The sequence below is a fragment of the Micromys minutus genome (assembly GCF_963924665.1).
Source record: "Micromys minutus genome assembly, chromosome: 2".
NCBI lineage: Eukaryota > Metazoa > Chordata > Mammalia > Rodentia > Muridae > Micromys > Micromys minutus.
Genome location: NC_137971.1, coordinates 89193902 through 89265990, shown reverse-complemented (window position 1 = coordinate 89265990; position 72089 = coordinate 89193902). Strand labels below are relative to the sequence as shown.

At 37.6% G+C, this 72089-nt stretch overlaps 3 protein-coding genes across 3 annotated transcripts; 2 read left to right on the top strand and 1 right to left on the bottom strand.

Moving 5' to 3' along the window:
• Nucleotides 1–20344: 20344 nt before the first annotated feature.
• Nucleotides 20345–21298, top strand: LOC308416268 (olfactory receptor 10A2-like; the record flags this gene model as incomplete). Its single annotated transcript, XM_080911203.1, has 1 exon — nt 20345–21298. The coding sequence occupies one exon, from the start codon at nt 20345–20347 to the stop codon at nt 21296–21298; it is 954 nt and encodes a 317-aa protein (XP_080767329.1).
• Nucleotides 21299–29442: 8144 nt separating this feature from the next.
• Nucleotides 29443–30390, top strand: OR10A4 (olfactory receptor family 10 subfamily A member 4; the record flags this gene model as incomplete). Its single annotated transcript, XM_080911208.1, has 1 exon — nt 29443–30390. One exon carries the CDS (start codon nt 29443–29445, stop codon nt 30388–30390), a length of 948 nt encoding a protein of 315 aa, XP_080767334.1.
• A 13179-nt stretch (nt 30391–43569) lies between these two features.
• LOC308416272 (olfactory receptor 2D2-like) lies at nt 43570–44517 on the bottom strand (the record flags this gene model as incomplete). Its single annotated transcript, XM_080911207.1, has 1 exon — nt 43570–44517. The coding sequence occupies one exon, from the start codon at nt 44515–44517 to the stop codon at nt 43570–43572; it is 948 nt and encodes a 315-aa protein (XP_080767333.1).
• Nucleotides 44518–72089: the final 27572 nt, after the last annotated feature.

Below are 72089 nucleotides of genomic sequence, written 5' to 3'. Positions count from 1 at the left end.
CACAGTGAAACTAGCAGAGGTAATAAACTGATTGGATTTAATAGACAACTACAGAACATATCATCCTAAAACAAAAAAATACACCTTCTTCTCAGCACCTCATGGTACCTTCTCCAAAATTGACCATATAATCAGTCACAAAACAGTCATCAATAGATATAAGAAGATTGAAATACTCCCATGAATCCTATCATATCACCATGGTCTAATATAATAACAAAGACAACAAAAAGCCTATATACACATGGAAACTAAACAATGCTCTATTAAATGATAGCATGGTCAAATAAGAAATAAAGAAAGAAATTAAGGATTTTTCTAAAATGTAATGAAAAAAAATTCAACATACCCAAACCTTTAGAATGCATTGAAAGCAGTACTGAGAGTTAAACTCATAGCTCTGAGCGCTTCCAAAAAGAAATTGGAGAGAGCATACACCAGTCACTTGACAGCACAGTTGAAAGCTCTAGAACAAAAAGAAGCAGATACACTCAAGAGGAGTACACAGCAAGAAATAATTAAATTCAGAGCAGAAATTTACCAAAAAGAAACAAAAAGAACCATTCAGAGCAATGTGCAACTTCATCTGGAATAAAAAAAGATCTAGAATAGTGAAATCCATCCGCAAAAACAAGAAAACATCTGCAGGAATCACTATGCCTGACTTCAAGCTATATTACAAGGCAATTGTGCTAAAAACTTCATGGTACTGGTACAGAGATAGGCATGTGTATCAATGGAATAGAATAGAAGTTTGAGAAATGAGCCCTCACATATATGGTCACATGATTTTTGAAAAAGGAGCTGAAAAAATTCAATGGAAAAAGGACAGCCTCTTCAAGAAATGATTTTGGTTCAACTGTCATTCAACATTTCATTCAAGAATGAAGATAGACTCTATCTTATCTCCTTGTACAAAGATCAAGTCCAAGTGGATCAAAGGTCTCCACATTAAACCAGGTACACTGAAACTATTAGAAGATTAGAAGAGAAAGTAGGGAAAACCTTAGAACACCTAGGCACAGGAGAAAATTTCCTGAACAGAACACCAATGGCTTATGCTCTAAGGTCAAAGTTTGATAAATGGGACTTAGTGAGATTGCAAAGTTTCTGTAAGGTTAAAGACACTGTCAAGAAAACAAAACAACAGCCAAGAGAGTGTGTAGAGAGCCGTTTGTGCCGCACCCAAACATGGCGCCGGCTTCCCGCTGAGAACTCAGCAAACAGAGCTGTTGCCCAGCCAAGAGACTTAGAACGCATGCGCCACATAGGTCACAGCCTGCTCTCGGGGCGTGCTAATGAGTTACTGGAGGGTGCACCAATCAGGTAGCAACACAAGTCTCCTGGGCATATAAAAGCAGTGCATTTCTCTCCCACGGGAGATCCCCTGCTCAGAGTATTGTACAATAAAGGTTGTTCACAGAAGAATCCTGTTGTTGCACGCCTTTTCCTGCCGGCGGAACGTGGGGCGCGCGACAAGTGGTGCCGAAACCTGGGAGCGCCGAGGGGACCCTTCAGTTCGCTTAAGTAGATTCAGAACTGCAAAAAGGTAAATGGTAAGCTCCAAGAGACATGTCTCTTTTTGGATTTTATGGGGTGCCAAAAGAGCGTGCCAAAAACTTAGGCATGTCTCTTCTTAAATTTTCTCCGGAAGTAGGAGGGTTATTGCTTGCATTTGTGGTAACTGTTGTAACATTACTGTTGTGGAAGTTATCTAGACAGAAAGTTATCATGCAGCACCAAGAGGGCAGGTCAGAAACGGAGCATAATAAAAAAGGGAGCGCACAAGAAAAAAGTAAAAGAGGTAGGCTCAAAGAGGCATGTTCAAAACAAGTCAGAAATGGAGCGAATTCAAAGGTGGAAAGACCGCCGGGAGAAGAGAGGATTGTGCCCCGGGAAACGAAGTACAAGTTTCCCGGAGAAGATACTTTGTATCCGCTAAAAGAGCAAAAAGCTTTAGAGCTGGCAAAAGAAAAAATAGAGGATGAATTATTTGAATCTGTGGAGGAAGATTTAGAGGAGGAGGCAGCAAAATGTGAGGTGGAGCGGTTTCAGCCCAGACAGAGGACTCCTGTAACACAACCGGAAACTCTTAAAGCAGCCACCGTCTCTGCTCTTCCGCTTTACCCAGAGAGGAAGTGCGAGTTCTTTTGTACTCCGGAGACATGCCATACCATCAGGCAAATGTTTCCCTTGTGCGAGGATGATCACTGCCTCGAGCATAAGCAAGTTAAAGAGTTGGCAGAGTCAATCCAAACTTATAGAGTCACTGCTAATTATACAAAAAACCTGGATAGGCTAATGCCACCTAGATTGCCGGTCGCTGGTCTACTTTCCAGCCAAAGGGTAATTTGTTTATTCCAGCCCAACCTAAGTGGTAACCTTTCTGTACAGGAAGAAGAGATTCAGCCCTGTATCCTTAGATTGGCTGTCAATCTTGGGGTGTACGTTCGGCAGTTAAGGGCCCTCAAATATATGGGGCAACCAGCTCCCCAGTAGTCTGGGAGCAGGAGAACTCCTGCAGAGAGCCACTCCAGGTTTTGCGGGATTGGACCTCCATGCCACCACCAGAATTGTCCTGACCCCACAAATGGGAGTTTAGCCTATCCCTTGTGACTTTCATGGGCCATTACCGGCTAATACAATAGGGCTGCTTTTGGGATGGTCATCTGCCACCCTTAAAGGTTTGGTAGTACATCCTGGGGTGATTGATCAAAATTATAAAGATCAACTAAAGATCATGTGCTCCTCCCTAAGAGGTTTGTTTCCCATCTCTGCCAGAGATCAGATTGCTCAATTGCTCATCCTCCCCAATTGTCGTCCCCAATTTGCATCAAACTGGGCAAGAAGGGAGAACAAAGGGAGAAGAGAAAACAAAGGCTTCAGTTCTTCAGGAACTGACTTAGCATATCTATTAGTAGATTTAAATACTCCACCAACCTAAATTTGGAGATTAAAAGAAAACTTTTTAAAGGACGTTTGGACTCTGGGGCAGAAAAAAACATCATATCTACTAGGTGGTGGCCTGCTAAGTGGCCAGTTAATCAATCTTCCCATTCTTTGCAAGGCCTTGGCTATGAAGCCAGTCCTGCTATTAGCTCTAAATCATTAAAATGGAAAGCTCCTGAGGGACAAAAAGGAACTTTTACACCGTATGTCCTTTCACTACCGGTTAATCTATGGGGAAGAGACATTTTGACAAAACTAGGTCTTAAACTTATGAATAATTATTCCCTGCCTGCACAAGAGATAATGACTAATATAGGGGTAAACCCACGAGGCATTCAGCCTCTCCAAGTTTGGCAAATGGATGTCACCCATGTTTCCTCCTTCAGAAAATTAAAATATGTACATGTGTCCATTGATACTTGCTCAGGAGTTATCTTTGCTTCTCATTTATCAGGAGAAAAGGCTTCTCATGTTATTACTCATTGTCTTGAAGCGTGGAGTGCATGGGGCATTCTTAAAGTGTTAAAAATGGATAATGGTCCTGCCTATACTTCAGCAAAATTCAAGCAATTTTGCCATCACATGGGAGTTTCACTCCTGACAGGATTGCCTTATAATCCTCAGGGTCAAGGCATCATTGAACATGCTCATCGCACCCTAAAGGTTTATTTAAACAAACAAAAAGGGGGAATTGAAGAGGTGCCCCCAACACCCAAAATGGCCATTTCCACTATGCTTCTTACCTTAAATTTTTTAAATTTGGATGCTCATGGCCATTCAGCTGCCGAGCGCCATGGACAATGGCCTGTGCCACCTAAAGAGTTAGTAAAATGGAAAGATGTCCTCACTGATAATTGGAAAGGCCCGGATCCTATCTTAATATGATCCAGGGGAGCTATTTGTGTTTTTCCACAGGAAGAAAAAAGCCTGATTTGGATCCCAGAACGTCTAACATGTCAACTGCTACCTGGTGTTTCAAAAACCAATTCCAGTGGAACATGATGCTACAGTCTTCCCTAAGTTTTTCACCACCGATATCAACTTGGGTGGGGGTGGGACTCTTTGGAGCAATCCTTTGCTGCGGACTTGCGTTGCTTCTCTGGCTGGTTTGTAAGCTCAAGGCCCAAACAAAAGAGAGACAAGGTGGTTATTGCCCAAGCGCTTGTTGCTCTAGAACATAGAGCATCAGCCGATATCTGGTTGTCTATACTTAAGCAGTAGGTCACTGGCCAGACAGCTCTTGCACTCTTAGAACTTCGGTTCATTGCACAGGATTAGAGTGTCTGGTTTGAGCAGCCCATGAGGGATGTTGAGCAAAGCATTGCACTGAGAGCCCCTTGTCGCAGGCTATCTCAAAGATATGTCATTTTGCATGAGGGTTGCCTGCCCCAGTGTCCCTCCCTCAGAAAAATGGCAGAGTGACAGGCCAAGAGTACTACAGGCTACAAAAAGCCTAGTGGTTACTCCTGTACATGGTCTTTATACACCTTAATGAAGATTTGACTTCTATCTCTGCCCTCCTAATATGGGTGTCCTACTTTGCTCAAAGAATAAAAGATAGGGGGAGATGTGGGGCGCTGCCTGCACATTCTCCATTACAAGATGGTGCTGACATCCGGCTGGAGTTAGCAGTGAACAAGTCATGTGCCCACGTGCTGGGTAACTTTCCACTCCTTGAGCTCTGCCTCTCCCATGGCGTCATAGGGCCTGATGAGATTCAACCAATCTGGGGGCTCCACATCCAAGGCGAGGACAGATTCCTATATAAGGGGATGGGCTAGATAGTTCGGGTTGATGACAGCCCTGCTCCTGATGCTTTGGAACCAGAGAGTCAGAGGAGAGGCGAGATGGGCGATTCTGTCAGTGTTTCAAAAACCGATGCCCTTTTGCCTTAATGCAAAACTATTTTCTTGTTTGTTTGACACCATTAAAACCTTTGATGTACCATACTTGCCCTTAAACATGGAGATAGCAGGGTTTGGGGATTATAGAACTCTTGCCTTATCAAGTAATTTTTGGCATGCTTTTGTGCAGAGAGACTGTGTTTCTGCTCTGGATGGTATGCAAAATCCATACTCAACAATAACGTGACAAAGTGGTCATAGCACAAGCTCTTGCTGCACTCGAAATGGGCACCTCTCCCTCTGTTTGGCTTAGTATGCTTTAGGAAAAATGTTGGGTCTGTGTATGGATAGCCCCTGCACCCTGAGCTTTCGAGGCATTGCACCAGGATTGGGTGTCCTACACATAGGCAGCCTTTGCAGCCTGCGGGGCTTGTTCCCATTGCACGCAGGAAGGTGCCTTACCCAAAATTATTGCTGATCATGGTCTTAAACCCTAAAGGTCCAACAAGAGCCTGATGGTTGATCGGCCATATTTTTATTTAAGAAAGAAGGGGGAAATGTAGAGAGCCATTTGTGCCGCACCCAAACATGGCGCCGGCTTCCTGCCGAGAACTCAGCAAACAGAGCTGTTGCCCAGCCAAGAGACTTAGAATGCATGCGCCACATACGTCACAGCCCGCTCTAAGGGAATGCTAATGAGTTACTGGAGGGCACACCAATCAGGTAGTGACACGAGTATCCTGGGCATATAAAAGCAGTGCATTTCTCTCCCACAGGAGATCCCCTGCTCAGAGTATTGTACAATAAAGGTTGTTCGCAGAAAAATCCTGTTGTTGCATGCCTTTTCCTGCCAGTGGGACATGGGGTGTGCACCAAGAGTGGAAAAATATCTTTACCAACCCCACAAGATAGAGGCCTAATATTCAAGGTTTACAAAGAACTCAAAAAGCTAGACACCAGAGAATCAAACGACCCTTTTAAAAAATGGGGTACAGAGCTATACAGAACATTGGAAATTGAGGAATATCAAATGGCTGAGAAACATCTAAGGAAGTGCTCTACATCATTACCCATCAGGGAAATGCAAATCTAAAGAACCCTATGATTCCACCTCAAATTAACCAGAATGGCTAAAATCAAAAATACAGATGACAGCAGGTGCTGGCAAGGATGCCTAGAAAGAGGAACACTTCTCCACTGTTGGTAGGGTTGTGAACTCATACAACCATTGTAGAAATTAGTCTGGCGATTCTTCAGAAAATTGGACATAGCACTACCTGAAGACCCAGTTATTCCACTTCTGGGCATATACCCCAGAGAATCTCCAACATAGATCAAAGACACATACACCACAATGTTCATAGCACCTCTTTTCATAATAGCTAGAAGCTGGAAAGAACCCAGATGTCCTTCAGTAGATGAATGGATACAAAAATTGTGGTACATTTACACAATGGAGTACTACTCAGCTATCGGAAACAATGACTCTATGAAATTATTACGAAAACGGATGCATCTAGAGAATATCATCCTGAGTGAGGTAACCCAGACACAAAAGAACAGACATAATATGCAGTCACTGATAATTGGATAATAACCCCAGAAAACTCTGAACACCCCAGAAACAACTCACAGACTATATGAAGTTCAAGAAAAAAAAAAAGAAAGAAAATAAAAAACCATTATGCTTAATCTTTTTTTTGAACAACTTTATTTTTTAAAAAAAGATAAATGTACAAATTTTAAGGATTTTTGCATAAGAGTATATGAATATATTTTGTTTAATGTTTGGCTTTTTTTTCAAAGGTTTGATAGTGTGCATTACTAATTACAATGAGCATAAAGTACATGTAAAACAGGATGTAACCCGGAATTAGTCAACGTTTTCTTGGTGTGTAAGAATTGAGCATAATGATTTTTTTCTTTTCTTTCATTCCTTTCTTTTTTTTTCTTGAGCTTCACACAGTCTGTGAGTTGTTTCTGGAGTGTTCAGTGCTTGCTGGGGTTAGTATCCCATTATCAGTGACTGCATATTATGTCTGTTCTTTTGTGACTGGGTTATCTCACTCAGGATGATATTCTCTAGATGCATCCATTTTCTTAAGAATTTCGTTAAGTCATTGTTTCTCATAGCTGAGTAGTACTCCATTGTGTAAATGTACCACAATTTTTGTATCCATTCACCTTCCGAAGGACATCTGGGCTCTTTCCAACTTCTGCCTATTATAAATAGAGCTGCTATGAACATTGTGGTCCATATATCTTTATTGTGTACGAAAGTATCTCTGGGGTATATGCCCAAAAGTCGAATAGCTGGGTCTTCAGGTAGTACATCTGAAAATGTCCAATTTTCTGAGGTATCACCAGACTGATTTCCAGAGTGGTTGTACCAGTTTGCAACCCCACCAACAGTGGGGAACTGTTTCTCTTTCTCCGACACCTTGGGAGCATCTGTTGTCATTTGAGTTTTGGATCTTGGCCAATCTGACTGGTGTGAGGTGGAATATTAGGGTTGTTTTGATTTGCATTTCCCTGATGGCTAAGGATGTGGAGCACTTCCTCAGATGTTTCTCAGCCATTCGATATTCCTCAGCTGAGAACGTTTTATTTAGCTCTGTACCTCATTTTTAATAGGGTTATTTGATTCTCTGGTGTCTAGCTTTTTGAGTTCTTTGTATACCTTGGATATTAGGCCTCTATCTGATGTGGAGTTGGTAAAGATCTTTTCCCATTCGGTTGGCTGCTGTTTTGTTTTCTTGACAATGTCCTTAGCCTTACAGAAACTTTGCAATCTCATTAAGTCCCATTTGTTAATCTTTGACCTTAGAGCTTGAGCCAGTGGTGTTTAGTTCAGAAAATTTTCTCCTGTGCCTATGTGTTCTAAAGTTTCCCCTACTTTCTCATCTAATAGTTTCAGTGTATCTGGTTTAATGTGGAGATATTTAATCCACTTACACTTGAGCTTTGTACAAGGAGATAAGAAAGGGTCTTTAGTGCCTGCCTGACTGGGTGGCAGATGGGCTGGGCTCTGTTCTGCACCCTGAAGTCATCGCCAGGTGGAAACAGAAGTTCCAAAGTTGTGTTTCTGGTCCTTGGATCATGCAGGGCATGGGTGCGCTTTCTGTGCGCACTCCGCAGAGATCTCTCTGCTCCCTGGCTGCCTCAATCTCCTACTCACCATTTTTTAAACCTTTAGTGCCTGCCGGACCAGGTGGCAGAATGTTTAATCTTTATATACCAATAAAACTTTGACTAATTCCAAGTTACATCTTGTTTTACATGTACTTTATGCTCATTGTAACTAGTAAGATCTTAATGCACACTATCAAACCTTTAAAATAACCAAGTACTGACAAAGAATATATTCATATACTTTTACACAAAAATGCTTAAAATCTATACATTTATCTTTGTTCTTTAAAATAGAGTTGTTCAATTAAAAAAAAAGAAACTGAGGAAATTCAAGAAACCATTTTTTACTACAAAAGCCTATACTAAATAAATGGAAAATATAGACATAATGGACAAATTTTTAGACAAATACCAGGTACCAAAGTTCAATCAGGATCAGATAAACCATCTAAACTGTCCCATATCACCTAAAGAATTAGAAGCATTTATCAAAAGCATCTCAAGCAAAAGAAAAGAAAAAAAAAAAAAAAAAAAAGGACAAGACCAGATGGGGTCAGTGCAAAATTCTATCAGACTTTTATAGAAGACCTAATATCAATACTCTCAAAACTATTCAACAAAATAGAAACAGAAGGAACACTACCAACTTGTTCTACAAAGCCACAATTATGATCATACCTAAACCACACAAAGACCCTACAAGGAAAGAGAAATTCAGGACAATTTCCCTCATGAACAGCAGTTCAAAAATACTCAATAAAATTCTTGCAAACTGAATTCAAGAAAGCATCAAACAATCATTAGCCATGATCTAGTAGGCTTCATCCAAGGAATGCAGAAAAGTTTCAACATACAGAAATGCATCAACATAATCCACCATATAAACAAACTCAAAGGAAAAAAATCACATGAGCTCACTAGAAAGCTTTGGACAAAATTCAACACCTTTTCAGATTAAAAGTCTTGAAAAGATCATGAATTCAAGGTCCATACCTAAACATAGTAAAAGCAATATACAGCAAACCAGTTGCTAACATAAAACTAAATGGTGAGAAACTTGAAACTATCCCAAGAAAATCAGGGACTAGACAAAGGCTGCCAATTTTTCTCCTACCTAGTCAATATAGTACTGTAAGTCCTGGCCAGAGCAATTAGAAAACAAAAAGAAGTCAAAGGGATACAAGTTAGAAAGAAAGAAGTCAAATATCACTATTTTCTGATAATATGATAGTATCCTAAACTGACCCAAAAATTTCACCAGAGAACTCCTACAGCTGATAAACAACTTCAGAAAAATGGCTGGTTGTAAAATTAACTCAAACAAATCAGCAGGCTTCCTCTAATCAAAAGATAAACAGGCTGAGAAAGAAATTAGTAAAAAGATACCCTTCACAATAGTCACAAACATTGTGAAACACCTTGGTGTGACCCTAACTGAGCAAGTGAAGATCTGTATGACAAGAACTACAAATCTCTGAAGATGGAAATTGAAGAAGATCTCAGAAGATGTAAAGATCTCTCATGTTCGTGGAATGGCAGAATTAAGATAGTAAAAATGGCCATCTTGTCAAAATCAGTCTATGATTCAATCTAATTCCCATCAGAATTTCAACTCAATTCTTCATAGAGTTAGAAAAAGCAGTTTGGAAATTGATTTGGAATAACAAAAAAACCGAAGACAGAGATAACAGTCCTCAACAATAAAAGAACTTCTGGGGGAATCACCATCCCTGACTTCAAGCTATATTACAGTTCAATCATAATAAAAAAAAATACATAGTATTGGTACAGAGAAGGTAGACAGATCAATGGAATAAAATTTAATATCCAGAAATGAACCCACACACCTATGGTCACTTGGTCTTTGACAAAGTAACTAAAAACATTCAATGTAAAAAAGAGAGCATCTTCAACAAATGGAGTTGGTTCAACTGGCACTCAGCATGCAAAAGAATGCAAATCAAATGATTCTTATCTCCTTGTAGATAGCTCAGTTCCAGGTGGATGAAAGACCTCCACATAAAACCTGTACACAGAAACTATTAGAAGAGAAATTGGGGAAGAGCATAGAACACAGAGGCCCTGGGGAGATTTTTTTCTGAAAAGAATACCAATGTCTTATCCTCTAAGTTCAAGAATCAATAAATGGGACTTAATGAAATTGCAAAGTTTCTGAAAGGTTAAGGACACTGTTAAAAAGCCAAAACAATGGCCAACAGATTGCAAAATCATGGTTACCAATCCCACATCTGATAGTGGGCTAATGTGCAATATATACAAAAAAACTCAAGAAATTAGAATCCAGAGAATCAAATATCCTGTTTAAAAATGGGGTGCTGAGCTAAACCAAAAAATTTTTTAACAACTTTATTTTACAAAACAAGTATAAATATACAGATTTTAAGCATTTTTGCATAAAATTATACAATACATTTTTGTCAGTACTTTTTTTTCAGATTTTAAAATAATTTTACATAAAACTATATGAATATATTTTTAGTCAGTACTTGATTTTTTAAAGGTTTGATAGTATGCATTGAAAACTTAATAGTTAGAATGACCATAAAGTACATGTAAAACAAAATGTAACATGGAAATAGTCAAAGTTTTCTTGTTGTGTAAAGATTTTTTTGTTTTGTTTTGTTTTCTTTATTTCTTGGACTTCCTACAGTCTGTGAGTTGTTCCTGGGGCAGTGCGAGCCTCTGGGGTTAGCATCCAACAATCAGTGACTGCATATTATGTCTGTTCTTTTGTGACTGGTTATCTTGCTCAGAATGATATTCTCTAGATGCAGCCATTTTCTTAAGAATTTGGTCAAGTCATTGTTTCTGGTGGTTGAGTAGTATTCCATTGTGAAAATGTACCACAATTTTTGTCTCTATTCATCTTCTGAAGGACATCTGGGTTCTTTCCAGCTTCTGGCTATTATGAATAGAGCTGCTATGAACATTGTGGTGCATATATCTTTGTTGTGTACTAAGGTGTCTCTGGGGTATATGCCCAGAAGTGGAATAGCTGGGTCTTCAGGTAGTATTATGTCCAATTTTCTGAAGTATCACCAGACTGATTTCCAGAGTGGTTGTATTAGTTTGCAACCCCACCAACAGTGGAGAAGTGTTCCTCTTTCTCCACAACCTAGCCAGCATCTGTTGTCATCTGAGTTTTGGATCTTGGCCAATGTTCCTGGTGTGAGGTGGAATCTCAGGGTTGTTTTGATTTGCATTTCCCTGATGGCTAAGGATGTCAAGCACTTCCTCAGATATTTCTCAGCCATTCGATATTCCTCAACGGAGAACGTTTTGTTTAGCTCTGTACCCCATTTTTAATAGGGTTATTTGATTCTCTGGTGTCTAGCTTTTGAGTTGTTTGTATACCTTAGATATTAGGCCTCTATCTGATGTGGAGTTGGTAGAGATCTTTTCCCATTCTGTTGGCTGCCGTTTTGTTTTCTTGACAATGTCCTAAGCCTTACAGAAACTTTGCAATCTCATTAAGTCCCATTTGTTAATCTTTGACCTTAGAGCTTGAGCCAGTGGTGTTTTGTTCAGAAAAATTTCTCCTGTGCCTATATGTTCTAAAGTTTTCCCTACTTTCTAATCTAATAGTTTCAGTGAATCTGGTTTAATGTGGAGATCTTTGATCCACTTACACTTGAGCTTTGTACAAGGAGATAAGAAAGGGTCTATTTTTATTCTTTTGCATGCTGACTGCCAGTTCGACCAGCACCATTTGTTGAATTGGCTGTCCTTTTTCCATTGAATGTTTATGGCTCCTTTATCAAAAATCAGGTGACCATATACATGAGGGCTCATTTCTGGATCTTCTATTCTTTTCCATTGATCCACATGCCTATTTCTGTACCAGTACCATGCAGTTTTCAGCACAATTGCCTTGTAATATAGCTTGAGGTCAGGGATACTGATTCCCGCAGATGTTTTCTTGTTGTTGAGGATGGATTTCTAGGTCTTTTGTTGTTCCATATGAAATTGCACATTGCTCTTTCCAACTAAATGAAGTACTGTGTTGGAATTTTGATGGGGATTGCATTGAATCTGTAGATTGCTTTTGGCAGGATGGCCATTTTTAAAATGTTGATCTTTCCAATCCATGAGCATTTGAGATCTTTCCATTTTCTGAGATCCTCCTTAATTTCCTTCTTTAAAGGTTTGAAGTCCTTATCATACATGTCGTTCACTTGCTTAGTTAGAGTCACACCAAGATATTTCATAGTTTTTGTGAGGATTGTGAAGGGTATCTTTTCCCTAATTTCTTTCTCCACATGTTTGTCCTTTGAGTATAGGAAGGCTACTGATTTGTTTGAGTTAATTTTGTATCCAGCCACTTTGCTGAACTGGTTTATCAGTTGTAGGAGTTCTCTGGTGGAATTTTTGGGGTCATTTATGTACACTATCATGTCATCAGCAAAGAGTGATGTTTTTATCTCTTCCTTTCTGATTTGTATCCCCTTGATCTCCTTTTGCTGTCTAATTGTTTCTGCCAGGACTTCCAGTACTATATTGAATAGGTAGGGGGAGAGTGGGCAGCCTTGTCAAGTCCCTGTTTTTAGTGGGATTACTTCAAGTTTCCCACCGTGAAGTTTGATGTTCTCTGTTGGTTTGCTGTATATTGCTTTTATCATGTTTAAGTATGGACCTTGGATTCCCATTCTTTCCAGGACTTTTAACATGAAGGGGTGTTGAATTTTCTCAAATGCTTTCTCAGCATCTAGTGAGATGACCATGTGATTTTGTTCTTTGGGTTTGTTTATACGGTGGATTACATTGATGGATTTCCTTGTATTAAACCATCCCTGCTACCCAGGGATGAAGCCTACTTGGTCATGATGAATGATCGTTTTGATGTGTTCTTGGATTCGCTTTGCAAGTATTTTGTTGAGTATTTTTGCATCAATGTTCATAAGTGAGATTGGTCTGAAGTTCTCTTTTTTTGTAGGGTCTTTGGTTTAGGTATGCGGGTTATTGTAGCCTCAAAAAATGAGTTAGGTAGTATTCCATCTGATTCTATCTTTTGGAATAGTTTGGAGAGTATTGGTGTTATATCCGCAATAAATGTCTGATAAAATTCTGCACTGAACCTGTCTGGACCTCGGCTTTTTTTTTGGTTAGGAAACTTTTGATGATTTCTTTTAATACTTTAGGTGTTATAGGGTTATTTAAATGGTTTACTTGGTCCTGGTTTAACTTTACGATCTTGAATCTGTCTAGAAATTAGTCCATTTCCTCCAGATTTTCCAATTTTGCGGAGTATGTTTTTGTAGTAGGATCTGATGGTTTCTTGAATTTCCTCAGTTTCAGTTATTATGTCTCCACTTTCCTTTCTGATTTTGTTAATTTGTGTACTCTCTCTTTGCCCTCTTGTTAGTCTGGCTAGGGGTTTATCAATCTTGTTGATTTTCTCAAAGAACCAACTCTTGGTTTTGTTAATTTTTTCAATGGTTCTCTTTGTTTCTATTTGGTCTATTTCTGCCCTAATTTTGATTATTTCTTGCCGTCTACTCTTTTGGGGTATATCTGCTTCCTTTTGCTCTAGGGCTTTTAGCTGTGCTGTCAGGTTACTGATGTAAGCTCTCTCCAGTTTCGTTTTGGAAGCACTTAGGGCTATGAGTTTTCCTCTCAGTACTGCTTTCATTGCATCCCATAGGTTTGGGTATGTTGTGTTTTTGTTTTTGTTGAATTCTAGAAAATCCTTAATTTCTTTCTTTATTACTTCTTTCACCCTGCTATCATTTAACAAAGTGTTGTTTAGTTTCCATGTGTATGTGGGCTTTTTGTTGTCTTTGTTTTTGTTAAAGACCATCTGTAAACCATGGTTATCTGAGAGGTTGCATGGGAGTATTTCAATCTTCTTATATCAATTGAGGCTCGTTCTATGTCCAATTATGCGGTCAATTTTCAAGAAGGTGCCATGGGGTGCTGAGAAGAAGGTGTATTCTTTTATTTTAGGATAATATGTTCTGTATATATCTATTAATTCTAGTTCGTTCAAAGTCTCTGCTAGTTATGCAGTGTCCTTGTTCAGTTTCTGTTTCCATGATCTGTCCATTGGAGAGAGTGGGGTATTAAAGTCTCCCACTATTATTGTGTGGGGTGAAATATATTTTTTGAGCTTTAGTGGGGTTTCTTTTATTAATGTGGGTGCTTTTTTATTTGGAGCATATATGTTAAGAATTGAGACTTTCTCCTGACAGATTTCCCTGGTAATGAGTAAAAAGTGTCCTTCCTTATCTTTTTTGATAACTTTTGGGTGGAAATTTACTTTATTCGATATTAGAATAGCCACTCCAGCTTGCTTCTTGGACTGTTTGCTTGGAAGTTTTTTTCTCACCCTTTTACTCTGAGATAGTGTCTGTCTTTGTCTATGAGATGAGTTTCCTGTATGCAGCAAAAGGCTCGATTTTGTTTATGTATCCAGTCTGATAGCCTATGTCTCTTTATTGGGGAGTGGAGTCCATTTATGTTAATAGATATCAAGGAATAGTTGTTTCTGTTTCCTGCTCTTATTGCTTTTGTGGGTTGAGTTGTGTCCGTGTCTTTTTCTTCTTTCGGTTTTCTTGTTTAGTTTTCTTGTTTTCACTAGGCTGTATTTTCCCTCATTGTATTGGGTTTTCCACCTATAATTCGCTGTAGTGCTGGGTTTGTGATCAGATATTGTGTAAATTTTGATTTGTTTTGAAATATCTTCATCTCTCCATCTATGGTGATCGATAGTTTTGCTGGGTATAGCAGCTTGGGCTGGCACTTGTTCTCTCTTAGGGTGTGAATGGTGTTTATCCAGGCTCTTCTTTCTAGCTTTCATAGTCTCTGTTGAGAAATCGGGTGTGATTCTGATTGGTCTGCCTTTATATGTTACTTGACCTTTTTCCCTTACTGCTTTTAGTATTCTTTCTTTGCTTTGGGCACTTGGTGTTTTTACTATTATGTGTCAGGAGGTATTTCTTTTCTCTCCAACCTATTTAGAGTTCTGGAGGCTTCTTTTATGCTCGTAGTTATCTCATTCTTGAGGGTAGGTAAGTTTTCTTCTACGATTTTGTTGAAGATATTTACTGTGCCTCTTAGTTGATACTCTTCTCCCTCTTCTATTTCTATTATCCTTAGGTTCGTTCTTCTCATTGTGTCCTGGATTTCCTGGACATTTTGGGTTAGGAGCTTTTTGTTTTTTGCATCTTCTCCGGCTGTTTTGTCTATGTTTACAATGTTGTCTTCCGCCCCTGAGATTCTCTCCTCCATCTCTTGTAATCTATTGGAAATGCTTGCTTCTGTGACTCCTAATTTCTTTTTTAGGTGTTCTACCTCTAGGGTTATCTCTTTTAGTGTTTTCTTTATTGTGTCAATTTCCATTTTAAATTTCTCTTCCATTCTTTCATCTCTTTGGTTGTGTTTTCCACTATTTCTTTGAGTTCCTTGAGTGTTTTTCTTGTTTACTTTTTAAAAGCTTCTGAATCTTTTTGCTTTTCCTCCTATTCTTGTTTAAGTATCTCTATCAGTATCTTGAGGTATGATTTCAGGTCTGGGTCTTCTTTTTCTGGAGTGTTTGTCATTCTGATGTTTGCTGTTATGGTGTTGCCAGGTTGTCTTGGTTTTTTTGGGATATACTCTTTCGCTTTCCTCTTGCCATTTTGTTGTCAGTGATATGTTCTCACTTTTCCCTTGTATCTGGTTTGTGTCCCTGGATCTCCACCGGTCCAGGTGGCAGATCGGCTGAGCCCTGTTTTATGCCTCAGAGTCACTGGGTCGGAACAGAAGTTCCAAAGTTCTGTTCCTGGTCCCTGGATCAGGCAGGTTGGAGGGAGCACTTTGCATGCGCACTCTGCAGAGATTTCTCTGCTCCCTGGCTGCCTAGATCTCCTATTCACCAGTTTTTCAACCTTTAGGGGCTAGCGGTGCACGTTGCAGATGGGCCGGGCTGTGTTCTGTGCTCTGATGTCGCCGCCGGTTGGAAACAGACGTTCCAAAGTTCTGTTCCTGGTCCCTGGATCAGGCAGGTTGGAGGGTGTGCTTTGCGTGCGCACTCCGCAGAGATCTCTCTGCTCCCTGGCTGCCTAGATCTCCTACTCACCAGTTTTTCAACCTTTAGGAGCTGGTGGTCCACCTAAACCAAAAATTCTTAACTGAGGAATACTAAAGCTCTAAAGGAATGCTTAAAATTCCTAGTTATCGGGAAAATGCAAATCAAAACAAACCTCACACCAGTCAGAATGGTTAAGATAAAAAGTTCAGATGACAGAAAATGCTATTAAGGATGTGGAGAAAGGGAAACATGCCTCTATTGTTTGTGGGATTACAAGCTGGTACAACCACATTGGAAATCAGTCTGGCAGTTCCTCAGAAAAGTGGACAAATTACTACCTGAAGACTCAGCTATTCCACTTCTGGACATATACCCCAAAGATGCTCCAAGGACACATGCCTCACCATGTTTATATCAGCCTTATTTATAATAGCCAGAAGCTGAAAAGAATCCAGATGTCCTTCAATAGAGAAATGGATACAGAAATTGTGATACATTTACACAATGGAGAACTACTCAGCTATTAGAAACAATGACTTCATGAAATTCCTAGGCAAATGGATGGAACTAGAAACTATCATCCTGAGTGAGGTTACCTAATCACAAAGAACACACATGGTATGCACTCAGTGATAAGCAGATACTAGCCCCAGAAAGCTCTGAATACCCAAGTAATAATTCACTCAGACCTTATAAAACCCAAAAAGAAGGAAAGCCAAAATGTGGATACCTCAGTTCTTAGAAGAGACAACAAAACAATCATGGAAAAAATATAAGGTCAAATAGAGGATCTGGGATTGAAAAGAATGAAAATTCAGAGGCTGCTTCACCCAGGGATCCACCCCATATGTAGCCACCAAACCAAAGCACTATTGCTGATGCCAAAATGTACTTACTGGCAGAAACCAGACATAGATGCCTCCTCAGAGGCTCTGCCAGAGTCATACAGATACAGCTAAGCATTCTTGAAGCTAACCATCAGACTGAACACGGGGACCCCAATGAAGTTGCTAAAGAAAGAACTGAAGGAGTTTAAGGGTTTGCAATCTCATAGAAAGAACAACATTATCAACCAGCCAAACTCTCCACAACTCCCATGGACTAAAACACCAACCATTGAGCACACATGGAGAGATCCATGGCTTCAGTTGCGTATGTAGATTTGCGGAAGATAACAATGTTTGGCATCAATGTGATAAGAGGCCTTTTGTCCAGTGAGGACATGTTTTCCCAATGTAGGGGAATGCCAAGGAACTGAGGTAGAGAAGGTAATTGGGAGAGGGTGTACCTAAGTGGAGACATGTGGCGGGGAGGGGGGGTGGGAGTGGGGTAGGGAAGGAAGGGGATAACATTTGAAATGTAAATACAGAGAATATACAATAAAAATATTGGAAAAAAAGAACTTCATCATGTCCTCAAAGGACAATAGATTCAAGAAAAGGCAGGACCCATGGGGAATAAAGAGAAAATCAATGAACACCTGGGAAATAAAGTCTTTTTTCTCTTCATCTCACTCCAAGGACAAGAGAGACACAGTTGAGGACTTCTAAATGTTTTCTATCACCTGCTTCAGCTTCCACTGCTGCTGTAAGCTCAGTGAAGACGAATCTCTTAACAGTTTCTTCAGCCTGCCCAGCAAGGCCAGTGTGTCTCGCTTAACATTATTTAAGTATAAAGACAAGGAGTGTTGGTAAATAGATAGGAAGAAAGACAAATGGAATGTCTATTACTGTTTATGATATATAAATATTCTCACTAATTATGATTCTGATCAACACATTTGCAGAGATTTGAAAGAAATTTCAAATCTTCTTAAAGATTCCTCTCTCATTAATTGTAATACTTCTACGTCTTCATTATTACCATCGCCTTGTTATTAACTTTTAGTTAACATGAAATGTAATTGGTTCTGTTACATGGTCCCTCTTTTGAAATGAATTCAAAGTTCATTGACATTCTGGATATGGCAGATTTTTTTTAACATGCTATAAAATTCTGTTCAGGATTTTATGTGAATAGATATGGTAATTTTGTGGAAGACATAACCAATTATAACAACCAACTGATATATCAAAGGCATTTATTTCCAAACACCCAATTGCCCCTCATTATAAAAGATTCTTTACAAATCTACTCCTCTCTACTTGTCAAAACATGACCTTCTTTTTAAAGATATAACTTTAAATATTTCTTATATTACTTCATGAAACAAGTGGAATTTAGTATGCAGTTGCAGGAGGTAGAGCAGCAAAGTCTGGTATGCCCCTTCTCCCAAGGTGAGTAGCTATAAAACTGCCTTACAGTAAGCCACCCAGGATGCTAACATTTCCTTCAAAATGAATGTTGATAAGCAATTTTCTTTCTTACCCCACAAAAGTAGTTGTTTATATGGGTATTTTTATTTAGTTTGCAATGTTTAATTATTTTTCTAATCAGGAAACTTAACCAAAATTTTCTTATCACTGTCCCCCAATTTTAAATGAAACAAAAAAGAAATTGGTTCATTATAAAAGTCACTGTATGTCATTTTAAATTAATAATGTGAATGACAGATCTAGTGTTGCCTTTTAGTGACAGTAAGAAGCTTACTACTTGAGAGTTTTCTTTGCATTATTGATCCCTTTACTATTTTGTAAGACTCTATTAGAAAACTCAAGACATTACATACTTCAGGAAAATCATTGATCAATTTCACCATAGTCATTCTTTGATAACAATCCCCCGTCTCATGATAAAGCTTTGAAATTGTAAATGTAGCCTTATAGTCACATTATTTATTAATAATATTGAGCCTTCCTCAATAATTTTTCCTGATTCTGAATTGTTTAAGAGTGAATACTCCTAGGAAAACAGCCTACAACCTGGTCTCCTTGTTTCTGGGCACACAGCTGTCATCCCTCTCTTTCATGCTATACTACCCGTCCTCACAAATTTTAGAATAATTTGTCTACACAAAATTTATGAACATGTCATTCCAGTGCCCCAGTGTTCACGTGGTTTCTTCATCTATAAAATAAAGTCCAAGTTCATTAGCATGAGATAAAAATCTAAGTGTGTAAAATGTCCAACACCGAACTTTTTTTTCTTTTTACTGTATAAATGTTGGTTTGTTAGATTATTTAACGTTTTATTTGTTTAGTTTACTTTTTTGAGATAAGCCTTACTCTCTAATACAGGCTGGTCTGGAACTCACAAGAGTTTCATATTTTCCTGGAACACATGGCAATCACCTGCCTCAGCCTCACAAATGCAGGAATTATAGGCTTGACCAGTTACACCCAGGATCTAAATTTCTGTTTCTTACTTTTCATAATGTTTTTCTTTTCTATGCTGATTTTTTGAGCATATGTAGTTTACTACATTTTATTTTACAACCTCATCTTATGTTTTATTTATCTAACATCTTATGTTAGAATGCTGTTCATAGATTGCAGCAGGGATGCTAAGTGCTTGCTGATAATCAACAAAATTAGAACCAAATAATACACATAGGATCCAACTATGTCTAAAGAACCTCCTGAACTGGTTGATTTTAATAATGTATGTTTTCATTATCTTTTCCACTGTATTTATTGCAATTTTGTTTTAGAAATTCATTAATTCTCAGCATAGAGGATTAAGTCCTCAGATAAAGTAGAAGAACTCTGTAAAATATAATTTACTAGAAATCAGAAGGACTATGTGATTCAGCAAATATGTTTAAAAATTTGCTACATGACAGGAGTGGCAGTCCGCACCTTTACCTTCAGCACTAAGGAGGTAGAGGAAGAGACTTCTGCCTCTGGATTAATGGTGCAAAGCTAAACAGGGCAATGTGGTAGAGCCCAAAATCGGGGTGTGGGAAAGGAAATACATGTTCTTTCATGATTTTCCACTATTACTTTGAGGTCAGCGTGTTCACACAGTAAATTGGATTTTCCATAGCCACTAGCCCATCATTCACCTCTCAAAGTCAAGAATCCAAAGAATTAGAAAAACATAATGAGTAGGCATAGCTTTTATTATTTTATTTCTACAGGTTTGATAAATTTCTATTTAGTATACTTTTGTAAATTATTTACATTGGATATATATTTCCAAAAGTTTGACTGCATTCAGGACCATCATGTCTACAAAAATATATACTTCAATGTCTTTTCTACAACCTCAGGGATCAGCTTATGCTTGGCCTTTCTAGACATTTACATACAAACTGGGAAAAACCAACTTCAGAAGTTTACTCTGGCATGTCTCAGCTTATGCGCTAGAAATTGGTCCTCTTATTCCAAAGAATCCTAGATTTGGCTCTCTTCCTGAAATTAATCAGGAATCTCTAGGGAAAGAATCCAGAATCTGATTTCTGTACTCAAGAATCTTTCTTTATGAGCACAGGAAATTTTTGGCCATCCCCATGGCTGCAGAAAACCAGACAAGCGTAACTGAGTTTATCCTAATGAGCTTCTCTTCCCTGCCTTCTGAAATACAAGCCTTGCTCTTCATGGCATTTCTCACCATCTACCTGGTCACTTTTATGGGAAACAGCCTCATCATTCTGGTGACTTTGGCTGACCCCATGTTGCAAAGCCCCATGTACTTCTTTCTCAGGAACTTATCCCTCATGGAGCTTGGCTTCAACATGGTCGTTGTACCCAAAATGTTACGGACCCTGATTTCTCAGGACACAAGCATCTCCTTCTTTGGCTGTGCCACTCAGATGTATTTCTTCTTCTTCTTTGGAGTGGCCGAATGCTTCCTCCTTGCCACCATGGCATATGACCGCTATGTAGCCATCTGCAGTCCCTTGCATTACCCAGTCATCATGAACCAAGAGACACTTGTCAAACTGGCTGCTGCCTCCTGGTTTCCAGGATTTCCTGTAGCCACTGTGCAGACCACATGGCTCTTCAGTTTTCCATTCTGTGCCAACAACAAGGTGAACCATTTCTTCTGTGACAGCCCACCTGTGCTGAGGCTGGTCTGTGCAGACACAACACGGTTTGAGGTCTATGCCATTGTTGGGACCATTCTGGTTGTCATGATACCCTGCCTGCTGATCCTATGTTCCTACATTCTCATTGCGGCTTCCATCCTCAAGATTCCATCAGCTAAAGGGAAGCACAAAGCCTTCTCCACCTGCTCCTCACATCTCCTTGTTGTCTCTCTTTTCTATGTGTCTTTAAGCCTCACTTACTTTAGGCCTAAATCAAAGAATTCTCCTGAAAGCAAAAAGTTGTTATCATTGTCCTACACTGTTGTGACTCCTCTGTTGAACCCCATCATCTATAGCCTAAAAAATAATGAGGTGAAGAATGCCCTCAACAGGACCTTCCACAAGGCCCTGGCCCTCAGAAAATATATCCTGTAGGCATTAAAATGTAAGGTAAATATTTGTTTGAATGTAGAGCATATATTTGTGATTCAATGATCTCTATTGTGATTAATTCCAGTTGCCAATGTAGGTTTTGGAAATTTTAATTAAGGAAAAATCCCACTAATATAGTTTAGACTTATTATTCTAATCTACACAAAATTTACTTTACTTGCTAATTATATACTCACAAAACTGTATCTTTAATTTTCTTATTTATTTTCTATTTATATTCATAAACTTAACTCTTAAATAACCTAGACTTTGAGATGAATAAATAGCAAAAGGAACCCAGAGAACCATAGTGAGATGAACCATTAGTAGTGTGGACAGATGACGTGGGACTCTCCTGAAGTATTGAGTGATGACTAAGATATCCACATGGCAGAAGTATTAGGGCTGACCACAGTGACATTCTCGTCATTCTAAGTTCTCCATGCTTCCAACTTGTGCATGGTTTTCACCTTTTCAGTGAACACATATTTGTTATCCAACAACCTCCATTATGGTAAGGCAAACAAAACTTGAAACTATTTGTGTTTGGTCCAGAATTTTCTATGGACAAAATACCAGGGCCTGTATGCACCAAGATGAAGTTATCTTCAAATTTCTCCCTATGGATGGACTTGCTGAAAGTGCCAGTATGGCATGTGAAGTCACTACTTTGCCACATTAATCTTGGAACAATTCAGAGAACATGGGGATGTTTACAACAGTGCCTCCACTACAGTACTCAGAGTTTAAAATTTTTCTTCTGGAACTTTGTTTGCCCAAGAGTTCAACATCAAACACAATGTCAAAGAACACTGTGGTTGATCAAAGTGGAACTGGGTACAGGGGATAGCAGCATCTTCAAGGTTTTTATGCCTTCATTTACTGGCTCTGTTGGCAGTTCAACAGTTCATTCCTTGGCAAGGATTTCAAGATTATTTAACTCCTGTGCAATATATATGCTGAACACTGTAAAATAGCTACTAATTTTAACAAGGGATTATATGCAGAAAGAAAGAGAAAGCCCATTCTGAATCATAGTTATTTCTTCTTCCTTTGAGTAATTCAGACCATTGATCAAATTTGGAAGTCCTGACTCCTTCCCCAAAATCAGTCTCCTTTTTTCCAGGGTACACTATTCATTCCCTTGAAGCATTGTTGGTTCTTCTAAGCTAACTAGGATGCAGCACAGAACATTATCACCAAAGCCTTCATGGATATGTCTGTATAACATCAATGGCTACTTCCTTTCCACTGTGTACTTCCCAGGAAAATTGTCCTGTGATTCTGTGTGCACCCTGGCACATATGTAGGTCCTTATACTTTGTTGAGGTGATATTGTAAGCATCAATCATGGTACTATTTTTACCAGAGCATGAATTCCAGACTAACTTTTACCAAAAGATTTTCTTTAATTCTATTATTACTTTTATAACTTCATAGCATTTTATTCTATAGATTAGTCCACTAGAATATTAGCTATTAAAGCAGATGAATGTGATAGTCTAATATAGTAAAACAACCTACAAATAATCATTAAAGGCTGTGCTATATCCTTGAAACAAAACCAAATCAATCAAGGTTTGTCCCATAGCTGTGGGTGGAACCTAAGGTATAGGAACTGTTTAAAATGACTGTGAAATGAATACCCATAAAGACTCAAAATGCAAGATTTAAACAATAATTAACTCAATTTTGAGTATATCATTACTTTGCACAATAAAATCTTTAAATTATAAAATTGTTTTGTTTTGTATCAGGCTTGGTTAATTAACCTATGCCTACAACTGCATACATATGGAAGGGAGAAGAGGTCATTAAGTATGTTCCTCTATCATTCTCTCCCTTGTCTCATTGAGACAGGATCTCTCATTGAAGTAAAACCATTATTTTAGATAGGCTGGCTAGCAATATCCTGGGACCTGCAGGACCTTGCTCGCCAGTTAGTCAGATTACAGGACCATATGGTCATGTCTGGATTTTTACAAGGATGCTGGAAATTTGTAGTCAGATACTCAGATTTGCAAAATGAGTGAGTGAACAACCCGCCCATCCCTGACTTTTATAATATAAAAACTGACAAATTAATGAGATTCTCTGCCTTTTAAAAATGATGCTGAGTTGAAATTTTATGAGAATAAATTAATTCAAAATCATCTTTAAAGAAAAGTTTATGAGAAGTAATTGTAGATGGTATGTAGGTAATTTTGCTACTCCAAAGATGAGAGATAAGTCTGGAGAAAGACTAGTTCTTGCAAAAGAACAAAGGTGTCCTGAAAGCCTGGAGAAAACACACAAACTATGTAAATGATTAGACGTTAACATGATTTTTTGTTGAGTCTTCTTCTGTTTGTTTAGAACACATGGCCCCAAAACCAAGAGGAACTTGTTGTGAGACCCAGAGATGATAAACATGCATTGTTTCTAGAGTCAGAAAGTCAAGAAGACAATTTGTTTACTATTGGAATAATTGAGTAGAGCCAGTACAGTAGAGAGAAGACAGTATGAAGCAAAGCTTTGATTTCATATGAAATCCTGGCATCAGCCTGATCCTCCAGGTAACAATGAGGCATAAGCAAACCTTTGTCCTCACCATGGTTCATATAATAGAATACCCATCTATACAGTAAAGAAAAGAGAACATTCTTCCAGGTATCTCAGGCTCATAGGAATTTTTAGGATTCAAGGACATTCTTCTATAGGTACCAGAAAATCTGAAAGTAAAACTTGTACCATGTTTAGGGATATAGTGAATCTTCAAATTATAAATGTAGTTTCTAGAAGGAAAGATTCAAATATTCTGCAAAATTGGGACAGAGAAAGGATGTAAGAGCTATGGGATAGGATGGAATGCTGTAAAAGGCTACCTTTTGGACATGGCATGGCTTTCTCACTGATGAATTCATAATAGATAAATTGAATACCAGACAAGACCTGGACAAGGTCAAAGCAGCCACAATTCCAGCACAGGAAGGGATGTTCCACTCCAGGCCCTACTCTTTAATGAGGATGTATGGGTAGCTGATAGCTGCTGGAAGAAGGGCCAATCATACTTTTATTAAAGTTGCTCCCACTGGTAAGTTCCCAATGCTTTTGGTGAATGGCCCACAGCCGCACACATAGAGGAAGTACCGATGTAATTAGGTGCCTTTTTTTTTTCAGAAAACAAACACAAAAAACTTAAATTGAAAAGGAACATGTTGTGAGGCACATGTGTAGACTTAGAGGAATGATGGTTGAGATGATCATATTTCATATGATTGTGCAGAATTCTCCACAATAAAGACTCCTACAAGAGGATTGAATGAGAAATATAACAGTAATCATCTTTACAATCATTCCTTGAGGAATCCCCATCATCTAATGCTTTGAGTTAAGAAAATACAAAGATGAAAACAAAACAAAACCACAAATCCTTTAACCAAAACACAAAGCAACAATACTTTTAAAAATTTAATGCTCACCGAAACTCTAAAGCCAAGGGAGCTGGATGAGATAACTTCTAATTCCAAAATCAATGCCTTCCCAGCAGTGTGAGTTTTCTAATGGATACTATCATGATGTATTTAATCTCAATATATTCAAACTTGTCTTCCAATGATAGGCATTTCTCAACAGCAGTAATAAATTCTAACACATAAGAAGAGATAAGTGTTTTTCTTACTTGAGCAATATTTTTCATGACATGATTATTTCTGCAATTGATTCAGAACCACAAAAACCCTTTGCAGGGGAGTGGTAGCTCTGTTTGCTCATCTTCCACTTAGATAGTGTCCTATTGGATGTGACCAATATAATTCACAGACTCTGGACTTCTTAGGGGCATCTTTTTTGCCCATCCTATATATATTTTCAGCTGATTCACAAGGACTAATAAATTTTCCATCATTCCCACATGCTCATAGTTTCTATCTAAAGAAAAGAAACCAGGGCTGCTTTTGTTGCTGTATCATTTTCTTCTGGTTACACATTTATTGCAATTTGATTGTTTTCTCTTCTAAGCTTTATATCTCATTAAGCAGTGACCATTTACTAATAAATACTTAGCACCAGTCATATGATAATCATCTAATAAATGACATTCCAACTGGACCTTATGCATTTCTTCTTTATGAGAACCTGTGTTATGATTGGTCCTCTTGTAAATTCTAGAATGAAATCAGTGTTGAGGAAAAGGATGAGAGGAAAAATGACAGAGAGAGTGATGTAGCCATAACTATTTTTATATTATTGTTGTTTGCAGGCACCATGCTTGAAACCAAGAAACAATAATGAACAAGTCAGACACAGTAAGTGCTCCAGTGAGAAACTTAAAATTGAATACATACTTCAAAGGAATTTTTGAGAAATGCCATTTTGAAGAAGAGGAAGAATTAAGAAAAATCATTTGGCTATGATAAACAGCAGGGAATAAATAGTCTCGAGACCCATGCTGGAATCCTCCAGAGTGGAAGGCTTGGGTACAGTGCAGAGTATCTCTAGAGTGATGAGCACTGCACAACTCAGAGCCTGTTAACAAGAAATGGCCCAGCCAATGCACAAGAGTCACCTGGGGTGACTGGCACAGCCCTAAAACAAAGTGTCTTGTAGAACTTGACAGTGGCACAACTCAGAGTCTACTGGATATGGGGATGGAAATAATCCTTGCCCAGAGCTTCTGTGCAGTGACTGACTCAGAACTACTTAGTGCTTATCTGGAATAACCGGAACAATCAAAGCCAAAATTTAGGGATCTCCTGGAATCACTCATTACCAAATAGCCTGAATCTGCTCCATGGTGACTGTCATGAAGGAAAGCTTTCCCAAAATTTACATTGACAGATGTCACTCACAGGAGGTAAGTAAAGGGGTTGGTAGCATAGACATACAAGCTTTTGTAAACAGGATAGATTATCACCGAAAACATGTCTTCTTTGACAAATTTCTAAGACACCGGAACCCAGATTAGAGTCTCTGGTGAAGCATATGGAATTTTATAGAACTTAACAAAATGTGGATTTTGAGAAATGTGTGAAGCAATAGTGACATGTGCTTTAAAATATTCAGTGTGTAGTGCATGTTTGCACATAGATCATCTGAGTTGGTTACTTACTGTTGCCCTGCCATGCAGGCAGGGCTCTTAGTGTTTTGTATCAGCAAAAATAGCATCAGTTATGTCAGTACCCAATTTTATGATGGTTCAAAAAGTTATCTCACCTTCTGCAACTGACAACAGAGTCCTTGCTAATAAAGCTGTGTGGGCTGAAATCATCACTACTGTGGCAAATTTTGTGAAGCACTCTTTAGCATTTTCCTAGTTATTCTGTTTTTTAAGAAAACCCAGAATCTCCAATGTGTTTGTCCTGAAAGGAGACACTGTGAACAGAGAGATGTCACTATCCAAGCTACCTACTGCAACTCAGTTTCTGTATTACTTTCATTGCCTGCTACAGCGCATTCTGTGTCTACGTCACAGCCGCAATCAGTTAAGGCTCTGTGTTCACTGCTCAGTACCTGAAGAAAACTGAGCTCTACTCACAAACAGAACCTCGGCTACAGGATGGCCATTTTTAATATCTACTTAGTGACTTCTCTGCTGTCCTCTCTCTGCATAGTGGGGAAACAGAATCTAAAAGAAAAGTGGAGGATGATGGATATGGGTGAAAAAGAGAGGAAAGAATAGTTCAAAAGGAGAAAGCATCAAGTGAAAGGTTAGAAAGGGTTCAAAACAAGTGAATGAAAGTACATAATTACAACTAAAGGAAAGGAGGTAAAAGAGAAGCTCTAAATTTGGGTTTCTTTTCCTCTGTGTCTTTTGAAACCCTGAATCCTCAGAACAATGCACCAGGAGGTATTTCAGAAAAGAGTAGACAAACAAAGTGCATGTTGACAGCTCAAAGCCCTTATCTTTAGTTTTATCCAAATCCTCATTTAACTTAAACATTGCCATCCATTCCCAGTCTTCAAGGGCCGTCTATCATTGCTGGATAGCCAGAGAGCTATAACTTGTCAGGTGTGAAGTCCCTCAACTTTTCTAAGTGTTCTTTTTGATAACCATTTTCTTTTTTTTCACTTGCTTTCCAGTATCTAACTGGAGTCGTACAGCTATGAGTCCTTAGAAAACTGTGCTTACAACAGTTCAACCTGACACTGGTCATGGCTAGACTTCACTGGATTGTTTTTAAATTATCCAACAATGTTTTACCAGAATATTTGCTGAATCTTTAATGAATTTGTATAAAAAAAAAAAAAAAAAAAAAAAAAAAAAAAAAAAAAAAAAAAAAAACATACTACAGCTAGTACCTCATAGATGATCTGTTACTTTGTAAACAAACATCAAAGAAGATTTCTTTTTATTTTTGTTGTTATTCTTTTCTAATCAAAAATGTTTTTCTCATATAATTTATACTAATTACCATTTCTTCTCCCTCTATCCCACAAAATCTCTTTCACATTCTCTACCACCCAGATCCACCTACCACCGCCACCGTTTCTGTCTGTCATTAGAAGACAAACCAACTTCTAAGTGAAAATGTTATGATACAATATGATATGATACAATATGATATGATAAAGCAAAAAGTTAGCATGTCAACATAGGACAAAAGAGATAAACAGAGGGAAGGGGATCCAAGAAAAGGCACAGGACATAGTCACAGACACAGTGGCCCACTTAGAGAAACTAAGGTTGAGGATTTTTAATAAGTATTCATCAGCAAAAAATATTAAGTATTCTCATTTTGTATTTCCCTTTCCTTCTGACCTATCAGTGCCAGCCTCTTGAATCTTCATGGGACTTGGGAGTTTTCTTCTCAAGGAGGCATTTCTAACACTGTCTACATCCAAATGCCTTGCTCCCTGAAAGCTTTATTGTACAGTGCTGCTCATACGACCCACATGGCACACATTTTATCGGCAAAATTTGCTAGACATACTGAGTGATATATGATGGTGATATATGAAGAAGGCTGTTTCTACGAGAGCAGAGATGATCACTCATTATCAATTATGACTTTTGATGAGAACCACACAGAACATAATTGGTATTTATTGAATAATTATTATTCTTTTTTCTTAGAAATTTGAATAGTGGAGGCTAAGGAGAGTTTGGGTAATGGCTTGGATAGTTTTGCTTCTTATCTTAGAAATCGAAGATACCATCAATTGTCATGATTATCATAACTGACTTTTACTGAGCTTATATAATGCATAAGACAACAAGCTACATATTTTAATTTTATTCCTTTTCTAAGATTCTCATTATCAAAATTTGAGTCTTTAAATTTTGGAATATTGCTATTAATAAAATCTACTTCTTTCTCTTAGAATGTCTTTCTTAGTACTGACATCTGGATGTTTGAGGTGAACTTTACTAACATGGAATGTATGACCATCAAATTCCTCAATAGCCAAGCCCAAGTTAACCAAAAGGAGATAATGTAAAGGCTTACATAGCACACCAGGATTCTCCCATGAGTCTGATGTCATCTCAATTATGTTTTCTTTGATCATGTACACCAACCTTGAGAGTCCTTCCTCCATGAGATGCATATGTGTTCACCTCTATAGTGTAAGTCCTGATGAGTATATAAATGGGAACTCCTGTGATATTAAATCTTTCTCAATATTAAGGGTCTGAATATTGGGTCTGTTTTAGGACTACTACTGAGGAATCATTTACATTTGATTGTCATACTTGTTTCTTTTATTTCTCTCTCTTCTCCCTCATGCTATACAAAATGTACCAAGTTAAATCTCATCATCTTCCATTGTACATCAAAACCACTCTCTTCAAAAACACTTTACCTGCCTTTCTTAACATTACTGACAATTGAAGAGTGCTAGGGCAGGAAGGTAAATGGAGTTCTGCCTTCATATATTTTCCACATAACAGAGAAAAGCTAAGACATGTACAAATATATAAAATGCATCTCAGTTTAACTGGAGGGAAAATGCAAGATCTTTTTGCAAAGCAATTGTGAACTCGATAGTCAAAATTATTTTATGTATTTTGGAGAGAAAAAATGTTTGATATTCAATTGTTATAACAAATGTAGAATATAGAACCAAATGGAGTTTCTTATTTTGAGTAAAATATAAACTTATAACAACATATGAGCACTTTTTTCATATTCCTTAATCTTGAATGCCCAATAAAATCATGCAAAAAAATGACCTGGGGAAACTGGACAACTGTTAGGGAATTTATTCTTATGAGCTTTTCAAGCTTGTCTTATGAAGTACAGGCTCTACTATTTCTTCTGTTTTTGATTATTTACCTAGTCACACTCATGGGCAATGTCCTCATCATCCTGGTTACTACAGCTGACTCTACTCTGCAAAGTCCTATGTACTTCTTCCTCAGAAACTTATCCTTCCTGGAAATAGGCTTCAACTTGGTCATTGTGCCCAAGATGTTGAGTACTCTGGTACTCCAAAACAAAACCATCTCATTCCTTGGCTGTGCTAGTCAGATGTATTTTTTCTTTTTCTTTGGAGCTGCTGAATGCTGTCTCCTGGCCACGATGGCATATGACCGCTACATGGCCATCTGCAATCCTTTGCACTACCCAATAATCATGAGCCAGAGGTCTTGTGCCCAGCTGGCCGCTGCCTCTTGGTTCTCAGGGTTCCCAGTGGCTACTGTGCAAACCACATGGATTTTCACTTTCCCTTTTTGTGGCCCCAATATGGTAAACCACTTCTTCTGTGACAGCCCCCCTGTCATAGCCCTGGTCTGTGCTGATACTTCCCTGTTTGAACTGGAGGCTCTAACAGCCACTGTCCTATTCATCCTTTTTCCTTTTTTGTTGATCCTGAGTTCTTATGTCCGCATCCTCTCCACCATTTTCAAGATGCCTTCAGCTGAGGGGAAGCGCAAGGCCTTCTCCACTTGCTCCTCCCATCTCCTGGTTGTCTCCCTCTTCTACAGTACTGCCATCCTCACATACTTCCGGCCACGCTCAAACACCTCCCCTGAGAACAAGAAGATATTGTCACTCTCCTACACAGTTGTCACTCCCATGTTGAACCCCATCATCTACAGTTTAAGGAATAATGAGGTGAAGGCTGCATTGAGGCGGATCATTCAAAAAATTCTGGGCCCTCAGAAACTATGATTAACTCAGAAACTGCAAGAGCAAGGTGCGAGGACAAAACAAAGAACAATGAATTTTCCAAGTGGATACTCTTTCAGGGGACTCTATGTGCCTACTGAAAGTTTGGACTCCACTAGAATCCATCTGAAGATAAAGGAACACAAGATGCTGAAGGAAAAATTGCAGGTTGACTCTGAGACTGAAGTACTAGGTTCTCTAGGGTACTCCTTGGTACTTCAACTAGGATCTACTAAATGTTGCAAATTTTCTACATTCACAATGTGTTTTTTAGTTTTAATCTTAAAATTATTTATCCAGTTTATTTAGAATCTGTTTTACTTCCCTTGATTTGCCCAAACACAGTATCTACATATTTCAAATGTATCTTTATCAGTTAGTTAAAATAATTATACTAAAAATACAAATAAATGTTTTTCACTCTTTTACTCCTTATTTTCAATTTATTATTTACTTGCATTCAAAATATGATTCTGACTGCCATAACAAACCAATCTAGCTCCTGAATACAAAGTCTTAGTCGTTGGCCACAAAAGGGCTCAGCATCTGCTGCCAAAATTGCAGCGTGTTTCATCTATAGAAAGAATATTCCACATTTAAAGCACATTGTCATATTCTCTTCACAGAAAATCACAAATTATCCATTGGCAGATTGAATGATCCTTGGTAGAAAGGGTGCACAGGCTCTCCAGTTAAGGATAAATAGTGAATTTTGGGGACCTGCTATATATAGCCCAAATGTTATTTTGTTTTCTCAACTTTTTATGCTTTTATTGTGATTGTGTGAGCTTAGTTGTTCTTTCAAAACTAAAAATTTGATCAACAGAGCTGCCTCACTTTTGGATTCTTCTCTGTGAAGACTTACAACTCTAAACTTTCAGCAAAGAGCAGCCATTGTACACTGGCTGCATACATACAATAATCATGACAGGATAAATAGCATTTACTGCAGAGGAATTTCCTTTGCGCTGATTTTATGATCTGTGCTAACTTTTTCTGTCATGAGTAATTGCAACCAGCTGTTTTCTGAATGAATTGTTTTTCAAGAACATAATAACAGAAACCATCAAATAAGAAACATCAGAAAAACACATTATTAATTACAGAATCTATATTAGCTGTCAATAATAACATACATACACACAGAAACACAAATGCTTTCTATAGTGTATAAAATATAACAACAGATATTTCAAATCCAATGTTACTCACATACAAATTATACCCATAATGTTCAGGCCAACCCTTGTTTATATGGTGCTTGGTGATTAATTCTGTGCTTGATGACAAGCCCAAAGATAATACAGATAATTAACAGTAAATTACTCTGTACTGCAGGATTAAATTGTATTCTAAAGTCAAGTCACAAAAGTAAAAGGTTGGGCTGGCTACAAATTTAAGGACTATGTGAAAGGTATCAAAATGCAAGAGAAGTGTGGCCAAGGCTGGCTAACAATTCTGGCAAATATTACTGTGAACTCTTTAAATGCATGGCCTCCCTCTCTTTCTTTGCATTTGGGATCTGATCTAAATCTTGTCAACAGAATAATACTGTGAGGAAAATCGGATTGGAAAACATTGAATGAAATGCCCCTGCCACAAAGCCCTTACATACACTGCCTTAAAGAAACATGTTCTAAACTTCTATTTGTGAGTTCTTGACTATTTAAGTAATGGTTTGCTAGAGAGATGGCTCAGTAGCCAGGAGTGCTTGCTGTTCTTGCAGAGGACCCAGGTTTCATTCTCAGCACCCACAATGTAGCCTACAACTCCTGTAACTCCAGTTACAAGGGATCTGACGTAGTCTTCTGAGCTCCATTGGCTTCTGGACATATGCTGCACATAAAACTTCACATAGGCACATAGGTGAGCTTACACAAACACTCACTGGGGATCATACACAAAAGCTTTGTGAAATGTTGAACATTAGGGACTGAAGCTTGAACAGCATGTGCCTTGTCAAATACTTAGAAATTATAAATTAAAAGACAGTGTTGATAAGGCATAATTTATTCAAAATAACCACTATTAAAAATTCAATGTGAGAAAACTACTACTTCTTCCCTGAGGGACCCACCTGGAGCCCTCAGGAAGCAGGAACTGAGAAGTCTGAGACTGGATCCTTCCAGAGGCTACCTGCACATGAACTGGCCTGTGTCACAGCTCTCTATATCTAGACACCACTGGGAAGGAGCTGGTCCCACAGAAGGGTTGACACACCTGAAAGCACAGGTAAGACCACCATTTCTGCTCTGAGTTACTGAGTGAAGCCTTAAGGACACAGGAATAGAGAAGCAGTTTGGGACAAAATACTTCCAGTTTCTATCTGCACCCTGTGCTGACCCTATGCCACAGCTCTCTATATCCAGACCTTGCTGGGAGAAAACAGGTCCTGTAGTAGTGCTGACACACAGGCTTACAGGGGGGTCAAGTCACTGTTAGAATTAGCAAGACTAGCTAACACCCAAGATAAGCAGATGGTAAGAAGCAAATCCAAGAAACTAAGCAACAGAAACCAAGGCCACTCGGCATCATCATCAGAACCTAGTTCCCACACCACAGCAAGTCCTGAATACCCCAACACACCAGAAAAGCTAGATTCTTATTTAAAATAACATCTCATGATGATGTTAGAGGACTTTAAGAAAGTCATAAATAACTTCTTTAAAGAAATACATGAAAACAGAAATAAACAGGTAGAAGGCCTTAAAGAGGAAACACAAAAACCACTTAGAGAATTAGTGGAAAGAATGACTAAACAGGTGAAGGAATTAAACAAGACCATCAAGGATCTAAAAATGGAAATAGAAACAATAAAGAAATACCAAAGGGAGACAACCCTGAAGACAGAAAAGCTAGAAAAGAGATCAGAAGTCATAGATGCAAGAATCACCAACAGAATACATGAAATGAAAGACAGAATCTCAAAGGAGTAGAAGACAGCATAGAAAACATTGACACAACAGTCAAAAATGCAAAATGTAAAAATATCCTAACCCAAAACATCCAGGAAATCCAGTACACAATGGGAAAAATCAAACCTAAGTATAATAGGTATAGAAGAGAGTGAAGATTCCCAAATTAAAAGGCTGGTAAATATCAAAAGTTGTTCAGAGGGATACAAATTGAAAAGGAAGAAGTCAAAATATCATTCTTTGCAGATGATATGATAATGTAATTAAGTGAACCCAAATATTGCACCAATATTGCTGATTAAACAACTTCAGCAAAGTGACTGAATACAAAATTAATTTAAACAAATCAGTAGCCTTTCTTTACTCAATGGGTAAACAGGCTGAGAAAGAAATTAGTGAAATGAAATCCTTCACAATAGTCACAAACAATATAAAATACTTTGGTGTGACTCTAACCAAGCAAGTGGAAGATCTGTATGACAAGAACTTCAATTCTATGGAGAAAGAAATTGAAGACGATCTCAGAAAATGGAAAGATATGCCATGTACATGGACTGTCAGGATTAATATAGTAAAAATGGCAATCTTGCCAAAAGCAATCTACAGGTTCATTGCAATCCCCATCAAAATTCCAACTCAATTATTTATAGAGTTAGAAAGAGCAATTTGCAAATTCATTTGGCATAACAAAAAGCCTAGGATAGTGAAAACTATTGTCAACAACAAAAAAGCTTCAGGGGGAATCACCAATCCTGACCTCAAGTTGTATTACAAAGCAATGGTGATAAAAACTGTATGGTATTTAAACATTGAGGCAAGGTAGACCAATGGAGTAGAATTGAAGATCCAGAAATAAACCCACACATTTGTGGTCACTGGATTTTTGACAAAGGAGTTAAAACCATAAAGTGGAAAAATGATAGCATTTTCAACACATGGTGCTGGTCCAACTGGCAGTCAGCAATCAATCCATTCTTATTGTCCTGTACAAATCTCAAGGCCAAGTGAATCAAGGACCTCCACATAAAACCAGATATGCTCAAACTAATAGAAGCGAAAGTGGGAAAGAGCCTTGAACACGTGGGCACTAGAAAAAAAAATTCATGAATAGAACATCAATGGTTTATCCTCTAAAATGAAGAATAGACAAATGGAACCTCATAAAAATCACAAAGCTTCTGTAAGGCGAAGGACAATGTCATTAGGACAAAACAGCAACCAACAAAATGGAAAATCCTATGATGCTCAACAATATGGAAGACCAAAGTGCAGATGCTTCAATCTTTCTCAGAAGGGGGAACAAAAATATACACAGGAGAAAATGTGAAGACAGTTTGAAGCAGAGATTGAAGCAAAGGCCATCCAGAGACTGCCCCACCTAGAGATCCAGCCCATATACATCCATCAAACCCAGAGCTGTGGCCTGAGAGGCTTGGCTAGATCATGACAAATACAGAGGCAAATGCTCACAGCCATCCATTGAACCGAGAATGGGCTCCCTATTAGAGAAAGTACTGAAGGAGCTGAAAGTGGTCTGCCACCACATAAGAACAATAGCAATCAAGCAGAGCTCCTAGGGACTAAACCACTATCCAAAGAATACACACAGATGGACCTATGGCTCCAGGTGCATATGTAGCAGAGAATGGCTGTGTTGGGCATCAATAGGAAGAGAAGCCCTTGGTCCTGCCAAGGCTTGATGCCCCAGTAGGGGAATGTGAGGGCAGAAAGGCAGGAGAATGTGGGTGGCTAAGGAAGCACACTCTTAGAACCAGGGTGAGGAGTGATGGAACAGCAGGATTATGGAGGAGAAATTAGGAAAGGGGTTAACATTTAAAATGTAAATGAAATATATTCAATGAAAAAAAAAAACTTTCTCTAGACCACATGGTTGCTTTTCCTGTCCTTTGGCATCAGGAAGGTTTGTAACCCAAGGTCTTGTGCTTGAATAAAGACTCTCACAAGCTTGCAAAAATAAAATCAATATGGACAGAAAAGCAGGCAGACTAGCTGTAGGTCTTCACCTCTTCCTCTTCTCTTTCTAATACACTCCCACAGTCTCATTGTCAGTTGTGTAGCACCCCCCCCCCACAGCTTCTCCTTTGCTCGGTTCTCATCTCCAGAGCATCATCTTTCCCCAGCTCATCCCAGTATCCCAGTCCATGGTTCCAGCAGGCAATCCCTGGAACCCTGGTGGCCATTTTTAACAGAAAAGCAAGTAGGCTACGTGCAGATCTTCACCTCCTACTCCATCCTCCAAACCAAATCCTCAAGTCTCATCCCCAAATTGGTAGCAGAACATTGTGGAAACGTCCCTACCACTTTCTCCAGTGGATCACACAGATCTCCTAACTTCCCCCTACTCATTACTTTTTCAGCCTCCAATTCTACCCAGTATTCCCTAAGAACGTGCAGCCCAAGCCAGCCAGAGAAGCAAGCATGTCATCAAAGCAGGAAGACAACTTTCAGAACTTGACTTTCTTTTCCCTTCTCAGTACCCAATCCCACAGTCTCATCCTCAGCTCCTCCTATCTGCTGTAGCCTCTCCCTGCTCTCTCTTCCTATTTCCAGGGAATAAACAGATACTGGTAGAAAACCCTGCTTTCTCCTTCCTGTGGACCACTTCATACACTCTCCTAGACCATCCTCTTTTCTTAGACTTGGTCTTGATATGTAGAAAACATATTTTACTTGGAACCTACAATGACCACACCTATTGTTAATTCTAAAATTTGGTGGGGAAAAATACAATTCCACCGTTTTGAGTCAAATTTTAAGAAAACTTTATTAAATACTGACCATGATGTATTTAGTCAGGATCACTCCCTGGAACTTCCACCTGTGTGGCTCTGAGACAAGTGTTTTAGGGAATTTTATAAATAAAACCCATTGGCAACTGTACTTTTCCCATAAATCTTTGCTTTTCCCAAAAAATACAACTCTCAATATCCTAGAATTTCCTATCAGGTAACACTCGGCCACCACAACCATCTAAGCCCAGAGAAGGCAACAGAAACTAAGAACAAAACACACACCCAACAAAGACAAGACCATATCAGCACCTAGAAACACAATCTTCTGAACCACAGATATTTAGATGATAGAATAAAAACAAAGCCAATAATATCCAGGGCAATATTTCTCCACTAGAAACCAGGAACCCTACAAAGCAGGTCCTGAGAACTGTAATACGGCTGATACACAGGACAGAGACATTAAAATACCCATGATAGAGGCCCGTAAAGAGGAAATAAAATAAATCCCTTTTAAAAACCTATGAAAACACAATAATAGAAGAAAAAGAATAAAATGATCCAAGGCCTGAGACTGAAAGTAGAATCAATAAAGACAATACAAAATGAGAGAAATCTGGAAATGAAAAGTTTAGGAACAGGAACCTATGAGACCAGTTTCACAACAGAATATAAGAGAAAAAAAGAACCTCTGCATTAATGAATCAACATAAAAATGAATATGTCAGCTGAAGAAAATGTTAAATCTAAAAAAAAGAATTCTGGCTTAAAACATCCAGGTAATATGGCACAATATGAAAACAATGAATCCAAGAATAATAGGAATAGAGAAATACGCAAATATTTTCAACAAGATTATAGAAGAAAATGCCCTTAATCTAAAGAAGGAGATACCTATCAAGATACAAGGAGCACACAGAATAAATATCAAAAACTTCAAAGGAACAAGAGCATGTAACATAAAAGTTACTAAAATAACATCTGACTTCTTAGTAGAGACCCTAAGCCTGAACGGCCAAGAAACATGTTTTATAGACTCCATGAGACCAAAGATGTCAACACAGACTATTTTACCCAGCAAAACTTTCCATCACAAAAATAAAGAATATAAGAGGTCCACAGCCCTCTACTCCAACATGGTGTACAGGTTGTGGGCCCCAGGCCCGCTCAGAATAAAAATCCTCTTGCAGTTTGCATCAAGACCGTTTCTCCTGAGTGATTTGGGGTGCCGCCTTTCCTGGGGGTGCAGAGAACCCGCACTTTGAGGTAGGAGGATCATCGACCCGGGAGTCTGCCCTTTCAAATTGGTTCCCTGACCAGGAAAATATGACCACCCGTCACGCACAAGAACTGACTTGGAGGTATGGCCGGCGTCTCTGTTCTGAGTGTTTGTTGGGGAAGCTGTCTGGTTTCTGATTTCTAAGATGTTCGCTTTCAGTTTGCAGCTGTTTTGTCAGTCCGTGATGGCTGAATAACTGTGATCGGCATCTCTGTTCTGAGTTGTTCTGAGTGTTTGTTGAGGAAGCTGTCTGATTTCTGATTTCTGAGATGTTCGCTTTCAGTCCATGATGGCTGAATAACTGTGATCGGCAGACGTGCTGGGATGATCACAAGCTGTTGCCTTGGAGGATGCTCCAGGGGATGAGGAGACCCAGGGACGCCTGGTGGTCTCCTGCTGTTGCTCTGTTGTTGAGGTGAGAAGCTTCCCCCTTTGCGACTGTCCGATTCTTTTACCTGCTTGTGGAGGACGTGGACTGGATCTATTGGTTTCTATTTCGTGCATTTTTATCTCATGTGTTTGTCTACAGTTATATTTTTACAGGAAGTAAAAATCATTACACCGTTCCAGGCCTTTGTGGACACAAGCTCCCCTAGCACAAAGGCACACTCCTGGTGGGCAGCCCAGGGCTGCAGGGAAGGGGGACGCGGAGGGGAGGGGCGGGGGGGGGGAGCACCGTGCTTCCCTGCAGGCCACGTGGATGCCCACAGGAGAGGTGGCCGGCTGAGAGGGGGGACATTGTTTCCCCCCACCCGGCCCAGCTGTGCCACAGTGTTGTGATCACGGCCGCGTGGTCAGCAGCCGCGGCATGGGCGTGCAGCGGTTATCCCGCTAAGACCACATGGCTAATCAGATGCCAGCTAGTGAAGATTTATCATTATCTTAATTACTTATATTGTTTCAGAATAGATATGATGTTGAGTTTTATGTTTGCTTACCTCTTGATTAAGTTTTAACTCATGCCTAGAAGGATAATAATAAAAGATAAAATAAGAGCAGGCCTTCGGAGTCCTACACCGGAAGTTAGCTCAGCTAGCGACGTGCTGGGAGCTGAATGTGTGACCAGGCTGCTTGTACAGGTGCCGGCTGCTCTCGGTTTAGAGCTGATGGCTGTTTTTCCTAGAAAAATCTGACTGTGTTTACTGAGATCAGCTGGCAATAGAGTGCTCATTTCTTGAAATGACAGCTTAAATAGGTAAAATTTTTATGTAGTTTAGCTATATAAGATGTGTGGTCACTTCATGTTTGCTTTTGACTGGTTTTAAAAGGTATAAATATGCTCTGTATGTCCTGGTTTTAGATTACTGGCTTATAAGCACCTGGGTATGATTAAAAATTTGTAACATTGGTAACCAAAGTTTGTTTAAAACTAGTAATTTGGTCGGAGTCATCCTAGACAACCACAAGTGGCTCATGTCACGTGTTTTCCATATGTAGAAGACAGTTTTCTATGGATACCCCAAACTTGAAATAATATTTTATGTAATTCTTGTAGAAAACAGACTTAAATGATGTAATTTAAAATAATAAAGATATTAAGCTGGGCCATCATGCATTCATATATAAAAACTTGCAGCCAATCATTGTGGCATAAAAGTAGTGAACTTAGTATTGATTTTAAAAAATAAATAAATCATTTGCATTGTTAAAAAACTAGTTTTGCTTTTCTAAAATTGTGGTTATGCTCTAATATTAAATTTTATTTTTAATTATGATAAAACTGCTGGTGTTCCATTGACTGCAGTTTGTAGTTTGATCACAGGCCCAAGATTTTAACTCACATATTTGTAATTAGAAAAAAAATTTAAAAAGCCATCAAGCAGGTGAAGATTGTTGCAGCTTTTCAAAAAGTTGATGAGGCTGTAGAACGTAGGAGAACATTACAGCCTGGCTCATTCCTTCAGCTGCCATTCCAAAAAAAAAAAAAAAAAAAAAAAAAAAAACTTCAGTAGATTTAAAAGATTGGTTTTTTGTAATTGTTTTTGTATTATTCCTTTGCATTCTCATGATTGTAAAGAGTTTGCATTTGGCTTGTCTGCTTGTGGTTTGGAAGAGATCCTTTAAAGCAATGGGTGTCTTTAAAAATTTTAGCCTCAGGAAATGGCTGAGGGTCTTTTAGTGTTTTGCTGCTGCCTTGATGGCAGGAAGTTGGGACTTACTATTGTAGATGCTTTGTGAGCTAAAAGTTTTTGCTTTTACAATGAACTTTGTCGGCTCTATGTGCCTTCCAGAGTTATTTAGATTAAATTTGATAGAGGTATTTAAAAAAAACTAAATTAAAAAAATAAAATATCTCTTGTTACTAAAATGGTTTTTGTTAAGTTTTATATGTTTCACATTGTACAACTATGATAAAGCTTGTCATCAGAATGCTGAACTGGCCTGATTCCAGACATCAGAGACTACAACAACTATCAGTGTGGCTTTTCCTCTTGAAGCCTGTCTGGCTTCTTCGTTCCCCTCCCTACTTCTAAATTCTCAATGTACATATATTCAGCTTGAAGAAGCTTAAGATGAGTTGTCGCCGGATTCCCTGGACTTTTTTTTTTGGGGGGGGGGGCTAAAAGTAGATATTATAAGATTGTTTTTTATAAAAAAATTAAAAATAGTCATAATCATACAGGAAAGAATTAGCTAGGTTTGATTATTCAGTTATAATCCTATTTTGGTGACTAATCTAAAGTCATATCTTCATTGGTAAGAAACCTTCTAATTGATACAAAGTTAAAGTCATAATCTTTACAGTACTAAAAATTAAATTGATACAGATTTAGAGTTTCAACATTGTGTTCAGTTAGTTAAAAATCTAGTTGAGGGCTAAATAACAAGCTCATGATTCTGAGTCATTAAAAGGGTATTTAAAAAGACAATTTCAATTTAAAATAGCCAAAGATAGTCAAGGCTTAACGGTGCAGAGATGCTTTATGTAAATAGATAATCTTCAAAAGCGTCAGAAGTCCTCGATTTGATATTTATAGATTTTTTTAATTAGAGATCATTTGACTAGAGACCTGTCTGCTCCAGACAGCACCCCTCCTTAGATTCTAAGCAGAAATTGAGCATTGATAGAGTTGCTCTAGTTGTGGCGAGACAGCCACTTGGCAAGAATTGCCTCATCTGCAGACAATATTGTCCAGAAAGGGACACTTTTTCAGAATAGTTGACTGATAATATTTGCCAAGCCAAAATTATCAGCCCTTTAAATTTCTGCATTAAAAGATCTGTCAGATATGATCCTGAGCCATAAGGCTTAAGATGGTTGCTCCAGCGTTTTGAGAGAGGTGGGACTGCCCACGTGATCAACAGCAGCTTGGAGATCTATATTAACTTTCTTAAAGTCAAACAGCTGCTCTCGCTGAGAGGCTAGTCTTTAACATCGTCAGAAATCTCAGAATGACCAATATTACCTGATGAGAAGCACAGAACAGTTTTTAAAACTGTCCCAATTCTGCCCTCATGGTCTGCAGCCCTCTACTCCAACATGGCGTGGAGGTTGTGGGACCCAAGTGTGCTCAGAATAAAAATCCTCTTGCAGTTTGCACCCCCCAAAAAAAAGATATTCCATGATGTAAAAATAAAGTCAAAAAAGTATCGATTCAGCCCTACATAAGGCACTATAAAGAAAACTTCAAGCTAACCACTGAATGGTTAACAACACCCCCAAATGAAAGGAATCAAGAAACACTACTCATTGATATCTCTTAATAACAATGGTCTCAAATCCCCAATAAAAAAAGACGTGTGAATAGAATAGATTTAAGAAAACAGGATCCATCTTTTGCTTCATCTAAAAAAAAAAAAATCACTCCTTAACATCAGAAAACAGATTTACCTTAGTGTAATAGGATGGAAAAACCATACTCCAAGCAAATGCACCTAAGATGCAAGCTAGTGTATCCATTTTAATAAGTGAGAAAATAAACTTCAAGTCAAAAAGTAATCACAAAAATATAAAAGGACATTATGTACTCATAAATGGAAAATTTCACCAAGAGGACATTGTAATTTTTAATATCTAGTCACCAAATTCAAGCATTCAAGTTTGTAAAAGAAAAAAAAGCACATGAGTTTGTAAAGGAAAACTACTACAGTTTAAATCACATTTTAATCTTTATACACTCATAGTGAGAGACTTTAGTACCCCATTCTTTCCAATAGACAGTTCATCAGGCAAAATCCATACAAACAAACAAACAAAACTTCTGGGGCTAACTGACATTATGAACTAAATGGACCTAACAGATATTTCAGAACATTTCACTCAAACACAAAATAATGAACTTTCCTCTCAGCACCTCATGGAACTTTCTCCAAAACTGACCAGTATTCAGACACAAAGTACATCTCAACAGATAAAACAGTTATATCTTATCTGACCACCATGAATTCAAGCTGTATATTAGAAATAACAGATGATTAACAATCTCGTGGAAACTAAACAACTTACTACTCCATGAAAAAAAAAGGGTCAAGATAAAAATTAAGAAAGAAATTAAGACTTTCTAGGATTGAATAAAAATAAACATACAACTTACCAAACTTATAGGACAGAATGAAGGAGTTATAAAGGGTAATCCCAAATCATTAAGTGCTTATTTTAGAGAAAGAGAGAAAAAGAGAGAGAGAGAGAGAGAGAGAGAGAGAGAGAGAGAGAGCAATAGAAGACTGACATAAAATTAAAATACTACCTTATTGATTGTGTTTCTATTTCCAAGAATAAATAGGGCTGCAGAAATACTGGATGCAGAGAAGACTGGACTCGATATCAAGGAACTACACAAGCATTAATACTTCCTTAAACAATATGCTATGCAAAGAAATATAAAAAATCAACAAAAACATCTGTATTCATTTATCTGTATTTATGCTCTGTAAAGAAATTTTAAGTCACCAGTGAAATTTTCCACAGGTAGAAATTAAGCAGAAACAATTCCACAGGAGTGTAGTAAAAGATACATCACAGTTACCAATTTAAGTTTCATGGCTAGACTCAGAAATGTAGGTTTATTTCCTAACTATTTGAGTCTTTTAAAATACTTTTTACTCCTATTCTTCTGAGTAAATAATTCTATATTTATTTATAATATAATCTAAAATATGCTATACTTTTAGGTATCAAGCTGATTGGTCCTGTACCTGGTGTCACACTATGATAAAGCCATTGGTGGGATCTGGTGTTCTCTGTATTACAAGCATAAATTAACCACTGAACAATGAATAAATGCATGATGAGGATGAAAGGATGCCCTTCTTTTCTTGGTCCTTTCAGATGCATCCTCTGCCTGTTCTCTTTGCAATTTGACTCCCAGTATTAGATTTATGGGTTGTGTAGATAGGCTCATTAGTTCACTAGGAATAGAATATCAGAGGTCAGAAAGTAAGTGCAGAAATACCTCTAATCATTCTCTCATGGCTTGCTCACAAACACAGTTAATTCATAGATCTTGCCTGGTGGTCTTTGCATACAGCTTCCATTCCTGGTTCCTAGTACTTTCTTCTTAGTCCTTCAGACATGGAGTTGGTGACAACCCTGAGATTTATAATTATTTCTTGTTGGTTTCAAAACTGGACTTACATTTAGGTGCCCAGGGTGGGGGCTTATCCTGATAAGTATGATCTTTGTGAGTCTAAAATAAGTGTGAACTGTCCAGAGAGCCTCATTTATTCTTCCTCACTGTTCTGGTTCTATTCTCTACTCACTTCAGACATATGCATGCACAGACAAATAGTACCTAGATCACAGTAAGTAATTCTGTAATATTGTCAATTTTTTATTTGATAATAAAGAGAAATTCAGAAATAACAAAAGTAAACCTATTCGAATCTGAGACAGACAACAACATATGCCCATTAAAAAAGATATATTTTGTGTAAAAAGATTCTAAAAATTTAAACAGATCTTTAAAAAACCTTCTTGGGAAAGGCCTCTGAGTTATGATGTTTGCATAATGCTGAACGTCAACTATTGTAACATACAAATCATACAGCATCACTGGCAAGAGGGAACATTGTATATTCACAAAGAATGAAAGCAGAAGCTCCAAGTCTCATCACTATCAAAGAACAAATCAGAATGAAATATATCTTTTCTCTTATAACTCTTCTTCAAAAGAGAGGAAGTGTGGGATAGATGTTGAAGTGTATGTCAATGGACAAAGCCCAATAATGAGCATCTCACCATCGCTTACATTCATAAGAAGACTATCTAGCATGTAGGAAGTCAAAAGTATCTGAGTCAGTGGGTGATTCTAAGTCTGCTTGAGAAGTTCTTCAGGGCTACTTTCCACAGAGCTCCCTTTACATCTTTGTTCCTCAGGCTGTAGATGAGGGGATTAAGCATAGGAGTTATCATTGCATAAAAAACAGACACCATTTTTTTCTGTTCTTTTGAAGACTTCGGGGTCATGTAGGTGATAATCCCTGACCCATAAAAAAGAATGACAACTATAAGGTGAGAACCACAGGTAGAAAATGCCTTGAACCTTCCTGCAGCTGATTTCATCTTGACAACAGTCACTATAATATGGCCATAGGACACCAGAATTAGGGAGACAGGTATAAGGAGAATCACAACCCCCATGAGGAAAATGACCATCTCTGAGGTTTGAGTGTCTGTAGATGCCAGGGTCAAAAGTGCAGGGGCCTCACAAAAGAAGTGAGCAACACTGTTGCTGCCTCGATAGGGAAGTCTTAGTGTGAAAGTGGTGTCCACCACAGACACAAAAATGCCACTAGTCCATGACACTGTAGCCAGCTGGATACACACCCTCCATGTCATGATGCTAGAGTAATGCAGAGGGTTGCAGATGGCCACGTACCGATCATAGGACATCACAGCCAAAAGGGCACATTGTGTGCACCCAAAAATGAGAAAGAGCAGAAGCTGAGCTGCACAGCGTCTGAAGGAAATGGTCTTTTTCCTTGAAAGGAGGTGGGTGAGGGCCTGTGGAACAATGTTGGTAGAAAAGCAGAGGTCAGCCAGAGACAAGTTACACAGAAAAAAATACATGGGTGTGTGAAGCCGAGAGTCAGCCCGAACAAGGAACATGAGGAGTAGATTTCCAAGGACAGTGACCAGATAAAAGATCAGAAATAAGATGAATAGCAGCTTCTGGGTGTGAGGGTCATCGGAGAGTCCCAGAAGGATAAATTCAGTCACCTGTGTCTCATTTTCCTGTCTCATAGTTCATCTGCTTTTGCAGGAGGAAGTCTCTATGAACGCAGGTGTGTGTAATACAACATTATTTTATTCAGAGTTTGGACATTTCAAAACTTCCCTTTATTGGTTCTTCAGTAGTTTCATGCTATGAGACTTGGAGCGTTTCCAAGTGTTCCGACGACAGTGCTTTATGAGATGGAACATTGTTGTTTGTGTCATCTGGCCAGTTGGAAAGAGATGAAAAGGATAATCTGTTTTTATTCTGTCCAGAATAAAGAAATAAATAAAATTATTTTAATTATTACTAATATATTTTATTTATTTATTTATTATTTGTTGTGTTTTAAAGAGATATTTTTGGACAAGTTTTCTCTTCCCTGAAAGAACAATCACAAAGGGTAAATTAAGGTTTTATAGAGCCAATACGCCTTATCAAACTTAGTTCTGAAATAAGCGAAAATAGTCTGACTTGAAGGAGAAAACCTCAAAGGATAAGTCTGATTGATAGTCTTTGACAATCTCGTCCACAGCACCATCTGTAGCTCTAACAGCATCAGCAGTAAATGAACTTCAAAGACAGTGGACACAGCATCACAACAACGAAACTGCCACTCACACCATTAGCTTAGCTGGTTTCCTGGTACCTCAAACAGTACTAACTCCCTGCACTGAGCCAGTCACTGTCTTTCACTTCCTCCCATTATCTATTGGTTACCCTTCCCAAAGACTATGAAGCCGTTTTTGAAAATGATGTCATTTTTACTGTGTCCTTTAGAAGAATAGTATGTTATTTAGTCCATGATTATAAATTAAGTAAATCAAAATTTTATGATCATATACTTAAGCAGTTATTAGAAGGCTTGAAAATACTTTGAGGGAACTTGAATAAATGCTTAATAATAATTGTGATTTTTAATAATAGTAATAACAGGGTTCTCCAAAAATAAAAATATTTAATGCATAAAATTTAAGTTCCATGAAGGTGTTAGGTATAACTCCTTTATCTATCTGCAAAATAGACACAAAATAGTATTCTGAAATTAACCAAAATAAATGTATATTCATTTCATATATGTACTTTGTACATAAAGTAAATGTAGCTACTAAGGAAATAATTTATATAAAAATACCCACCAGGATAATTTAAGAAAATATATGCAAAAAACATATGGGCTTTATTAGCATGGTATCATATGTTATGTGTCTTTAGCAGTACATTGTTATATATAATGGTGGATCTAGAACAAGTGTATTTCAAAGGAATTATGACTTTAAATACGTAGAAATATCTTCAACGGTTGCAATGTAATATAAAAAATTTTACTTCTAGAAAACCAGATATTTTAATGCCAGTCTGAGCTTGTTCCTGTGTTTAGAAGATGCCAAATTCTGTTAGTAGGTAATAAAATAGAGATACAGGATTTCACATCCAGATTCAAGAACACGTTTAGTCCAGCTTGAGGACTGCTATATTCATTTCCTGTTGCATAAACCTACATTTCCCTCTAAAACATAAAAAAGGCAAAAAATGGTGCATCCCACATAATCTACTAATACGATTTTAGCATCTGGATGGAGCTGTGAGTCTATGTCTATGATACAAGATAAGTAAATCCTAAAAATCAAATCTGGAAAAATACACTCTACTCTCAATGTGACCTACTTTCTTAGTTAGCCACATTCCTCTTGTTTGACAACCTTGCCAATTTTTCCCTTTTAGAGAATACAATAAAGATTAAATTAACATTTCAGAGCTACTGAGTACATTTCACTCTTGATATAGAAAGCCCTAGAATGGCATTCCCTATAGTACTAATGATAGATGGAAAAGGCATCTTGTCCTACAAGCAGAGAGCTCAGTCAAAGTAGACAATTAAGACCAAGACAGGGCAGGACGGAGGATTCTCACTCATCTCACATCCTCTTGCTGTATGTCAGGTCTCATTATTGTCTTCAGAATAAACTATAATACAGTAGCTCTATTTAAATGTGGTGAATGGAATAGGAAGTGGAGGTGTTAAGAGCTGTCTCTGGGGCAGTTTAGAGAACTCAGGAGAATTCCTTCTCATTAGTGTGAATGGATCCTGGCTGTGTTTCCTCTCAGAAGTCTCCCAAATGGCTGTAAAGAGGATAGAAAGACAACACATAGTTAGGAATCCCATGTTGTTATCAGGCCCTATCACTGGGTCTTACATGGCTTCTTTGGAGAAACACTCCATATTGTACCATATACTCCCTGTATTAGTTTGAGAAGATTTATCTGCAAAATATGAAGACAGAACCTCCTAGATATCCCTAGATGAGCATGATTAGCATAAGTCTGCATGTGATAAATTAAATAATAATTAAAATCAGGACTAAGAGATTAGTGTCTGAATCTCAGTGATATCACGAGTTTGAGCACATTATTCTCTAAATTTGCTATGCATTTGTAGAATCCTCCCCACACTTACTAGTCAAAACTCCAAGTGCCCAAAGCAAAGAAAGAATATTAAAATCAGCAAAGAAAAAAGGTCATGTAACATATAAATTATATTTATTTATTAAATATATAATCAGAATCACACCCAATTTTTCAACAAAGACTATGAAACTAGAAGAGCCTGGACAGACATCATGCAGACCCTAAGAGAACACAAGTGTCAGCCCAAACTGCTATACCCAGCAAAATCCTCAATCACCATAGATGGAGAGAACAAGATATTTCAAAACAAAACTAAATTTACACAATATCTGACCACAAACCCAGCACTACAACGAATTATAGGTGGAAAACCCAATACAAGGAGGGAAACTACATTCTAGTAAAAACAAGAAAACTCCTAAGCAAGAAAACCAAAAGAAGAAAGACACACAGGCACAATTCTACTTCTAAAAGCAAAAATAGCAGGAAACAGGAACCACTAATCCTTAATATATGTTAACATAAATGGACTCAATTCCCCAATAAAAAGATACAGGCTATCAGACTAGATACATAAATAGAATCCAGCATTTTGTTGCCTACAGGAAATTTATCTCAGAGACAAAGACAGACAGTATCTCAGAGTAAAAGGTTGGGAAAAAAAAACTTTCAAGCAAACGGCCCCAAGAAACAAGCTGGAGTAGCCATTCTAATATTGAATAAAGTAGATTTTCAACCAAAAGTGATCAAAAAAGATAAGGAAGGACACTTTTTGCTCACTACAGGGAAAATTGTCAGGAGAAACTCTCAATCCTTAACATATATGCACCAAATACAAGAGCACCCATATTCATAAAAGAAACCCTACTAAAGCTCAAAAAATACATTGCACCTGACACCCCACTCTCATCAATAGACAGATCATGGAAACAGACACTGAAAAAGGACACAGTGAAACTGGCATAGGTGATGAACCAATTGGAATCAATAGCCATCTACAGAACATTTCATCTTAAAACAAAGAATACACCTTCTTCTCAGTACCTCATGGCACCTTTTCCAAAACTGACCATATAATCAGTCACAAAACAAGCCTCAATAGACATAAAAAGATTGAAATACTCCCATGCATCCTATCATATCACCATGGTCTAAGCTGGTCTTTAATAACAACAAATTCAACAAAAAGCCCATATGCACATGGAAACTAAACCATCCTCTATTAAAAAATAGCACGGTCAAAGAAGAAATAAAAACAGAAATTAAGCATTTTCTACAATTTGATGAAAATGAAAACATAGCATACCAAAATTTATGGGATGCAATAAAACCAATATTGAGAGGAAAACTCATAGCGCTGAGTACTTCCAAAAAGAAACTAGAGAGAGCATACACAGACAACTAGACAGCACAGTTGAAAGCTCTAGAACAAAAGAAAGCAAATACATGCCAGAGGAGTAGATGGCAAGAAATAATCAAACTCAGAGCAGAAATAGACGAAATAGAAACAAAAAGAACCATTCAACGAATCAGCAAAACCAATAGCTGGTTCTTTGAGTAAATTAACAAGATTGATAAACCCTTAGCCAGACTAAGGAGAGGGCAAAGAGAGTATCCAAATTAACAAAATCAGGAAGGAAATTGGAGACATTTCAACTAATTCAGGATATCCAAGAAATCATCAGATCCTACTACAAAATCCTATACTCAAAAAAAGCTGGAAAATCTGGAGAAAATGGATGAATTCCTGGACAGATAACAAATACTAAAGTTAAACCAGGGCCAGGTAAACCATCTAAATAATCCCATAACACCTAAAGAAATAGAAGCAGTCATCAAAAGCCTCTCAACCAAAAAAAGCCCAAGTCCAGATGTACTCAGTGCAGAATTTTATCAGACATTGATTGACGACCTAATACCAATACTCTCCAAGCTATTGCACAAAATAGAATCAGATGGAACACTACCTAACTCATTTTTTGAGGCCACAATAACCCTTGTTCCTAAACCACACAAACACCCCTTCATGTTAAATGTCTTGAAAAGAACAGGAATCCAAGACCCATACCTAAACATAATAAAAGCAACATACAGTAAACCAATAGCCAACAAAAAGAAAAACTTAACAATGTGAAACTTGAAGCAATTCCACTAAAATCAGGGGCTAGACAAAACTGTCCACTTTCCCCATTTCTTTTCAACATAGTACTGGAAGTCCTGACCAGAGCAATTAGAAAGCAAAAGGAAATCAAAGGGATACAAATTGGAAAGGAAGAAATAAAAACATTACTCTTTGCCAATGACATGATAGTGTACATAAGTGACCCCAAAAATTCCATCAGAGAACTTCTACAGCTGATAAACAAGTTCAGCAAAGTGGCTGGATATAAAATTAACTCAAGCAAATTAGTAGCCTTCCTCTACTCGAAGGAAAAACATCTGGAGAAAAAAATTAGTGAAAAGATAACTTTCACAATAGTCACTGACAATATGAAATATCTTGGTGTGACTCTGACTAAGCAAGGGAAGGACGTGTATAACAAGAACTTCAAATCTCTAAACATGGAAATTGCGGAATATCTCAGAAAATGGAAAGATCTCCCATGCTCATGAATTGGAAGGATCAACATTTTAATAATGACCATCTTACCAAAAACAATCTACAGATTTAATGCAGTCCCCATCATAAAAATTCCAACCCAATATTTTATAGACTTGGAAAGAGCAATGTGCAATTTTACCTTTAATAACAAAACATCTAGAATAACGAAATCCACCCTCAACAACAAGAAAACATCTGCAGGAATCACCATCCCTGACCTCACGCTATATTACAAGGCAATTGTGTTAAAAACTGCATGGTACTGGTACAGAAATAGGCATGTGGATCAATGGAATAGAATAGAAAATCCGAAAATGAGCCCTCACATATATGGTCACTTGATTTTTGACAAAGGAGCTGTAAACATTCAATGGAAAAAGGACAGCCTCTTCAACAAATGGTGTTGGTCCAGCTGGCATTCAGCATGCAGAAGAATGACTGAGCAGCATCTAACAAAGTGGTTGACATCCTTAGCCATCAGGGAAATGCAAATCAAACAACCCTGAGATGCCACCAGTCAGAATACCCAAGATCAAAATTTTAGATGACAGCAGATGCTGGCAAGGATTAGGAGAAAGAGGAACACTTCTCCACTGTTGGTGGGGTTTTAAACTGGTACAATCACTCTAAAAATCAGTCTGGTAATTCCTCCGAAAATTGCATAGTAATACCTGAAGACCCAGTTATTCCACTTCTGGGCATATACCCCAGAGACACCCCAACATACAACAAAGAAACATGCACCATGATGTTCATAGCAGCCCTATTTATAATAGTCAGAAGCTGGAAAGAACACAAATGTCCTTCAGTAGATGAATGGATACAAAAATTGTGGTATATTTACACAATGAAGTACTACTCAGCTATCAGAAACAATGACTTTATGAAATTCCTAAGAAAATGGATGCATCTAGAGAATATCATTCTGAATAAAATGACCCAATAACAAAACAGACATAATATGCAGTCACTGATATTTGGATACTAACCCCAGAAAGCTCAAAACACCCCAGAAACAACTCACAGACTATATGAACTTCAAGAAAATCAAAGGCCAAAAAAAGAAAGAAAGAAAAATCATTATGTTTAATCTTTACACACCAAGAAAGCTTTGACTATTTCCAGGTTACATCTTGTTTTACATGTACTTTATGCTCATTGTAACTAGTAAGATTTTAATGCATACTACCAAACCTTTAAAAAGATCAAATACTGATAAAATGTATTCATATACTTTTATGCAAAAAATGCTTTTAAAATCTGTACATTTATCTCTGCTTTTAGAATAAAGTTCAATTAAAAATATTAAAAAATAAATTAAAAAGAAATTCTCAAAAATACTAATAAACATAGGAATGTAAAAAGGTTTTATAATGAACTTAAATTCTCTAAAAATTGTGTGACTTGCGGCTATTCAGCAGCTAACATACCTACTAAAACTCTAACAGCCTGAGTTTAATTCCTGAGACCAGTATAGTTGATACCCAAATATTTATTGTCCTATGTCTTCCTGTGCTGTGGCACATCAGTGTCTACACACACACACACACACACACACACAGAGAGAGAGAGAGAGAGAGAGAGAGAGAGAGAGAGAGAGAGAGAGAGGGAGAGAGAGACAGACAGACAGACAGACAGACAGACAGACAGAGACAGAGAGAGAGAAACACAAACATACACACACACACATACAAATCAATTTAATTTTTAATTGTCCTAATATAAATTATCCCTATGAACAAAAAAAACCTTCATCTTTAAGTCAAGTAAAAGTGTAAAAGTTTCATAAAGAAGACATTAGACATTCATGTAAAATGAAGTTTTTTTTTCTAAAATGGTCTACACATTGTCTACAGCCTGATCTTATGAAGACATTTTTTAAATGTGTGTGAGTTCGCCCTTCAGCATGACCAGAAGAGGGCACTGGATTCCACTACAGATGCTGTGAGCACCCATGTGGTTGCTGGGAACTGAACTTAGGACCTCTGAAGGAACAGTCAGTGCTATTAAACAATGAAGTAAAGAGTTGGTGCAGTCCATGAATTAGTTTAATGTAAGTGCAAGTAGCAAATTAATCCATGGCTAACCAGAAAAGGCCACAATAACCAGATAGAACAAACAAGATTTATTTCAAGTTGTACTTCAATATCTGGGCAATTATTGATCCTTAATCCTCTAAAACAATCTCCCTGCTTCCCAGCAATGATCCTATGATTTTTACATATTATTATTTATCTGCCGCTTTGGGCTTCAGATGTTTTCTCTCATGGTGACTTCTCAGACCCCCTTCTCCTCCTAACTGACCTAAATTCACTCCCCCAAACTTTATGCCACAGTCTGTCTTTTGCCCACCCATGAGTGATCAGCATCTATTGACAAGGCAGAGAAGAAATAGGAAGAATAGTTTACACAAACTTGGGACAGGATATTTTAGACATGAACATTACAATGCTGTGTCTGGATTGAAACAAGATATGAGGGCAGATAAATAAGCAATTAAATAACATAAGAATAACATTATACAGTACATAAAACCTAAATATTACACAGTGGAAAAACACACTGCCATGTTGATATTAGGGCAGCATTAATAAAATTCAATTCCCTCTTTTTTAAAAAATAAAGTGGTAAGTAAGAAATAAGAAAAAAAGGAAAAAAGGAAAGAAAACTCAATTCTTATTTTAGGTGATCTTCTGAGTTCTTTAGGTGTCAAACGCTGCAAAAAAAAAAAAAAAAAATGAATGGAAAGTGTGAGCCCAAAATCGAGTCACATTCCTCAACTGTAAAGCCAAAACTCAGGTGAGCCAAGGCATGCTTACCTTGACTTCAGTTACTATAATAACAAAATCAGAAGTCAGACGGCTTTGTGAAAGCCAAACCATATGATCCACTGGTGCTATTTGAACTACACTTATACAAGACTTGAAAGAAAGACAGATATATGTGGTTTGGAAAATTTAGCCTGTCATTTCAATTATAACACAAATTGTCCCAGGGTGCTGTTCTGAAGGACCGAACAAATGTAACACTGAGCATTCTCAACTCTCCAAGGAATTCCCTTTTCACACAATACTTAAGAAGTCATTTCTATATAGTTCTTCAAAGAAAAATGAACTAGGAAACGTGGAGCTTGTACTTACTGAATAAATTATATATATATATATATATATATATATATATATATATATATATATATATATATATATATATATATATATAAGAAATAAAATAAAAAGGCATAATTAGAATGCTGCTAAGACTCTGATGATCAGTATTGGCTTTGAGAACATTTTCCCAGAAGTCAGTGCTGTCCCTTAAGTCTTTCCCTCATGCAGGGTTCTAGGTGCCTTTATGAAGGACACTGCCATCACCATTTCTGCTCCATGTCAGCACTGAGCTAAGAGGGGGGAATTTGCTAATAGGTCTAGTCTGTATGATTCTGTAGGGTGGACTGGAAATTGGGGTGGAAGAAATACGCTGTTATTAGCCATTCTATTTATTCATACCTTTACTTATTATGCTCCCAGTTAAAAATAATTTTTCTATGTGCAGCTTTTCCCGAGGTAGAACGTCGGTAGAAGTTGACTCACGCTTTTGCATAGGATGGAAAGCGTTCATGCTGCTCCTCCTAATTCCCAGCGACCTGTGCATGGGGGGCGGGGGGCGCCATCCAGATCGGCCATTTCCACAATACAGTTTTCAGAAATAATGCAAAATCTCTTAAGTTTTTATGTAACCTTTACATCTGTGTCATAGCTTTTGGTATAATATTGATTTTATGAATTGACAAAAAGAAGTATCCAGGGCCATTAAAGTAAGAAACCAATTCATGTATATGGAACTCAGATATCTGTACTCTTACTAATTATTTTTATACCATATAGATTCTGTTTTATAAGAAAAATATGACTTATTTAACCTGATTTTAAACTATAGTTTAGTTGATGCATAGTTACTTATGAGATACAAAATATCAAACATTGATATTTATAGGAGACAAAGAACATTTGCTTTTATAGTTATTATTGCTCTTATTATTATTATTAATTTTTTTACAATCCAGTAGTTATCCCCCTCCCCAGTCTTCTGACAGTTCCTCATCACATTCCTTCTCAGTTTTCCCCATCTTCAAAACAATATCCTCAGAATTTCCTACCAGACCTCCCCCATCCCTGGGACCTTACATTACTGGAAGATTGGTTGCTTCTTCTTTCCCTGAGAGATGCTCATGCCTCAGAGGGAAAAACCCTAGATGCTCTCCAGTGGGGAAAAGAAACTTGTAGAATCTACCTCCAGTAGAAAGACAAGTCATCAAGTTGAAAAATCAGTTTGCTGTCCCACAGTCAAAATCTCTAACCCAGAATTGTTTCTGTCTAAAAGAACTACAGGGACAAAAATAAAAAGATACTGAAGAAAAGGGAACCTAATGACCAGTACAAATTGGGATCCAGCTCAAGGGCAGGCCCCATGGCCTGACGCTATTACTGATGCTATGATGTGCTTACAGACAGGAGACTAGCATGACTGCCCTCTGAGAGGCCCAACAAGCACAGGAAAGAGCAATATGCAGATAATTATACCAAAGCAATAGACAGAAGTAGGGGACACCTGTGTTGGAATTATTGTTATTTTTTAATTTTTAAAGATGATAATATATTATTCCTCCTTGCAGCACTCCTTATATACCTCATATATAAATGCCAACTTAATATATTTCAAATTTTATGGCATCATTTCTTCAACAGTTCTCTCTCTCTCTCTCTCTCTCTCTCTCTCTCTCTCTCTCTCTCTCTCTCCCTCCCTCCCTCCCTCCCTCCCTCCCTCTCTCTCTCTCCCTGTATATGTGTGTGAGAGTGAGAGAGAGAGAGAGAGAGAGAGAGAGAGAGAGAGAGAGAGAGAGAGAAATATTTACCTGGAAAACACAAAAAAACCTAATAATTAATTCATTTAATTAAAATCATCTTACCATTTTTATCACTGTGGCCATTTCTATAATATAGTTTTAAGAAGTAATGTAAAATCCCTATTAACTTTTTATTTTATCTTTACATCTGTGTCATAGTTTTTGTATAATATTGATTTTGTAGATTGAAAACAAAAGAAGTATCTAGAGCCATAAAATTAAAAAGAAAATTCATGTATGTGAAACTCAGATACCCATACACTTACTAATTATTTATTATACTGAATAGATTCTCTTATATAGAAAAACTATAAATTATTTAACCTATGTCTAAATCATAGTCTAGTTTATGCAAAGTTACTCATAAGATACAAAGTACAAGACATTGATTTGATCTGCCACCCGGAACAGCGGCACGTAGAGGCTGAGCAACTGGTGGGTGGAAGACCTGGGCTGCCAGGGAGCAGAGAGATCTCTGCAGAGTGCACACGAAAAGTGCACCCCCTGCCTTGCCCTGCCCTGCCCTGCCTGAGCCAGCGACCAGGAACAGAATGTTTGAAATTCTCTTCCCACCTGATGACTCTTAGGCATAGAACAGGGCTCAGCCCATCTGACACCTGGACCAGTGGAGATACAGGGACACAGACCAGATACAAGGGAAAGGGAAGAACATATCACTGACAACAAAATGGCAAGAGGAAAGTGAAAGAGTATATCCCAAGGAAACCAAGACAATCTAGCAACACCAGAAACCAGCTTTCCCATAACAGCAAACATCGGAATTCCAAACACTACAGACAAAAAAGACACAGACCTGAAATCATACCTCAAGATGCTGATAGAGAAACTTAAACAAGAAAGGGAGGAAAAGCAAAAAGATTCAGAAGCTTTTAAAGAAGAAACAAGAAAAACACTCAAAGAACTCAAAGTAGAGGAAAACAGAAGAAAAAAAATAAAGGAATGGAAGAGGGAAATTAAAATGAAAATTGACACAATAAAGAAAACACTAAAAGAGATAATCCTACAAGTTTTCTTGTGAAGGGTACCTTTTCCCTAATTTCTTTCTCCACATGTTTGTCATTTGAGTATAGGAAGGCTACTCATTTGTTTGAGTTAATTTTCTATCCAGCCACTTTGCTGAACTTGTTTATCAGCTGTAGGAGTTCTCTGGTGGAATTTTTGGGGTCACTTACTACACTATCATGTCATTGGCATAGAGTGATTTTTTATCTCTTCCTTTCCGATTTGTATCCTCTTGATCTCCTTTTGCTGTCTAATTGCTCCAGCCAGGATTTCCAGTATTCTGTTGAATAGGTAGTGGTAGAGTGGGCAGCCTTGACGAGTCCCTGATTTTAGTGGAATTGCTTCAAGTTTCCCACCATTAAGTTTGATGTTTGCTGTTGGTTTGCTGTGTATATTGCTTTTATTATGTTTAAGAATGGAACTTGGATTCCTTTTATTTCCAGGACTTTTAACATGAAGGGGTGTTGGATTTTGTCATATGCTTTCTCAGCATCTAGTGAGATGACCATTTTCTTTGAGTTTGTTTATATGGTGGATTACATTGATGGATTTCCTTATATTAAACCATCCCTGCATCCCAGGGATGAATCCTACTTGGTCATGATGAATGATCATTTTGATGTGTTCTTGGATTCGGTTTGCAAGGATTTTGTTGAGTATTTTTGCATCAATGTTTATAAGTGAGATTGGTCTGAAGTTCTCTTTCCTTTTAGGGTCTTTGTGTGGTTTAGGTACGAGGGTTGTTGTATCCTCAAAAAATGATTTGGGTAATATTCCATCTGATTCTATCTTTTGGAATAGTTTGGAGAGTATTGGTGTTATATCCGCAATAAATGTCTGATAAAATTCGACACTGAACCCATCTGGACCTGGGCTTTTTTTGGTTGGGAGGCTTTTGATGACTTCTTCTATTTCTTTAGGTGTTATAGGGTTATTTAGATGATTTACTTGGTCCTGGTTTAACTTTAGGATCTTGTATCGTCTAGGAATTCATCTATTTCCTCCAGATTATCGACTATTGTGGAGTATAGGCTTTTGTAGTAGGATCTGATGATTTCTAGAATTTCCTCAGTTTCAGTTGTTATGTCTCCACTTTCCTTTCTGATTTTGTTAATTTGTATACTCTCTCTTTGCCCTCTAGTTAGTCTGGCTAGGGGTTTATCAATCTTGATTTTCTCAAAGAACCAACTCTTGGTTTTGTTGATTTTTTCAATGGTTCTTTTTGTTTCTATTTGGTCAATTTCTGCCCTAATTTTGATTATTTCTTGCCATCTACTCTTCTTGGCTATATCTGCTTCCTTTTGTTTTAGGGCTTTTAGCTGTGCTGTCAGGTTGCTGATGTAAGCTCTCTTCAGTTTCTTTTTGGAAGAACTTAGGGCTATGAGTTTTCCTCACAGTACTGTTTTAATTGCATTCCATACGTTTGGGTATGTTGTGTTTTCATTTTCGTTGAATTCTAGAAAATCCTAAATTACTTGCTTTATTTCTTCTTTGACCCTGCTATCATTTAACAGAGCGTTATTTAGTTTCCATGTGTATGTGGGCTTTTTGTTGTCTTTGTTGTTGTTAAAGAACAGCCATAGACCATGGTGATCTGAGAGGATGCATGAGAGTATTTCAATCTTCTTATATTGATTGAGGCTCGTTCTGTGTCCAATTATGTGGTCAATTTTCGAGAAGGTGCCATGGGGTGGTGATAAGAAGGTGTATTCTTTTACTTTAGGAAGATATGTTCTGTAGATATCTATTAATTCTAGTTGGTTCAAAGTCTCTGCTAGTTTTGCAGTGTCCTTGTTCAGTTTCTGTTTCCATGATCTGTCCATTGGTGAGAGTGGGATATTAAAGTCTCCCACTATTATTGTGTGGGGTGAAATGTTTTTTTCGAGCTTTAGTAGGGCTTCTTGTATGAATGTGGGTTCTTTTATATTTCGAGCATATATGTTAAGAATTGAAAGTTCCTCCTGACAGATTTCCCCGGTAATGAGTAAAAATGTCCTTCCTTATCTTTTTTGATAACTTTTGGTTGGAAATTTACTTTATTCGATATTAGAATAGCCACTCCAGCTTGCTTCTTGGGGCTTTTTGCTTATAAGTTTTTTTTCCACCCTTTTACTCTGAGATAGTGTCTGTCTTTGTCTCTGAGATGAGTTTCCTGTATGCAGCAAAAGGCTGGATTTTGTTTATGTATCCAGTCTGATAGCCTATTTCTCTTTATTGGGGAGTTGAGTCCATATATGTTAATAGATATCAAGGAGTAGTTGTTTCTGTTTCCTGCTATTATTGCTTTTTTTGGTTGAGTTTTGTCCGTGTTTTTTTCTTCTTTTAGTTTTCTTCTTTAGGAGTTTTTACTAGGCTGTATTTTCCCTATAATTTGTTGTAGTGCTGGGTTTGTGGTCAGATATTGTGTAATTTTTGATTTGTCTTGAAATATCTTCATCTCTCTATCTATGGTGATTGATAGTTTTGCTGGGTATAGCAGCTTGGGTTGGCACTTGTGCTCTCTTAGTGTGTACATGATGTCTGTTCAGGCTCTTCTAGCTTTCATAGTCTCTGTTGAGAAATCGGGTGTGATTCTGATTGGCCTGCCTTTATATGTTACCTGACCTTTTCACCTTACTCCTTTTAGTATTCTTTCTTTGCTTTGGGCCCTTGGTTTTTTGACTATTATGTATCGGGAGGTATTTCTTTTCTGGTCCAACCTATTTTGGAGTTCTGAAGGCTTCTTTTATGCTCATGGTCATCTCATTCTTGAGGGTAGGGAAGTTTTCTTCTACGATTTTGTTGAAGATATTTACTGTTACTCTTAGTTGATACTCTTCTCCATCTTCTATTCCTTCTATTCCTCTTATCCTTAGGTTCAGTCTTCTCATTGTGTCCTGGATTTCTTGGACATTTTCGGTTAGAAGCTTTTTTTTTTTTTTTTTTTTTTTTGCATCTTCTCTGGCTGTTTTGTCTATGTTTACAATGTTGTCTTCTGCCCCCGATATTCTCTCTTCCTTCTCTAGTAATCTATTGGAAATGCTTGCTTCTGTGACTCCTGATTTTTTTTTTTAGGTGTTCTACCTCTAGGGTTATCTCTTTTAGTGTTTTCTTTATTGTGTCAATTTCCGTTTTAAATTTCCTCTTCCATTCCTTCATCTCTTTGGTTCTGTTTTACTCTAGTTCTTTGAGTTCTTTGAGTGTTTTTCATGTTTCCTCTTTAAAAGCTTCTGAATCTTTTCGCTTTTTTTTCTGTTCTTGTTTAAGTATCTCCATCAGCATCTTGAGGTATGATTTCAGGTCTGCGTCTTCTTTTTCTGGAGTGTTTGGCATTCTGATGTTTGCTGTTATGGGAGAGCTGGGTTCTGGTGTTGCCAGGTCGTCTTGGTTTCCTTGGGATATACTCTTTCGCTTTCCTCTTGCCATTTTGTTGTCAGTGATATGTTCTCACCTTTCCCTTGTATCTGGTCTGTGTCCCTGGATCTCCACTGGTCCAGGTGGCAGATGGGCTGAGTCTTGTTCTATGCTTCAGATTCACTGGGTCGGAACAGAAGTTCCAAAGTTCTGTTCCTGGTCCCTGGATCAGGTAGGTCGGAGGGTGCACTTTGTGTGCACACTCTGCCGAGATATCTCTGCTCCCTGGCTGCCTAGATCTCCTACTCACCAGTTTTTCAACCTTTAGGAGCTGCCAGTCCGAGTTACAGATGGGCAGGGCTCTGTTGTGTGCCCTGACGTCACTGCCAGGTGGAAACAGAAGTTCCAAAGTTCTGTTCCTGGTCCCTGGATCAGGCAGGTTGGAGGGTGCACTTTGCGTGCACACTCCGCCGAGATCTCTCTGCTCCCTGGCTGCCTAGATCTCCTACTCACCAGTTTTTCAACCTTTAGGAGCTGCCGGTCAGCGTGGCAGATGGGCCGGGCTCAGTTCTGCGCCTTGAAATCCACAACATAGCAATCTTAACATAACGGTTATGCTTTTCAACACCTTCAGAAGCTCCATTAATATTCAAACATTATAAAATAGTTTTGATCAATTATATGGTGGTTTATTCTGCTTTGTTTTACATCCATCTAAGTTTTTGATAAAGTAGATTTTGAGAAAATTTTGTATCTAGTCAAATAGATGGTTTAATATGTTCTTTGTCATCAAGACTCAGGATCTGTCTGAGAAAGACTGAGATCAGCTGCAGCGGTGCTTTTGCTTTTTGGACAAAGGATGAGCCTGGTGCACAAGACTGGGGAAGTCACACAGGTAGTTTTAAGAGTGCAGGGAGCTCAGTGCTCTCTGAAAAAGGGTCGTTTCCAGTCCACAGTGAGGGCCAGGTCTCTACCACCTGGACTCAGAATCTGCCCATAGGAGGCTAAACTCCCAAATTAGCTACACATGCTCTTTTCCACATGGACCAAGGGAAAACCTGGAGCACAAACCCAGAGAGGTTACACCACAAGTTTTCAGAGCCCAGAGAGCATGGTTATCTCTGAAACAGTGCTCTTCATGGCCTACCACTGGGACTCAGAATGCCCAGAAGAGGCTGAGCTCCCAGAACAGTTGCACAAGCACTTATCAGACCAAGGGTAAGCCTGAGGCACAGCCCTGGAGAGGTCACACTGTTAGTTCTCAGAGCACAGAGAGCACAGTGCTGGGTCTCTGTCATCAGAACTGAGATCTGCCTGGGGGAAAGTTGAGTGCCTAGATCAGCTGCACAGTTGCTTTTCCACCTGGACCAAGGGTGATCCTGACACTTAGACCCACTGAGTGTTTATTGAGGAAAAGCAGGAAGTTCTCTGAGCACAGAGGGCATAGTACTATCTGGAAAAGGGACATTTTTGGCTTACAGAAAGAGCTGGGTCTCCACCATTGGGACTCAGGGTATGTGGGCAGAGGGCAGAGCTCCCAGAACAGCCTCAAAAGAGCTCACACATCTGAGCCCATGAAGACAGTACTGAGTCACTGCCATCAGAACTCTCTGCTGGCCAACTAAGAGCCAAACACCCAGGAGCAATCTCCCTCCTGAGCCCATGGGCCTTCAGACCCACAGGAGAAACAAGCACCAGCCAGAAACAAAAAGATCACCAACAATCACTGACAACAAGATGGTAAGAGAAAGCTCAAAAACCCAGGCAATGGAAGCAATGACAACCTGGCAATATCAGATCCCAGTTCTCTCACCACAGCAAGTGGTAGATTTCCCAACACTGCAGAAAAACAAAGTTTATACTTAAAATCATACTTCATGGAGATAATAGAGATCTTTTAGAAGCACATGAATAACTCTCTTAAACTATTACGGGAGAACCAGGAAAAATCACTCAAAGTACTACAAGAAAGCACAACCAAACAGGTAAAGAAATTGAAAATGGACAAAGGTAGAAGAAAGAAATCACAAAAAGAGACAATCCTGAAGATGTAAAACCTAAGAAAGAACCAGGAGTCATAGATACAAGCATCACCAACAGACTACAAGACGTGGAAGAAAGGATATTGGGGGCAGAAAGCAAGCAACATTGGAAACATAGACAAAACAGTCAAAGAAGATGCAAAAACCAAAAAACTCCTAACGCAAAATATCCAAGAGATCAAGGATACAATGAGAAGACCAAACCTAAAAATAATAGGTGTTGAAGAGGGCAAAGAATATCAACTAAAAGGCACAGTAAATATTTTCAACAAAACTATGAAAGGAAACTTCCCTACCCTTAAGAACGATACGACCATGGGCATATAAGAAGCCTACCAAACTTCAAATAAATTGGACCAGAAAAGAAATTCTTCTCAATACATAATATTCAAAACACCAAATTTTCAAATGAAAGAAAGAATACTAAAAGAAGTAAGGGAAAAAGACATGTAACATATAAAGGCAGACCAAAAAGAACTACATCCAACTTCTCAACAGAGACAATAAAAGCTAGAAGACCCTGGATAGAAATCAAACAGACTCTAAGAGAACACAAATGCCAGCCCAGGATACTATATCCAGTAAAACTCTCAATTGTCATAGATGGAGAAACCAAGATATTCCAGGACAAAACCAAATTTACACAATATCTGTCCACAAATCCAGCCCTACAAAGGATGATAAATAGAAATATCCAACACAAAGAAGGAAACTACTCCCAAGATAAAGCAAAAAAGTTGTCACACATAAAAGAAGAGAAACACACAAACATAATTCTAACTCTAACAACAAAAATAACACAAAGCAAAAATCACTATTCCTTAATATCTACTAACATCAATGAACTCAATTCCCCTATAAAGAGACACTGACTATCAGACTGTACAAATAAACAGGATCCAGCATTTTATGAAATACAGGAAATTCATGTTAGAGATGTATACAGATAGTACCTCAGAGTAAAAGGCTGGAAAAAAACCTTCCAAGCAAATGTCCCCAAGAAAAACTCTGAAGTGGTCATTCTGATATCAAATAGAATGGATTTTCAACCAAAAGTTACCAAAAAAATATGGAAGGACACGTTTTGTTCATCACAGAAAAAATGACATCAAGATGAACTCTCAATCCTGAACAATCTATGCTCCAAATAAAAGAGCACCCACATTCAAAAATAAAACCCTACTAAACCTCAAAGCCTATATTGCACCACACACAACACTAGTGGGAGACATCAACACCCCACTCTCATTAATGGAAAGATGATGAAATCAGAAACTGAAGAGAGACACATCAAAACTAGCAGAGATTATGAACAAATTGGAATTAATAGACATCTATAGAACATTTCATCTTAAAACAAAAGAATATACCTTCTTCTCGGCACTTCACGACACCTTTTTCAAAATTTACCATATAAGTAGGTCACAAAATAATCCTCAACAAATATAAGAATATTGGAATACTCTCATGCATCCTATCAGATCACCATGGACTAAGGCTGGTCTTTAACAAAGACAAAAAAAGCCCACATATACACAGAAGTTGAACAATGTGCTACTCAATGATAACATGGCCAAGGAAGAAATAAAAAATTATTAAGGATTTTTAGACTTTAATGAAAATGAAAGTGCACCATACCCAAACCTATGGGATGCAATGAAAGCAGAACTAAGAGGAAATCTCATAGCTCTGAGTGCCTCCAAAAAGAAACTGGAGAGAGCATACACTAAACACTTGACAGCACAAATGAAAGCTCTAGAACAAAAAGAAGCAGATACACCCAAGAGGAGTATACTGCAGTAAATAATAAAACTCAGAGCAAAAATCAACCAAGTAGAAATAAAAAGAACCATACAAAAAATCAACAAAAACAAGATCTGGTTTTTGAGAAAATCAACAGGATTGATAAACCCTTAGACAGACTAACAAGAGGGCACAAAGAAAGTATCCAAATTATCAAAATCAGAAATGAAAGGTGAGACATAACTACAGAACCTAGGAAATTCAAGAAATCATCAGATCCTACTACAAAAGCCTATTTTTCAACAAAACTGGAAAATCTAGAGGAAATAGACAAATTTCTAGATAGATACCAGATAGCAAAGTTAAATGAGGATCACATAAACCATCTAAACAGTCCCATTACAGCTAAAGAAAAATACACAGTCATCAAAAGCCTCCCAAACAAAAAAAAGTCCATAACCAGATTAGTTCAGTGCAGAATTATATCAGACATTCACAGAAGACCTAATACTAACACTCTAAAAACTATTCCACAAAATAAAGTCAGATGGAACACTATCCAAATCATTCTTGGAAGCCACAATTACTCTCATTCCTAAACCACACAAAGACCCTATAAGGAAAGAGAACTTCAGAACAATCTCCCTCATGAACACTTATGCAAAAATACTCAATAAAATTCTTGCAAACCAAATCTAAGAACACATCAAAATGATCATTCATGATGATCAAGTAGGCTTCATCCCTGCGATGTAAGGGTGGTTCAATATACAAAAATCTATCAACGATATCCACCATATAAACAAACTCAAAGGAAAAAAAACCCCACATGATCATCTCACTAGATGCTGAGAAAGCATTTGACAAATTTCAAGACCCTCTCATGATAAAAGTCTTGGAAAGAGTAGGAATCCAGGCCACTACCTAAATATAGTAGAAGCCATATACAGCAAGCCAGTAGCCAATAACAAACTAAACAGTGAGAAACTTGAAGCAATCCCACTCAAATCAAGGACTAGACAAGGCTGCCCACTCTCCTCCTACCTATTCAATATAATACAGGATGTCCTGACTAGAGCCATTAGACAATAAAAAGTGTAGACTGTCTTGAAGCTGTTTGTATTTTAATGTTAATTCCACTTCAAAAACAAGGGCTGTAGAGTATTATTTGTATGGGTTTTGGGGTGCATGAACACTCCAGGACAAAGTTGGAAAACAGGCTGTGGAAAACCACCAGGGAAAGGAGTCTTGCAAAGAGAGACTAGGCGGCAGCTAGGACTGAGTAAAGGAGGTGCGCATGGCTCCTAACAAAATTGTGCCTGAGGAGTGAGACTTCTGGGCCAATAGAGAGATAAACCATTTTTTTAATTTTTTAATACTTATACAACAAAAAATATGTAAGAGGGATGTAAATCAGAACGGAACAAGTCAAAATTATTTGCTGATGGCATGATAGTATACTTAAGTGTCCCTAAAAATTCCACTAGAGAACTTTTACAGCTGATAAACAACTTCAGCAATGTGGCTGTGAATAAAAATAACTCAAATCAACCACATTCCTCTGCTCAAAGGACAAACATGCTGAGAAAGAAATTAGGGAAAAGATACTCTTCACAACAATCACAAACAATAAGAAATACACTGGTGTGACTCTAACTAAGCAAGTGAAAAATCTGTATTACAAGAACTTCAAAACTCTGAGAAAGAAATTGAAGGAGACATCAGAAGATGCAAAGATCTCTCATGCTCTTGGATTAGAAGGATCAACATTGTAAAAATGGTCATCTTACCAAAAACAATATACATATTCAATGCAATCCCCAACAAAATTTCCACTCAATTCTTCATAGAGTTAGAAAGAGCAATTTCCAAATTCATCTGGAATAACAAAAAACATAAAATAGCAAAATCTGTTCTCAATAACAAGAAAATTTCTGTGGGACTCAGCATCCCTGACCTCAAACTATATTACAAAGCAATTGTGTTAAAAACTGCATGGTATTGGTACAAGGATAGGCAGGTAGATCAATGAAACAGAATAGAAGATCCAGAAATGAATTCTCACAATATGGTAACTTGCTCTTTGACAAAGGAGCTAAAAACATTCAATGAAAAAAGGACAGCCTCCTCAACAAATGGTGTTTGTTTAACTGGCCATCATCACGAAAGAGAATGCAAATCGATCCCCCTTTTTTTATCTCCCTGTACAAAGATAAGGGCAAGTGGATCAAAGATCTCCCCATAAAACCAGGTACACTGAAACTATTAGAAGAGAAAATGTGCAAAAGCACATTAGTTTTAGTTTGAGGTCTTTGATCCACTTGGACCTGAGTTTTATGTAGGATGATGTATACAGACTTATTCACATTCTTCTAAATGGAGACATCTAGTTAGATCAGGACCATTTGTTGAGATTTTTTTTCTATTGTATGATTTTGGCTATTATAAAAAAAAAATTAAGTTACCATAGGTGTGTGGGTTTATTTCAGAGTCCTCAATTCAATTCCATTAGAAATCATGTCTCTTCCTGTACCAATACCACAGGTTTTATTATTACTATTGCTCTGTAGTAGAACTAGAGATCAGGGATGATGATACCTACCGAAGTTCTTTTATTGTACAATACTATTTTGACTACCCTGGGGTTTTTATTTGTCCATAGGAAGTTGAGAATTATTCATTTGATGTCCATAAAAATTTGTGTTGAAATTTTAATGGGAATTTTTTCACATCATTAGATTGCTTTTGGTAAGATAGTCATTTTCACTATGTTAATTCTACCAAACCATGTACATTATTCCCAGACTGTTCTCGAGTTTGATTGTGAATTCTCTATTAATCTCACCAAGATGATATTACTTGAACTATTATAACAGAAGCAAATTTTTTAATTTAATAATGCCTTAAAATTTGACATGCTAACTGCACACATTGCACACCACAATTTCCTCTTCATAGTCTGTGTATACTCTTTATACCATTGCTTGAACTTACTTTATATTGTCTTACACACATTCTGAACATCATAGATAACTTTTATCTAGCCTCTCTCTCTCTCTAATGTTCTTTTCCAATACTATCATAATCCTGTTATTTCACAGGCGAATTTACACATTTGTCACAACTGTCATTCATATTTTCTTCATTGTTTCACACGTAGTCCTAAAAAGGCATTGTAACAATTTAAATTGTTTCCTCTTTTATTTTCATGTATGAATTATAACCTCCTATCAAAACTAGCTGGAAAGACTTTAATGCATTTTTTTCTTAATGTCTATAAGTGGTTTTGTCTGTGTTTATGTTAATGTAACATGTGTGTGCCTAATGGTTTCATAGACAAAGAGGACAACATATTATCTCAAACTAAAGTGAACAGCATTTACAAGCTGCCATGTTGGTTCTGAGAATTTATTCTGGGTGTTCTGGGCCATATTTCCAAGACTCCCAGGAGGCTTTAAACTATATTTCTATTATGTAGTTTAAAAATAGAAGTGGTCTTATTTCTAAACAACAGCAGCAATTATAAGTATTTTTTGAACAATGAGGATGAGGTTATTCTACACCAAAAACAAACAAATAGAATAAAAGTAATCATATCTATTAAATAGAACATGTTAAAGAGAAAAATATAAAACCCAAGAACTACACAAACGCATGTCATTTTTTTTTTTTTTAATTTGGGGAACTCACCTTTATTGAGCTTTTCCACCAGAGTGTAAATAATGACTGTACAAATTAAAATATTTGTTACTATAACTTCTGCATCACAATTAAGATCCAAACTGTTTTATAAAAACAGTCAACTCAAACAAAAACCACTACTTCAGAATTAATAGCTTCTTTGAAGCCACAGTGACACTTAAGTATGGTTAAGACTTAAATGCAGAAATTTGGTTGGTTCTAAGGATAATTAAATCTCCAACTTGCTCAACTAGAATTACATAAAAGCAAAATTGTGTTTTTCACAGAGATACTGTCCACTGGAATCCCATTTATTGATTTTTGATGTTAGAGCACAAGCCATTGGTGTTCTGGTCAGGATATTTTCCCCTGTGCCTATGTGTTCTAACCTTTTCCCTACTTTCTCTTCTAATAGTTTCAGTGTACCTGGTTTTATGTGGAGATCTTTGATCCACTTGCACTTGAGCTTTGTACATAAAGATAAGAAAAGATCTATTTTCACTCTTCTGCATGCTGACGGCCAGTTGAGCCAAGACCATTTGTTGAAGAGGCTGTCCTTTTTCCATTTAATGTTTTCAGCTCTTTGTCAACAATCAAGTGGTCATATGTGTGAGAGTTTGTTTCTAGGTCTTCAATTCTATTTCATTGGTATACCTGCCTGTCTCTGTACCAATACCAGCTTTTATCACAATTGATCTTGAGGTCAGGGATGGTGATTCCAAGGGAATTGTTTTTATTGTTGAGGATGGTTTTTGCTATCCTGGGATTTTTTATTATTCCAAATAAATGTGCAAATTGGACTTTCTAACTCTATGAAGAATTGAGTTGGAATTTTGATGGGGAATACATTGAATTTGTAGATTGCCATAAGCAAGATGGCCATTTTTACAATGTTGATCCTTCCAATCCATGACCGTGGGAGATCTTTCCATTTTTTGATGTCTTCTTCAATTTCCTTTTTCAGTCTTGAAGATTTTGTCCTATAGATACTCCACATACTTAGTTAGGGTCACACCAAGGTATGTCATATTGTTTGTGAAAAAATTGTGAAGGGTATCTTTTCCCTAATTCCTTTCTCAGCATGTATGTCCGTTGAGTAGAGAAAGGCTACTGATTTGTTTGAGTTATTTTTGTAGGCAACCACTTTGCTGAAGTTGTTTATCAGCTATAAAAGTTCTCTGGTAGAAATTTTGGGGTCACTAAAGTATAATATCATGTCATCTGCAAATAGTGATATTTTTACTTCTTCCTTTTCAATTTTTATCCCTTTGATTTCCTTTTGCTGTCTAATTATTCTGGCCAGGACTTCCAGTACTATGTTGAATAGGTAAGGGGAGGGTGGAGAGCCTTGTTTAGTCCCTGATTTTAGTGGTATTGCTTCACGTTTCTCACTGTTTAGTTTTATGTTGGCTATCAGTTTGTTGTATTTTGCTTTTATTATGTTTAGGTATGGGCATTGGATTCCTGCTCTTTTCAAGACTTATTACATGAAGGAGTGTTGAATTTTGTCAAATGCTTTCTCAACATCTAATGAGATGATCATGCATTTTATTTTTCTTTGAGTTTGTTTATATGGTGGATTATGTTGATGGATTTTCACATATTAAACCATCCTTGCACACCAGGGATTAAATCTACTTGATCATAGTGAACGATCGTTTTGATGTGTTCTTGGATTCCATTTGCAAGAATTTTATTGAGCACTTTTGCATCAATGTTCATAAGGGAGACAATTTGGAAGTTTTTTTTTTTTTTTTTTTGTAGGTTCTTTGTGTGGTTTAAGAATAAAAGTTACTTTGGCTTCAAAGAAGAAAGAGTTGGGCAGTCTTCCATCTGACTCTATTTTGTAAAATGGTTTGGCATGAATTGGTATTAGGTCATCAATAAATGTCTGACATAATTCTTTAGTGAATGCATCTGGTCCTGGGCTTTTTTTGTTTGGGAGGCTTTTGGTTACTTTTATTTCTTTAGGAGTTATGGGATTGCTTAGATAGTTTATCTTATACTGATTTAACTTTGATATCTGGTATCTGTCCAGAAATTTATCCATTTCCTCCAGATTTTCCAGTTTTGTTGAGTATAGGGTTTTGGAGTAGGATCTGATGATTTCTTGAATTTCCTCGGTTTTTGTTGTTATGTCTCCCCTCTCGTCACATTGATACTCTCTCTGTGACCTATAGTTATTCTGGTTAAGTGTTTACTGATTTTGTTGATATCCTCAAAGAACCAGCTTCTGGTTTTGTTGATTTTTTTGTACCATTCTTTTGTTTCTATTTGGTTGATTTCTGCTCTGAGTTTGATTATTTCCCACCTCTTTTTTTTTTTTTTTTTTTTTTTTTTTTTTTTTTCTTTTTGGTTTTATCTGCTTCCTTTTGTTCTAGAGCATTCAGCTGTGCTGTCAAGTTGTTAGTGTGTGCTTTCTCCAGTTTCTTTTTGGAGGCACTCAGAGCTATGAGTTTTCCTCTTAGTACTGCTTTCATTGTATTCCATAATTTTGGGTATGTTGTGCCTTCATTTTCATTAAATTATAAAAAGTCTTTGATTTCTTTCTTTATTTCTCCATTGAGAAATAAAGCTATCACTGAGTGAGCATTGTTTGGTTTCCATGTGTATGTGGGCTTTTTGTTATTTTTGTTGTTATTGAAGACCAGCCTTAGTCCATGGTGATCTAAGAGGATTATGTTGATCTTGTATTTATTGAGGCCTGTTTTGTGACCAACTATATGGTAAATTTTGGAGAAGGTGTCATTAGGTGCTGAGAATAAGGTATATTCTTTTGTGTTAGGATGACATATTCTATGTATGTCAGATAAATCCATTTAGTTCATAACTTTGATTAGTTTAACTGTGCCTCAGTTCAGTTTCTCTATCCACGGATGAGATTGGGGTGTTGAAGACTGCCACTACTATTGTGTGTGGTATATGTTCTGAGATTTAGTAGAGTTTATTTTATGAATGTGGATGCTTTTGTATTTAGAGTATAGATGTTGAGGATTGAGAGTTCATCTTGACAGATTTTTTTCTTTGATGAGCAAAAATTGTTCTTTTTTTCTTTTTTGATGGTTTTTGGTTATAAATCTATTTAATTTGATATTAGAATGGCTACTCCAGCTTGTTTCTTGGTGCTATTTGCTTGGAAAGGTTTTTTTTCCCACCCTATTATTCTGAGGTAGTACTGTCTTTCTTGCTAAGATGGGTTTCCTATATGCAGCAAAGTGCTAGATCCTGTTTACATATACAGTCTTGTTGTACTTTGTGGTTTGGGCCCCACTCTGCTACTTTGGGGAAGGTAGCTTCATACTGCAAGTCCCAGGGAAGGCAGTTTCTGGTGTGCTCTGCTTGGTCAGTAGGAGTTCAGTGTGGGAGGTGTTGGAACAAATCCCAGCAGGGTGCTGCCCATCCTTTGAACTCTGGCAGGTCAATGCTCAGCTGGGTGCTGAGATTAAAGCTCTGCCAGGCCATGGCCATAAACTTCTGCCTGACTGTTAGAGAGGTGCAGAGCCTGTGATAAGACTCTGGAATGGAGTGTTCAGGAAGGATAAAGGAGCCAGGACAACAAAAGAGCCATGACCCAGGAGAAGGTTTCAACATGTGTCTTTATTTTCACGTGCATCTCTCCTTTGTTCTGTCTATTTAAGCAGCCTGGGATCCAACCACCCGCTTTCCATTTGTTTGCCTCTAAGAGTGGCCATAGTTGTTCCTATGGAGGTGTAGTTTAGGACGTGCCTAGAGCCTTGCACATCTGCCCCATTGTGGTGCATTCAGGCAAATTAGATTTACAATCGGGAGTTCAGAAAGCACTTACTGAATTATGGTTATATGCATAACCAACTTCGGGGTTTTAAATGACATCAACTTCTTGTATTTCCAACTTTAACCTTTCATATTCACAGAGTCTGGTTTTTAATGTCTTTTTTTTTTTTTTTTTTTAGAATTGGGTCCATTAATAATAAGAGATATTAAAGAATAGTGATTATTGTTTTCTGCTATTTTTGTTGTTAGAGGATGAGTTATGTTTGTGTGCTTTTCTTGTTTGGTGTTTGTTGCAAGAGGATTAGTTTCTTGATTTTCCTAGGGTGAAGTTTCCCTCTTTGTGGTGGAGTTTTCCAACTATTATCATTTATAGGTCTTGATTTGTGAACATATATTGTGTGTATTTGGCTTTGTCCTGGAATATCTTTGTCTCACCATCTATAGTAACTGAGAGTTTTGCTGGATATAGTAACCTGGGCTGGAACATGTGTTCCATTAGGGTCTGTATGATGTCAGTCCAGAATCTTCAAGCTTGCATAGTCTCTGTTGACAGGACTGACATAATTGTCTTTGTGCTTTTAGTATTCTTTCTTTACTTTGAGCATTTGTTGTTTTGACTATTACATGTTGGAAATAATTTTTTTCTGGTCTAGTCTATTTCGGGTTCTGTAGGCTTCTTGTATATTCCTGATCATCTCTTTATTTAAATTAGGGAAGTTTTCTTCTATTATTTTGTTGAAGATATTTACTGGGCCTTTCACATGGGAGTCATGGCTTTCTTCTACACCTATTGTCCTTAGTTTGTTCTTCTTGTTGTGTCCTGGATTTTATGAATATATTGCGTTAGAATCTTTTGCTTTTTAAATTTTCTCTTACTGTTGTATCAATGATTTCTATGGTATCTTCTGCTCCTGAGATTCTCTCCTACATCTCTTGTAATCTGTTAGTGATGCTAGCATCTATGACTCCCAATGTCTTTCCTAGGTTTTTCAATTTCAGGGTTGTCTCCTTTTGTGTTTTTATTTATTGTTTGTATTTCTGTTTTCAGTTCTTTCACCTGGTTGTTTGTGCTTTCCTTCAGCTCTTTCAGTAATTTTTGTGTTTCTTCTTTAAGTGCTTCAACTTGTTTGCATGTATTCTTTTTGTTTTCTTTTTTAAGTGTGTTATTTATGTGCTTCTTAAAGATCTCCATAATCATGAAGTATTATTTTAAGTGTAAATCTTGTGTGTGTGTGTGTGTGTGTGATTTTTTTTTTTTTTTTTTTTTTTTTTTTTTTTTTTTTTTTGGTGAGTTGAGATATCCTCGGTTTGCAGTGGTGGAAGAACTGGGTTCTGATGTTGCCAGGTTGTCTTGGTTTCTGTTTCTTAGAGTCTTGCATTTGCCTCTTGCCATCCTGTGATAGGTGATGCTAGGTTATCTTGTTGTCTCTTACTGGAGCTTGTCTCTCTTGTGGGTCTGTGGGCGCGTGGTCTTTGGTGGGAGATGGTTCCTGGGTGTTTGTCTCTCTGGGTTGGCTGTGAGTTCAGATGGCAGAGCCCAGTTCTGATACAGCTGGGCCAGGTCTGGCCTTGGGTCAAAAGTATGGATCTCTCCTAGGGTAGGCAGTGAGCAGAAGTTGACGGACTCCTCCCCTTAGGATGGAGAGCCCTCCTGCAGCTCTACAAAGCACCCAGTGACTTGTCCTTTTATTTTCAACATTGGGAGTACATTTCTATTTCCTGTCTTTATTGTTTGCATGTGTGCTTAAATTTTGACCTAATTTACAATAGAAAATAAATATCTTTGTTATTTCTATCTTCTAAAAAATGTATGCTACAATTTGGTTTTGGTTTTTTAATATATGAACAGAGGGCCTTTTTTCTTTAATGTTAGTGTAAAAATACTTGGGGCCATATTTCATTTTCCTGGTATTGATTATACCTTTTCTAGACTTCTGCACCTGTAGAATTTAAAACTAATAGGTCAGATCTTGTTCATTGATGCTTCTTTTTCCAGTCTATTACACTTGCTTGGTTTTGTAAACTGGCTTATTTTAAATGCAGATCGTTCCATGAATTAATCTGGCAGCTGGATTTCTTTTTAGTTCCCCAATAACCACACAGAGAGTCTAA